The 59,636-nt window shown below is 40.2% G+C and overlaps 2 protein-coding genes across 3 annotated transcripts; one reads left to right on the forward strand and one right to left on the reverse strand.

Moving 5' to 3' along the window:
* Nucleotides 1–698: 698 nt before the first annotated feature.
* GPBP1L1 (GC-rich promoter binding protein 1 like 1) lies at nt 699–47,478 on the reverse strand. Its single transcript, XM_084874633.1, has 14 exons — nt 47,251–47,478; nt 46,703–46,835; nt 24,730–25,071; nt 24,042–24,153; nt 23,002–23,116; nt 20,683–20,812; nt 19,552–19,838; nt 12,414–12,486; nt 10,975–11,168; nt 7,141–7,281; nt 6,364–6,522; nt 4,057–4,181; nt 2,795–2,897; nt 699–1,594 (listed from the first exon to the last, which is right to left on the reverse strand). Exons 5-14 carry the CDS (start codon nt 23,059–23,061, stop codon nt 1,442–1,444), a joined length of 1,425 nt encoding a protein of 474 aa, XP_084730759.1. The 5' UTR covers nt 23,062–23,116; nt 24,042–24,153; nt 24,730–25,071; nt 46,703–46,835; nt 47,251–47,478; the 3' UTR covers nt 699–1,441.
* Nucleotides 47,479–48,802: 1,324 nt separating this feature from the next.
* On the forward strand, nt 48,803–55,093 carry TMEM69 (transmembrane protein 69). 2 transcript variants are annotated; one of them, XM_084874716.1, is made up of 3 exons: nt 48,823–48,947; nt 52,300–52,438; nt 54,151–55,093. In XM_084874716.1, exons 2-3 carry the CDS (start codon nt 52,304–52,306, stop codon nt 54,859–54,861), a joined length of 846 nt encoding a protein of 281 aa, XP_084730842.1. In that variant the 5' UTR covers nt 48,823–48,947; nt 52,300–52,303; the 3' UTR covers nt 54,862–55,093. The 2 variants fall into 2 exon arrangements, with proteins under 2 accessions (XP_084730843.1, XP_084730842.1); XM_084874717.1 differs by lacking the exon at nt 52,300–52,438 and having other exon boundaries at nt 48,803–48,947.
* Nucleotides 55,094–59,636: the final 4,543 nt, after the last annotated feature.

Genomic DNA, 59,636 nt, shown 5'->3' on the forward strand with positions numbered 1-59,636 from the left:
AAACATCAATTGACAGCCTCCTGCACACCCCTATTGGGGAATCAAGCCTGCAAACCGGGCATGTGCCCTGATTGGGCCTCTAACCAGAAACCTTTCAGTGCACAGAACGATGCCCAACAAACTGAACCACAACTGATTAGGCTCACTGGTTGATTCTTGTATGTGTCCTGACTGGGAATTAAAATATGTAACCGTGGCATATGTGGATGATGCTCTAACCAACTGAGCTACCTGGCCAGGGTTAAATTTTCATTTTAACATAACTGTGTCTTCTCTTCCCTCCTGGCCTGGGCTCTCCTAATCGATAGTATCACCCAGAGCCTGAGACACACAAGAACCTGGGGAGTATTTGTTGAATGAAAAAATCTGTCTCCTCCGCTGGTCACCCAGCCAGCATTGGCTCAAACCCTTTCCCACATGTTCTTAATTTGCAGGAAAAATGAGGCACAGGCCTTCCTTAATATCCATACATTGGTAAGTACATGGGCAGTGAATAACAGTTTCTGGAAATAAACATGGGTTTCTGATTTTATTACTGTTAATTTTATTGCACAGGTTTTTCAAAAAAGTAGCTGCAAAAAGGAGAAACAGGTGTGTGTGAATCCAGATGTCCTCATACTGCCAGGAGTAGTTCCCTAAAAAAGAAACCACTCAACCTAATTTTAAAGAAAATATACTTCTTACACAAGACAATCCAAACTGATGCAAAATATTTATTCCAAGTTAGTTATTTTATGCAGTAGTTTCCCCCTCAAGACCTGTGATAACCACATCTTTTAAATCTGTAAATAATGTTATCAAAATAATCTTAATCTTTGAAATCTCACAAAAATTTATATTTTACAATCCACCCTGAATATCAAGGCCGCAAGAATAACACATTTCCTATATCCAAATATTTTACAGCTGTACCCAAAAAGGAAAATAAAAAAAAGAAAAAAAAAAAAAAAAAAAGGAAACAAACAAACCCCCCCACATATTCTTGGTTAAGGGCTAACGTTACCCGAGCAGCCAAAAATAAAATAAAATATCCAAATTATTAGCATTAATTTAATACAATTATAACTTCAATAGTCACTTTGTCATTGACAATGATTGCTTGAGCACAGGGGTGAGTGCCCCAAGGGCTGGTGGAAGCTGCTGCTGCAGACCAGTGTCTCCTCCTCTCTGCACTGGCAGCTCCCACTTGTGCATCGCCCCATATATACTGTGTGTTTTAAAAATATTTCTCACCACACAAATTTTCTCTACAAAGCAAATAACAGGAAAGAAAAACAACAAAAGCTAAACAAGCCAATCGCTCTCTCTTTGGGATATGATTATTTCCCTTGTGCATGAAATATTCAACAACAACGTAAGAAAAGGAAACCATTTTTTTGTATTCTCCGTTAGCACACAAGCTGAGTTTATGGGTCAGATTTAACGGTGAACATTTATGTGCCTACTTCCAGGCATCGTCATCTGATGTTTCACTGCTACTGGTTTCTGTGTCTGAATCTTCAAACTCTGCTTTGCACGTGCTTCTCCAAGGGGAGAACAGGCTAGAAGTGCGGCTTTGCAAGAAGCCATTCTTCCCAAAGCCATTTCTTCTCAGCTGTGTAAGCATGGGAAACAAAGAAAAACATAACATCAATATTGACCCAGGGCCCTTGAGAACTGGCCAGCCCGAAATTCAATTCTAGGCAGAATTTAGAGGGAGGCCTTCTGAGAGATGCAAGATCTCTTGTAGGAGGAGTGCTTATCACACTTCAGTGCACCAAGGAATAATCTAGGGATCTGTTTAAAATGAAGATTCAGAGTGACTGGGGCAGGGTTTGAGCTTCTGTATTTCTACAAATTCCCAGGTGATGACAATGATAGGGAAACAGAGTTCTGAGTTGCACAGTCTTTTAGCTTATATTTTTGCTTTATAGGACATAATTGGTATTTATGATTTACACACACACACACACACCAGGATAGGAGCTCCAAAAGATCTGTAGAGATTCCATTGATCTTATCCATCACTGTAAATTCTAAGGTCTGGCAGTATTTTACTCAGAGCAAGAATTCAAGCATTTACTGAATAAATTCAAATTTGGCTTCTTGCCAGAGTACTAGAGGAAACCCACAGACTAACAGCACAAGAGGGTGAGCCTGCTTTCCTAGGAACCAAGGGCTTAGGTCACACCTTTGGAATACAGTCTTGTGGTTCTGATAAGGGGTGAAAGCTTCCAGGATGAAAGAACATACTACCTCCTGGAGCCTGCTAACCACTGACCTAGTTTTCGTATGCCACACCGCAGACAGCTACTGCCTGGGCAGACTGAGATGTCCCTTTATACTCTGACTAAAGGCCCGGTGCACACGTTTGTGCACTGGTGGGTCCCTTGGCCTGGCTTGTGGGGATTGGGCCAAAACCAACTCTTCACATCCCGAGGGGTCCTGGGTTTGTGAGAGGGCGGTTCTTGGGTGATGCAACCTGGAACTGGGCTCCCTCCTCTCTGGTTCTGGGTCCGTCACACAAGAATCGCAGCTACCAAGTCACTGCAGCTTGGCAGCTCTTGCGTTGAGCACCTACCCCCTGGTAATTAAGCATGATAGCTACAGGTTGGATGGGCAAAAGGTCGCTTAGGTGTGTATGTATGTGTGTTTGTATTATTTTGAAAACATTTATAAATTTACATTTATAACTTATATTTTCTTTTTCAAGGCCCTTCTCTCACACTAAGCTGGGCTCCTAAGGGCAATGTCTATCCTGACACCTCAATTTTCCTACTCGTTAACTGGTCTCCAGGAGAGGTCAATGTCATACCTGCTCTGTCTTCATATGGAACTCTTTAAGCTCATCCTCTGTGAGGGGAAGGAAATTCTCATCATTTTCAGGATACTCCTGCCATCCCATTGCTTTCAGTAACCTGGAGGAAGGAAGTCAGGCAAAGAAAACATGCCATTAAGCATAAGTGGAAGCCCACAACTTTCCTGCCCAGGGGCAACGGTACCCACTCTGATGTTAGAGAAGAAACTTGAGGTTCTTTTATCCCCAGTGAAATAAGCTTTATTGTTAGTTAGGTGCTTGTAATTAAATGGGGGATCTCCACAGTTGCTCTTTCCAGATCATAATAACTACAGAGAAGAGATTATTAAAAGCAGAAAATACGACAGCATAATGTAAAGAGCCAAATTACAAGGGCCCTCATTGTCCCACAGAAAAAACAGGAATAAACCTCACTTTTGTCTCGTGAGCAAATTAGCACATTTCCACATGTAAAGTTTTTTATTTATTTATTTTAAATATATCTATTTTATTGAGTTTTTACAGAGAGGAAGAGAGAGGGATAGAAACATCGATGAGAGAGAATCATCGATCAGCTGCCTCCATCACACCCCCCACTGGGGACGTGCCCACAACCAAGGCACATGCCCTTGACTGGAATCAAACCCGGGACCCTTGAGTCCTCAGGCCAACGCTCTATCCACTGAGCCAAACCGGTTTCAGCAAGTTTTTTTTTTTTAATTGCAATAAAATTCTTGTTTAATTTCATGACATTAATGATCTCCTTCTTAACATTATTACCCCAAAAGTTCCTCAGCACAGGAGCCTGGTTTCAGGAAGGTACTATAATACTTGGTAGGCCCCATGTGCCATTCAGCTGCCCAGACAGTTGGCTGCTCTGTGCTGAAGGCTCTCATTTAAAGAACAAGCTCCAGACACTGAGGCCTCATGCCTCCCAAGGCCCCTTCAAAGAGTCTTACAGTAACTGCTCAGTTGGGCTAGGAGGGTCCAAGGAGAGAGCACAACAGTCCCAGGAAACAGGTTCCCCTCTCCTCTTTTCAACTGGAGCCAATAACTGAGCCTGCAACTAAACTACACAAAAGCCTTAGGAGTTTGAAAAAGTCGTTGAGTCTGTAAAGGAACACCCATTGAGAAACAGGGCAATCTGGGCACACAGAGAACAAGATAGGGTACTCAAGGGACTTCCATTTGTGTGCTTGCCTCAATCTGAGATGTCTTACGTATGGTCCAGCTCCTTGCAGGCCACACGCCACATTCTCTGTGATCTGATCCCCACTTACCTGTGCTCTGCTTCCAGTGAGTGCGAGAGGACCTCCCTTTCCTCCTCTACAGGGAGAGGGAGACCATTCTGATGACAGCCTTCCTCTCCATTTTCCTTTGGTTCAGGTGTGCTGCTGTCCTCCACCTGCAATAAGGAAAAGAAGAACACACTCCGTGTAATAATCCTTTCAGACAAGAAAAGCGGTCTACAAGAAGGAGTCAGATTCCTGGTCAGGCACATGCCGGGGTTGCAGGCTCAGGAGCATGCAGGAGGCAGATGATCGATGATTCTCTATCATTATAGATATTTCTATCTCTCCCTCTCCCTTCAATAAAATATATATTTTTAAAAATGACTTGCCCTACATGGTTTGGCTCAGTGGAGGGAGCATCGGCCTGCGGACTGAAGGGTCCCAGGTTCGATTCCGGTCAAGGGCATGTACCTCGGTTGCGGGCACATCCCCAGTAGGGGGTGTGCAGGAGGCAACTGTTTGATGTTTCCTTTTTTTTCTTTTACTTTTTCTTTTTTTTTTTTAAAAATATTTTATTGATTTTGTACAGAGAGGAAGGGAGAGAGATAGAGAGTCAGAAACATCGATGAGAGAGAGTTATCGATCAGCTGCCTCTTGCACACTCCCTACTGGGGATATGCCCACAGCCAAGGTACATGCCCTTGACCGGAATCGAACCCGGGACCTTTCAGTCCCCAAGCCGACGCTCTATCCATTGAGCCAAACCGGTCCCGGCTGTTCGATGTTTCTAACTCTCTATCTCTCTCCTTTCCTCTCTGTGAAAAATCTATATATATATATATATATGAGGACTTGCTAAGATTTCCAAAGGATACCAGCTGGTGACCATCTACAGGTTATGTCAACTATGAAGAAGCTACTAGATACTATTGTTCTTATTTTGCAATACAATATAGCCCTGACAAAAGCTTCTATTATTTACCAACTTCTTACAGAGCTGACCAGTTCAAGACTTAAGCAGTGCTGCTCAGCTGAAGAATACTGAGTCCCAAGGCAACTATTATTATTATATTATTATTATCATTATATATTTTATTGATTTTTTACAGAGAGTAAGGGAGAGGGATAGAGTCAGAAACATCCATGAGAGAGAAACATCGATCAGCTGCCTCCTTCACACCTCCCACTGGGGATGTGTCCACAATCCAGGTACATGCCCCTGACCGGAATGGAAGCCGGGACCCTTCAGTCCACAGGCTGACGCTCTAGCCACTGAGCTAAACTGGTTTTGGTAAGGCAACTATTATTAAAATAAGAACTAATTAGCCCTAGCTGGTTTGGCTCAGTGGATAAAACATCAGCCAGGGTCTCAGGTTCGATTTTGATCAAGGGAACATGCCTGGGTTGAGAGCTTGATGCCCATTGGGGGATGTGCAGGAGGCAGCTGATCAATGATTTTCTCTCATCATTGATGTTTCTCTACCCCTCTCCCTTCCTCTCTAAAATCAATAAAGATACACACACACACACACACACACACCCACATAGTGTGTGTATGTATATGTAAATTAATTAATTTTTAAATATATTTTTTATTGATTTTTCACAGAGAGGAAGAGAGAGAGAGAGAGTTAGAAACATCGATGAGAGAGAATCATCGATCAGCTGCCTCTTGCACACCCTCTACTGGGGATGTGCCCGCAACCAAGGTACACGCCCTTGCCCAGAATCAAACCCGGGACCTTTCAGTCCGCAGGCCGACGCTCTATCCACTGAGCCAAACCGGTCCTGTAAATTAAAAAAATAAAATAAAAATAAGTCCTAATTTCACTGTATAAGAAATATATTTCATGCCTTATCTGGTTTGACTCAATGAATAGAATGTTAGCCTGCAGATTGAAGAGTCCTGGGTTCAGTTCTGGTCAAGGGCACATGCCAGGAGTGTGGGCTCGTTTCCCAGGAGAAAGCATGTAGGAGGCAGCCAATGAACGATTCTCTTTCATCGTTGATGTTTCAATATCTCCCTTCCTCTCTCTAAAATCAATAAAATATATTTTTAAAAAGTAATAAATTTCGTGACACACATACAAAGTAAAACTAAATAAGTAAATAGAAAATATAATGCTTTTCCCCTGATATCATCTCAATAAATAATTGATCAAAAAAGAAAAAAAAAGTCCTAATTTGAAATCTGTTGAACAAAGTATTAAACTCATTTTACCATAGGCTGTTACTCCTACCAACACTTTTGTATACATTTAAACACTTGCTACGTCTTTCTCCTAAGAAGAAAAAAAGCACACATACAACATAAGAAAATACCTATGCTGCCCAGAAAAAATCTTATGCTCTTACATCCTCCAGCTTGTCACAGTCTCTGTTCTCTGAGAAGTCTCCATTCCGATCATCCTTCAGAGTCTTCAGAAACTCGCTTTTCCTGTCGGTGGTTCGGCGGGTCAACTTGGTCAGACGAGAGGAGCTGATCTCAATGGGAGGAGTGGTGCTGGAGGGACTCTGCACAAACCACAAACAGATTGCAACAGCAACTACTGGGGTTCTCCAGGTCACTTCTACATGGATTGATTTCTGGAATCTGGTAGCCTACCATTCTGTCTTTTACACCCCAAAACAAACAGACAAGCTAACTAACTAAATATCCTTTTCATTTAAACATACTTTAGCTTTGCTGGTTTTTTACAGTTAAGACAGGATGGCTGGCCCTGCCGGTGTGGCTCAGTGGCTGGGTGTGGACCTATGAACTAAGAGGTCATGGTTCAATTCCTGGTCAGGGCACTTGCTCGCGTTGCTGGCTCGACCTCTAGCAGGGGGCAGCCCATCACTATTTCTCATCATTGATGTTTCTCTCTCTTTCCCTCCCTCTACAATCAATAAAAATTTTTTAAATAAGACTAGATGGCTTACATAGCATCTCTTTAATTTTTCTACATACACCATGTGCATGATGTCAGTTACCCCACTCAGCTACTGCCCATTTTTGCATGCTAACAGGAATAACCAGTAAACAAATGACTTTGAGCTAAGCAGAGATATAAAGGAAATCAAGTTAGAGCTGTACATCAGTAAACGGGAAATGGCAACTTTAGCAAAGGCCTCTGTTTTATCTTCACTCACCTCTTTGGGAGAGCTTAAAACTGCACCACCAGCCAGTACTACTGGTTTGGTAACAGAGATTGGACTGGTAAAAGCAGACTCCCGGCTGGAGGAAAGGGATCCTGATTTGTGTTCCATTCTGTTAGCTTTCCATGCACTGGGCTACATGGGAAGAAAGAACAAATCAGAACCAGCAAGTAGACAGAAAGAAGCTCAGCCTGTAAGATCACAAGGCAAAGAGTAAAATGTTATATGGGAACATTATTTTCCAGAGCAAACCCGCTTCATCATGTTTGGCGGAATGCAACCTCTTGGGCACTTGAAATGAAAAGGCAAACGGGAACCAAACAAATACACAGATATTAATAGGTATTTTTCAAAAATCCAACAACAAAATCTCTAGTTCAATAAGCCTGGCACATGCTGGAGTGAATAAAATTCAACAGGTTTCTTTACTGTGCTATTTCTCAAAACATTTAAATGTATATGTGCATTTGAGAAGCAGATATAATAATACAGCATTTTCCAAAATTATGTGACAACAAAATGTCTTCTTTTATGGTGTGTTATTAACCTCAATGTAACCCTGATACCCTAAAAAAAAAAAAAAAAAGCACTCCAGAAAAATGTTGTTTCCCAGAAACTTCAATGGCTAGTTCCAGTCCAGGGTAGGCAATGTAAATGGCTGGACATTCCTGCTTAGTCCAGAGGCCTACTGGGGTCTGGGCATATTGTCAGGCATAATTATGATATTCACTTTTTACAGAGAATGACACCGAGGTTAAGAAAGTTATATATTTGTTCAAGGTTACTCAGGTAGTATGTGGTAACTTTTTTCACAATGACTCCAAAAGAACATGCAAGCAGTTAAGAGACAGATAAAAGATTGTTTTTTTCTTGCAAAGATGGCTGCTTATGTCAGGCTAAATATACACAGGACACAGAAACCCAGAAGGTTTCTGTCATAGTATTACAGAAGGTTTAACAGGCAGTGTTATATGCAAAAGGACATGTACATCTCTGCCCAAATGAAGATACCTGATCTTCATTTTCCATTACTCAAACACTGTGCTGGTCATCGGAGAAAACCATTATGACCCGCACATTTATCTTAGAGGAATTATATATGGAAATACTCTAAAGTGAACCATACACCGACCACTGTTTTCTTTTTTAAAAATGTGCTCTTTTCCTCCAAAGTACAAACCAAGCCCAATTCTCCACTTCAAATGATTCTGTGCCTTCTATTGGACTGAAAAATAGAAATCACTGAATACAAACTTTCCCTAATTACTTCCTTTGCACCTCAAGTTCCTTTGATAGCTTCATCCTTTCTACCATTCTATATCTGTTTGTTCTTTTTCCTTTGAGAATTTGTCAATTATTTTCCCCTTGTATCTTCAATCTCCTTCTCTTTAATAATTTGTTGGAACATATAGAGAAAAATGAATAAATAAATCTCCATCTGCCTACTAGTCATTTCACCTCTTCCTTCCTCGAACATCTTATATTCAAGGTACTAAGTACCATTCTTCCCTGAAACTGATCTTTTTCTTATCTAACTCCAGTGAAATGGTTCCATAGTTATTCTGGTTTTCCAGGGAAGAATACTTAAGTGTTTTCTTCCTGTCTAATCTGCTTCCCATTATGTGGCATCACCACCTCCTTTCTTTGCCTTCTTTTACCATCTCTATTGAAGCTTTATTGCCTTTTACAAGGACAGCAGCCTTTACACCAGTTTTCCTATTTCCAATTTAGTCCTACACAACAGGGCTAAACTGATCCTAAGATCCATGTTATGATTTTTATACTTGCCACTTCTTGATCCTCTATTTTTTTTTAAACCATTTTAAATACAAAAATATGGACTGCTTCATGAATTTGTATATCATCCTAGTGCAGAGGTTATGCTAATCTTCTCTGTATTATTCCAATTTTGGTGTATGTGCTGTTGAAGCAAGCACCACCCTCTAAAGATTTTTAAGATCTTAACCAATCAAAGCATAACATGCTAATGATATGCTAAGGAGGCTGGACGGCTCACCAAGACATGCACTGACCACCCAGGGGTAGACACTCCAACCAGTAGGTTAGCTTGTTGCTGGGGTCTGGCACATCAGGACTGAATGAGATGGGACAGACACGTCTTGGAGCCCACCCACAGTCCCTCCCAGGCTGGCCAACCTCCCACATCCTCTCTGGTCTGATGGTGCATTGGTGGGGTCCCTCGATCTGGCCTGTGCCCTCTGCAATCTGGGACCCCTCAGGAGATGTTGGAGAGCTAGTTTCGGCCCAATCCCGCAGGCCAGGCTGAGGGACCCCACTGGTGCACAAATTCGTGAACCAGGCCTCTAGTTTAAAATAAACACTTACGAAAACTCTTCATAAACTTAAGGAATGGAACATAAAGTGCTGCCATGTTGACAGTAATAACTACCATTTATAAGTACTTACTACACGCTAATTTTAAGTACTTCACAACATTTTCTCATTATTCCTCAAGAACCCTTAAAAGATGGGTATCATTACCTCCACGTTATATTCACATTCTTTTCATTCTACACCAGAGGAACAAGTATCCTAAATCCTTTTTAAAAACAATTCCACTTTTAAGTTTTATTCCTATTTCTTGCTGGACCATATCCTTGTATGACCTCTTTCAAGTACATTTCCAGGTGTCTTCACAGGTTTCTTCCTAAAGATTTTCTTCATCCTTTCACTTAATCTCCCCTATACCTATATTCTATTTCTTTTTATTTTCAAGTTTCAAACATGCTACTATCTCCACTTCAACCCATATAATTCCAGAATCTCCTGAGTCAAATATTACCAAAAACTTTCAAATTGCTAAGGGTAAAAATATTTTTTTCAGTTATTTTCCTCAATTTCTCATTAACAATTGACAAGTGTTGACAACCCTGGTTGCTATCTTAAACTCACCTACCCAGACATCTTCGATAGGGTTGGCAAGCTACAACCCATGGGCTAAACAAAGACCATGTATCATATGTGACCAGCAAAGCCTAAACTATATATTATATGATCTTTTACAGAAACGTTTACCAACAGCTACTATATAGATGGTTTGGGACCATTGAAGGGATTTAGGAAGAGGACATGACATATTCAAGGATGATCATTCTGGCAGTTCTGTGAAAAATGAATAGAAAAAAGAGGAAAGAGAAGTATATACAATAATAAAGATGAGATGACAAGGGCATAGGACATTAGAAAAGTAGTAACTGATAGGGACTTTATAATTTTTTAGCATAGGGGAATGAATCAGGAGAAAGAGATAGCAGCAGTTAGATACTGAGCTAAATGATCAGATGGATATTAGTGCTGTTAATGGAAACAGCAAATCAGAAGAAGCCTGGCCTGTGTGGCTCAATGGTTGAGTGTTGACCTATGAACCAGAAGGTCATAGTTCGATTCCTGGTGAGGGCACATGCTGGGTTAGTGGGCTTGAACCCTAGTGTGGGGCATTCAGGAGGCAGCCAATCATTGATTCTCTCTCATCATTGATATTTCTATCTCTTTCTCCCTCTCCCTTCCTCTCTGAAATTAATAAAGATAAAAAAAAAAAAGTAATTGACTTAAAAAAAAAAAACAGGGAGGGGGGGAGAAGGCAGGTTTATGAGATGAAGCTAATGAATGAGAGGCCTACTAAAAATCCAGACAGTAGCAATAGAGTTTGGAGACAGAATACAAAAAAAATTACATACTATATAACAAGTTCTAAATATTTGTGAATGATTCAACGGAAAAATATAAACTTACTATTCCCTCCCCAACCCCCCGATTTATCCCCCAACTTCTGCTCTGTAAAGTTCTTACATGGATTCCAAATCATACCTTGGAAGGAGGTGGTGCAGGCTTAGGAACCAGGTTCTTATAGACGCTTGGAACCATGTTGGACGATTTGTTCCCATTTGCATAGTGAGATCCTGATGAGGTGAATGCAGCAGAGAAGGCAGCAGCAGGATCTTCTTTGGAAACTTTTTTGATAACTAGCATTTTGGAGGTTTGTTTGGCACCAGGTGGGTTTTCTGTGAAATACAACAGTGGAGAAACAAAAGAATGTGAAAATATTAGTTAACAGGAAGCACAGTTTATATGAATGCCTCACATTCAACAAAGAATTGACAATTGAGACTGAGGGACAAACATTCCTGGTGTGTATTTAACAGATAACTCTCAAAAGCGATACTACTTGGGAATTGTAAAAAACAAAAAACAAAAACAAACAAACAAAAAGACAGTATATTAAGCTCACGATTCTAAAGTCATAAATCAACCAGAAAGCCCAAAGATGTTAGTAGTCTTTCAGAGACATAACATTCTAGTGTATGGTGCATCACTCAGGCACAGAGCAAACAAGAATATATCCAAGGGTGGCAGCTCCTGTCAGCATGGGAATGGAGGTCAAGAAACTGGGGGGAGCTACCATATACCATCAACAAAGGAGAAATGGTACAGCAACCACCCTTAATCCTAAAACACAAGATCCAAACCCAGTATTTATATAAAGCCCAACCAATATGATGCCTGGCTACTGAACATGTCTAATGTAGGGACTAGGAGAGTACAGTTTGTAAATGCCAAATAGCCTAAAATGCCACATCATGTTTTGTTTGAAATACACTGATTTGTCTGTTAATTTTTTATAAGGCTACTTATTCCCATTTATATGTATGTATTTATATATTTTCTCCTTTCCCTATATAATAAGCATCCTTTGTAATTGCCAAGACAAAACAAAAACCCTAAAATACTCAGCAACTGGAACTTGGTTGAATAAAGTGGTCTATAAGATGTGGTATTATATAGCCTTTCCAATATCACTTTAGAAGACTATTCATTAATGTGGAAGAATGCATAGAATACATTGTTATATATGTCTACCAAATATTTAGGAGACATTGATAACACCTATAATTCAATTTAATTGTAATAAACAAATTAGCAATGTTAATTAAAAATTACTTCTTATACTTATAAACTTTATATATAAATTCTCCCTTCGCTTAAAATCTGTTTTCAAAAATAGAAAAAAAATCTGCTTTAAGTTCATGGCTCTATAAGCTCTCAAGAATCTTTTCTAACTCCACTACTATTACATTTCAATGGTATTTTGGGGGGGGCAGAGTAGGAGTTAATAGGTGTTAGTTACTATGTGCAAATAGATGAGATGAGAAATAAGATAAAGAAACAAGAGAGATAAAGAATTTTTGTTCCTCTCCCTGATATAAATAATTTAAAGTTGTGCCTTTAAAATGGCAAAATCTACCTACCCCACACTCCAGAAGGGGTCCCAATAGGTCTGCATGGCTGATTCTGTTTGCCAGCTTCTGGATTCAAAGAAGGCTAGGAAAAAAGGGATATTAATAGTTGACATAGAAAGCTAATCATTTTGGCACCTTTTACAAAGTAGTACCACCATGGAACCTATAAAATAATATCAGCAGCATTTGCTTAATGCTGTATTCAGAAATAACTAACAGATAAATGATGTTGAAATACGTCTTATATTAATCTTAGGCTCTTTTGGGTTTCATTTCCTTTAAAAAGAGGAGAAAAAAACAAAACACAGACTAAATAAGGAGGCATAGAGAGCTGAATGAATAAGAATGTGAATCACTCTTCTTAAATTTAAGGACAACCTGTCAGTGAAATGTATTGTAATTATAGCATTTTTAAGACTGCTTTAGGACAGAAGCAAACCATGTGCCAGGGACTGCACTAGTAATAAAAAGGTAATTAACCCAATTAAAAAGAGTCCTTGTCCCCACAAGGATTAGTTTTACTATAAAGATAAACTTAAAGACAAATAAGTCCAATGGAAGGTTTTAGAAACTATGAAAATATCCATATTAAAAAAGGAGTATTAAGAACAGTCAATTTCATGGGAAAGACAAGTGCTCTTAGAAAAGTTTTCAATGGGAGATGACTAAGAGTCCGTAAAGACGATTTCCAAAGCTGGAATATGGGCGAGTCTACAGAACAAAATGCTCAGTGAACACTAAGACAGGAAAGCATGAAAAAGAATAAAATATTCAGCAACCCGCAAACAGTTCAAAACGATCAGTACTAGGGAAAGAGGGGATACTTTTGTGAGGAAAGAGATGTTTGGCAAAGTAGGTAAGAGGAGTATTTCTGGGAGACTGACTTTTATTTCTATAGGTAATGATCCATCTTTCATAAATAGAGTTAACCATGATCCAATCATTAGTTTACCCGGTTTGGTAGCAGCTTGAAGGATGTATTTGAGGGGTTTAAACACATCAATTAGGAGACCATTAGAAGACTAATTTCATAATCCAGAAAAGTAATAAAGGCAACAGAAGTAAAGGAAGATGAGGAGAAGGATGGAGAAGCGTTAAAGAGCAATAGTTCTTAAGAATGGCACTGGTGTGCAAGCCTAAACTTTAAAGTCTGGTAATAGATTAAGAAATGTCTTTTTGGTACAATTGATCATGGAATATCAAACAAATAGAAAGATGCCCAGACTCCACTACAGAGCTTCTGAATAAAAATCTCTAGGGGCAGGGCCCTAGCAAGTATATAATTTATACCTGTCAAGGTGAGAATCATTACTTTAGAATAAGCACAGATACAAATACCCACTCACTATATAAGTGAACAAATCAGTGAAAAATATGATTTTTTTATTTATAATATGAGGTTTTAATAGGCCTAGTTTATAGATGTGTGAAAATACCAACTCCATTTTTTTAAAAAAAATATATTTTATTTTTTACAGAGAGGAAGGGAGAGATACAGAGAGCTAGAAACGTCAATGAGAGAGAAACATCGACCAGCTGCCTCTTGCACAACCCCTACTGGGGATGTGCCCGCAACTCAGGTACATGCCCTTTTCCGGAATCGAACCTGGGACCTTTCAGTCCGCAGACCGACGCTCTACCACTGAGCCAAACCGGTTTCGGCCCAACTCCATTTTTGTGTCTCAATTTCATTAGATTTTTAAAGTTTCATACCTTTGACCAACCTCACTGTTTATCTCTTTTTATTGTTTAAAGTATTAAAAATAGTAGTACATATGTCTCCTTTCCCCCCATTGACTTCCTCCACTCCCTGGCACATGCCCTCAGCCCTCTAGTGTCTGTGTCCATTGGTTATCTTTATATGCATACAAAAAGCCCTTTGATTGATCTCTTACCCCGCCTCCCCAACCCTCCCCTGCCTTCCCGCTGGTTTGACAGTATGTTTGAAGCTTCTTTATTTCTGTATTTATTTTTGTTTATAAGTTTATGATGTTCTTTATATTCCACAAATGATTGAGAACATGTGATATTTAACCTCTGTCCTTAGCAAGCATATCAAAGCCTTCCAACTGGTTATCCGTGTTCCTTAAAATGGAGCCATAAATATTTTATTAGTTAATAGCCAAAATGGCGTGACAACTGAGATAAGATAAATATCAAACTACTGATAGTAGCAATGATAAACAATACTCTATCTCAAGACCACCAGGAGGTACAGCCCCAGGAGCACTGCATTTTTGTCCCTTTGTCTTATCAATTACAAGTACCCAAGTTACACTACCAAAAAAGTATACCAGCCGTAACTGGTTTGGCTCAGTGGATAGAGCTTCGGCCTGCATACTGAAGGATCCCAGGTTTAATTCCGGTCAAGGGCATGTACCTTGGTTGCGGGCACATCCCCAGTGGGAAGTGTGTAGGAGGCAGCTGATCAATGTTTCTCTCTCATCGACGTTTCTAACTCTCTATATCTTTCCCTTCCTCTGTAAAAAATCAATAATATATATATTTTAAAAAAGTATACAATAGAGGAGAATTATCTGCGGAGTTCCTAAGTCTTCAACCCAATCTTCCATTAAGTAAGTTACCCTATATTAAATTATATGGAGTTGCCTATTTTGTCTGTCAGTCTTAAAACACCTTTCTCATTAGGAGGCCATTACACCTTTGCCCAATCAGATACCTGAGTGTCTGCCCCCTTGTGGTCAGTGCACATCATAGCAACCGGTTGTTTTGCCATTCTGTCGATTTGCATATTAGCCTTTTATTATATAGGATTGGAACTTTTCCTGCCAAAATTTGTTATGATTTTTTCCTCAATTCTAACTTTTAATCTATTTGTTTCTCCTCAATTTGTCCATTTGTATGTGATTATTTTTGGGAACATGGATCAAGATAGTTTTTAAAACAAACAAACATTTTATTGACTTTTTACAGAGAGGAAGGGAGAGGGATAGAGTTATAAACATCGATTAGAGAGAAACATCGATCAGCTGCCTCTTGCACATCTCCTATTGGGGATGTACCTGCAACCAAGGCACATGCCCTTGACCGGAATCAAACTTGGGACCGTTCAGTCCACAGGGGGATGCTCTATCCACTGAGCCTGCGAACTGAAAGGTCCCAGGTTCGATTCTGGTAAAGGGCATGTACCTTGGTTGCGGTCACATCCCCAGTAGGGGGTGTGCAGAAGGCAGCTGATCGATATTTCTCTCTCACCAATGTTTCTAGCTCTATCCTTCTCCCTTCCTCTCTGTAAAAAATTAATAAAATATATTTGAAACCCCCCCCCGCCCCCCAAAAAAATCATGCTTTAAAGGTCTTATTTTTATAGAGGGCTAACATTTTTTTAAAGAAATGATGGTTCACTTGTTTGATGTCCTAGCTGTCTCTCTGCCCCACTTTATTCCTTTTATCTAAACCCTGTCTTTCCTCTCTACCTGCCTCTGCAGCTCAATCTATATTCTTCTTGATTTCAGAGAATGAGAAGGAAAGATCAATGAGAGAGAAATCATTGATCCCAACTCCTGGATGTCGTCTACGGGGGATCGAACTTGCATCAGGGTCAAGTATCCTGACCAGGAATCAAACTGTGACCTGCTAGTTCAGTGGTTGGCAAACTGCGGCTTGTGAACCCCACATGTGGCTCGAGAGCTGCGGTTTGCTGCTCTGTTGACTAAGGAGTTTGCCGACCACTGTGCTAGTTCATAGGTGGATGCTCAAATACTGAGCCACACCGGACGGAATCTGAAGCTCAATCTGGATTATATTTCCAAAGTTTTGTCCTATTCCAAAAAAAATTTGCTTTGAAAGGGAATATTGCTGGTTAGTATGAACAATGATAGAACCCTGTGGTATCCATTTATTGTCTCTTAATTCCAAAGTCATCCATTCTGTTTGCTCTGTGTAAATGTTTCTGTGCACTTTAAAAATTTTCCTTTGTCAGCTGGCATGCTTTTTCTTAAACTATATTTTATTGATTTTATTACAGAGAGGAAGAGAGAGGGATAGAGAGCTAGAAACATCAATGAGAGAGAATCATCGACCAGCTGCCTCCTGCACATCCCCTACTGGGGATGTGCCTGCAACCAAGCACATGCCCTTGACTGGAATTGAACCCGGGACCGTTCAATCCTCAGGCCGATGCTCTATCCACTGAGCCAAACCGGTTTCGGCTGGCATGATAATTTTTATCAGTAGAGAACAATGGAGAAACTTTTGCTTCTTGTTCCGGTGTGCTTACTCTGCAGACTCCTGTAGCACCCAGTTTCTGCTAAGCCAGGTTCTAAAGTACAAGTGAGCTCTGACTTGAGTGATTTTGTTGCAGAGGCATCTTTTATGAACAGTATTATCAAGAACTCCAGAAGCCAGTTTTCTAGCATGTTCCCTGGAGAAACACCTCAGCAGTTGCTCAGCCATTCAGTGAGCCATAGCTAAATCTTTTTCAACAAGGTCTGGATCTCAGTCTTGGGGTGGTGATTGGGGAATGGGGAATTCTTCCTTAGGTGCTCATCTTAGCCTTAGGGTTAGTGGCTGCTCCTTCTATCTGCTATTTCAATCTTCTTTAGTATTCTCTTACTTCTAATTAGTTAATCACTCATTACACCATCCTAATATTCATATTATTTTTTGTATAAAACTGCCATCTTCTTTCTTTTGCATACTTTAATTTCAAAATTAAACAAACAACCTCCCCTCTTCGCAAATAAACAACATCCAAACCTGATGTCAAATGTGGGAAGGGAAGGGAAGGCAAGGTTTGAGACTCTTGTATTCTGCCTTAGTATATGTGTATTTATTATAATTTCATTCATAATAGCCCAAAATTAGAAATAATTTAAATGTCTATCAACATCAAAATAGAAAAGTTGTGGTGTAATCATGTAATGGATTATTTATTCAGTAATAAAAGGAATAACTGATGTAATAACATGAATACCAGTGAAGCTTTACAGTGAAGAATACCTACTGTATAATTACATTAATATGACATTCTAGAACAGGCAAATAACCTATAGAGGGACAAAAATCAGAAATCATTGTCGCTCTATGTTTTCTGGGAATCATTTAACTGAGCCTTTTAAGATTCCTGAAGGTTGCGGCCAGATGGAAAAATTGTAATATTTTATTCTTTTGTAAAATAAAGAGTCTAGAGCATATTTGGCAAATGTTAATATTTCATAAAGTTAGGTGATGTGCTAACTTGACAATTTTCTTCATACTTTATGTGCACTTAGAATATTGCATAAACCATAAACGCAAAATAAATTTGCCCTTACTGACCTTATTCAGGTTTGATTTGACAACAAATTTCCACTTAAACCACTTAGCAGGTGAAGATAATGCTACCTTAACCTTTTTCTTTCTGTCATCAATTCATTTCTCAGTTGGAATGCCACAGAACTAATAAAGGTCTTTCTTATCAAACTATGCCAATCAATTGTTTAAACTTCCATACTACTTAAATTTTTTTTTACAATCTCTCTCTTTAAAAAAAATATTTTTGATTTTTTTTTTTTTTTACAGAGAGGAAGGGAGAGGGATAGAGAGCTAGAAACATCGATGAGAGAGAAATATCGATCAGTTGCCTCCTGCACCCCCGCACTGGGAATGTGCCTGCAACCAAGGTACATGCCCTTGACTGGAATCAAACCTGGGACCCCTCAGTCCTCAGGCTGACGCTCTCTCCACTGAAGCCAAACCAGTTTCGGCTACAATCTCTTTTTTTTTTATCAAAGCACTTAAGAAACCCAACTATTGAAGAGACCTAAATACACTTGTTTTCTTTAAGCTCAGCTGGTTGTGGTCATAGATAAATATTAAACATTCATGTCAGATATAAATTATAATTACAGTGGGTTCATTTAATTATAGGAACAAAAGTACAAAAAGAAACTCATTTATAATAAAGATACAATTAAATTTTTTTGGATTGTTGATTTGATGATTTAACCAAGTTTACAAAATGTGATGAACAACAGATTTTGTTTCTTCATCACTCCTATTAGTCTTTCATGAATTTGCTTAAAAGAATACTTTTGATTTAGAGCCCCAAAGGCATGTAATTCAACACACAGTAGCATCAAGTTTCACAAAATAGACAATAGCTAGATTACTATTAATTGCATGTTTATAAGTTATTATAACTATTTTATATAAAAGGGCACACTTACGATAATTGGAGAAAGACAATTTAACATGTAGGACTACATTTTTACATTATTATATATATGAATACGAAACCTTATAAAACTTACAGGAAATTAAGGATTTTTTTTAAAGTTCTAAAGGCAAGCAGCGGCTGCCAGGCTGGGAGCGGCCAGGCCCGGAGCAGCAGCAGCCAAGTCCAGAGCAACTAGGTCGGGAGCGGCAGTGACCAGACCTGGAGCAGCTGGTTGTGGAATGAACCAGAGCAACAGAGGCCAGGCCCGGAGCATCCAGGCCCGAAACAGCTCGCTCCTCGCCTGCCCCTGCCCCACGGCTGCCTCTCAGACATGGTTGGAAACTTTTGTGGGAACTTGAGGGTCTGCTGAATCAAGTGATGAAGGCTTAGATCTGGATGTGTTGAGTTAGTATAGCGCTGGAGTGTTGATCTGTGAGTGCCTTGGGTGGGGCCTGGATGAGGCTGGTTGACCTATTTGGAAATGTCTTTTGTGTGAAGTGAATCATTGGGCATGTGGAGGTATTATTGATATGAGAAAATGCTAAGTAACTGATTTACTATCTGAAAAGGGATTTACTATCGGGGAAAGGGAGGGAGGAAGAGACTGAACATAAACTGTGCACCTATGGATGAGGACAATGGGGGATGGGGAGGGGGCGGAGGGTGGGGTGGGAACCTGGTGGAGGGGGGAAGAAATGAGGAACCTTTGTAATAATATGAACAATAAAGATTGACTTAAAAAATAAATAAATAAATAAATAAAGTTCCAAAGGCATAAAGATGAAAACAAAAGATGTGCTCAAAGTTACACAATATTTTTGACACTATCTTCATGCTAATCAACTCTTCTCAGAAAACAATAAAAATCTAAATTTAGGGAGTCCATTTTTAGTAATTTCTGAAATGTTCTCATTACTAATAGGGTCTTGTAATTAAGACATTGTTTGTTAGGTTTTAACTGCACAACTAAACCACCATAATACTTACGAAGTCTTCCTCTTCAAACTGCACCTTCTCCACCTTGTCTTCTTTCTTCTCTTCCCGAATCTCTGCGGGCGCCTTTTCCTGAAAGGCACAGCCTTTCCTCGAGTGAAAGCTGCCATTCCAGTGGCGATGGTTTCCTGCGCCACCCCCACTGCGCTGGCTCATGCCATCATGACCCCGGGAAGAGCCATGCCAACCAGATAGGTTTCCTGTGATTCCAGCATATGCTCCCTTAGAGACACCAGAGTCCACAGAATCATGGCGAAACAGGGAGGGCTGGTGCCAGGAATCTAAAACAGTAAGAAAAAGTAACACATTAGATTATTTGTTTCCTGGAAATTCAGAAATTTGGTCAGATGGTTCCTGATCTGGTTTATGGTATCACCAAAAGCCCTTCAGGGGGATCTTTTAAATAAAAGATTAAGCCCCGACTGGTTTGGCTCAATGAATAGAGTGTCGGCCTGCGGACTGAGGGGTCCCAGGTTCCATTCCAGTCAGGAGCATATGCCTTGGTTGCAAGCATATCCACAGTGAGAGGTGTGCAGGAGGCAGTCGAATGATGCTTCTCTCTCATCTACATTTCTAACTTTCTATCCTCTCTGTAAAGAATAAAATATATATTTAAAAAAATAAATAAAATAAAAGATTGTTTACAGAAATCACAAAATACATCTTTTACTTTTTAAAAAAATATTTATTATTATTATTATTTTTAAAATATATTTTATTGATTTTGTACAGAGAGGAAGGGAGAGAGATAGAGTTAGAAATATCGATGAGAGAGTCATCGATCAGCTGCCTCTTGCACAACCCCTACTGGGGATATGCCCGCAACCAAGGTACATGCCCTTGACCGGAATCGAACCTGGGACCTTTCAGTCCCCAAGCCGACGCTCTAACCATTGAGCCAAACCGGTTTCGGCATATCTTTTACTTTTAAGTAATTTCAAAATGAGTTCCACTGAATAAATGACTCATGGTAACATAACAATGTTAGAAAGCCAACATAGTTGGAGGATCTGAGAACTATGCTTACAAAAGATCATAATTTCAAGATTATGGACATGCACCCTCATGCTGGGCTTGCCCTAAATGAATAAGTTAAATATAAACATGGAAGTTGGCACGACTCACCTCCTGTGGTTCGTAGAGGTCCATTGTTAAAAAAGCCATCAGAGGAATTATGTCGACGACGGCTTACTCCAAATCTACCATCTCCTCGGGGTAGGTGCTCCCCGTGTTTTTCAAAGGTGGTTGTAGGTGACTACGGTGATAAAGAATAGGGAAACAAACAGGTAAGTAGATGTGTCTTTCTTAGGTTCTGTAGCAGGCTTTTAGAAAATGAGAACTGGTAGAAACTACTGTTATGAGAATACTAGTGAACCAGTGCGCAGATTCATGCACACTGAAAGGAAAATAATTATAAGAAATACTTTTTTTAATATTTTATTTTTGTCTAAAGTTTTACATATGTCTCCTTTTCCCCCAATTGACTCCCCCCTCCTCTGCCCCAGCCATTCCCAACTCGGGCAAGCCCCCATCACCCTAGTGTCTATGTCCATTGGTTAGGCTAATAAGTATGAATACAAGTCCTTTGGTCCTCTCTAATAAGAAATATTTTAATATCGCTATTTGCCCTTTCTCTATAATAGATTTTTAATATAAATTCACGATCAACAATGACAGATTGAAACACTTGGTTGCGACTGGTGCCAGCGAGAGCTTTATTATGTATCACACATACGTGAGTCAACTTAGCCTTTTATAGATATAGAATAAACTTGCTTAGTTGGACCTGCTTCCTGATGTACTTTTTATATCCCAGTGACGCATCCCCCAACTTCTCTTTCAGGTAAAGTGTTAGAAACACAGCAGTAAATATCAACACAAAGCAGATATTATTGTAGATCATGCAGGGAGAACAAAGGGTAAAATATTTAACTGCAGCAGTGTTTGACTATATTCTGCACAGTGAGAAATCCTGAAGTCATTTTCAAGGTCCACCATTTCCTTCCTTCTTTTTTTTTTTTAGTGGGTCAAGTTTCTAAACTTTCTAATTCTCCGTTTTCTGGCTAATGAAAATAGGATTCAAAAGAGTCTCCTATCTATCTACTCCAGGACTTCTGTGAGGATCAAATGAGATGAGGCATGGGAAAACGCTTCACAGACATTTGTTTAAGGTGTAGAATGTTTGTAGCTAGCTATAAAGCAAGTTATGCTCCTGGACTGAGGAAACTGCAAGGAGGCTAGTCATTACTAGAGAAAGGAAGCCAGGCATTGCTATGTGATGTCATTACCCAGCATCCATAGCCACCATTTCTGGGTGGGCTGTGGACCCCATTTTGCGCCATGTGGTCTCAGCAACATTGGTTGCAATTTGGTGGGCTGTTGCTCATGGGTGGTGGCGGTGGCGGGCTTGTGTCCCACTAGGGTAGGGGTGTCGAACTCAATCAGAGAAGGGGTCAAAATCTAAAATCCAGCCTAAATCGGGGGCCGAATGGTTTACTGAACAGTCATAAACTGACAATGTCATAAACTGACAGCGGAGTGCAGTGATTACAGCGCGGTGCGGGCCACATTGCAAGGCCTGGCGGGCTGGATTTGGCCCGCGGGCCTTGTGTTTGACACATGTGCACTAGGGGAAAGGTGAGTGTTTCTTTGTGATCGCCAGGTCCGCAGTGCCGTTTCTCTGTGCGTGTCACAGCAGCTCCTGTGTTGAGCATCTGCCCCCTGGTGGTCAACGCACATCACAGCGATCCGTCGGATGGTCAGACACTTTTAGCATGCACACACACACACATATATTTTTATATCTATTTTATTAATATTTTCACCAATAATTGGTATTGCCAGTCTTTTTTATTTTAGCCACTGTAGTGGGTTATAACAATTTTTCTCCTATTCTTTTTTATGGTTTTTAAGTTCTGCATTAAACTACCTTGGCACTTGTAAAATCAACTAGTTACATATTTAGGACTATTTTTGAATTCTCTATTTTATTCCATTGCTTTAATATTCCTATCCCTATACCAATACCACACAACTTTGCTTACTGTTCTTTATTAAAAATACTGAAATTTGCCTGGCTGGTATAGCTCAGTGGTTGAGCATCTACCCATGAACAGGTCACTATTCGTTTCCAGGTGAGGGCACATACCTGGGTTGCAGGCTCCATTTCCAGTAGAGGGACAAGCAGGAGGCAGCCAATCAATAATACTCTCATCATTAATGTTTCTTTCTATCCTATTTCCTTCTCCCTTGCTCTCTGAAATCTATCTATTTATATAAATATAAAATAGAACAAAGGTAATTAGTCTGTGAAAATGTATTTGAAATCCTCTTGAAAAGCTGAAAATCCAAAAACACCTAGAGTGTAAAACAGAAGCCATAGACAAGTTGGGCATGGAAAAAACCCCTGGTATTTGGATAGTTACTATAGGAATGGACCAGTACCTTAACTGCCTGTGGTGTTGAAAAATTTAGCCAAGGAGGAACAAAGTCATGCTGCGCCATTTAGGTCCAGTGTCTCTTTTCAGCAAGGTGAGGCATCCAACCTCATGGCCAGGATCTGAAAATGAGAGAACTCTAATCATTTATGCTTGCAAGATCTTGATACTAATGTGTAAAGGAGTTTGTGACTACTTATGATCCTGCTCTTTACAGAAAGACCTGCCTTCTGGGTCTGTCTATATTAACGATCTGCATCCATACTTCCGAGAAGTTTTAAACAAAGAAATGGTCTCTGAATATATATCCATGAAAAACACACACATACAAAAAGTGACCTAGACCTGGAAGGTTATAAGAAGCAGCTAATGAATTCTTGAGTTATAGCAGAAGAACCTTAAGAATAAACATTTAGCCCTGGCTGGTTTGGCTCAGAGGACAGAGCAGCACCAGCCTATGGACTGAAGGGTTCCCAGTTCGATTCTGGCCAGGGGCACATGCTCGAATTAAGGGTGTGCAGAAAGAAAAGAATCAGTGATTGTCTCTCATCATTGATGTTTCTATCTCTCCCTTTCCCTTCTCTGAAATCAATAAAAATATATTTAAAAAAAAGAATAAACAAACAAAAAAATCTTCCTAGAGAAGGAAGATACAACCTTTCAAGTGTTTTATTTAGCCCTAACTGGTTTGGCTCAGTGGATAGAGTGTTGTCAAAGGCATGTACCTTGGTTGTGGGCACATCCCCAGTGAGGGGTGTGCAGGAGGCGGCTGATCGATGTTTCTCTCTCACCGATGTTTCTGTCTATCCCTCTCCCTTCCTCTCTGTAAAAAAATCAATAAAAAATATATTTTTAAAAAGTTTTATTTAGTTCACATTTTAATGTCCTCAAACACAAACTATCATCAGTTTTTCCTGAAAGATCATTATTGTCTCCAAATCACTCCACTGATATTTTCCAAAATCAAATACACCAGAAAGTAGTATATCTTCCATGATACATATACATATAGTCTTCTTCCAAAGTTAGACATAAGAGAATACTTACCCCAGAGTGTAACCTCTGTGGTCCTGTTTCTGGAACTCCTTGAGTCTGCCAGCTGGATTTCCCACGACGTTCTCGTTAGAAGGGTGCTTAATAAGGCTGACCAGCAGCACACCTTATGATGAAGCACAAAGAAGCCAGGCTCTGTGTGGATCACTCTCTCAGTCCCCTCAATTGCTCATCTTAAACTACCTATTTCCTGACAGTTTCCAAAAGGGAAAAGGGGGGAGGGGGGAGGGGAAGGGGAAGATAAAAAAAAGTATTTGTTACATTTAAAAATGGGGGGAAGGGGAAAGACCTATGTCTATGTTCACCTCATTCAACTTCCTTGAGTGATGGTTCTATGATGTTGTTTAAATAGATAATACATGGATATTTGCACAGTGAGTAAAAACACTGTTTATAATAAAGTCATAACTAGAAAGAGAGGTGGACTTTCAAGGGCAAATAATGTCATCTAAGTGACAGATCAAAAATATAATACTAAAGAGCTATAAAAGAGCTTCTGAGCATTCAACTCCAGTGGCAAAACATCCACATGACAAAGCCCTTAATTTACATATCTCATTATTCTTACACAGCTGCTAAAAATAGTGTGCAGATATGTATTTATATTTGTTTTATTCTTCAAAATCTAAGGATATAAGAAATCTTGTTAAAAAAAAAAAAATCAGACAGGAACTTGATATACTTTTCCCTCCAAATAGCAGCTTTCAAGGCAAATTTCTTGGTATAAAGCTCCCAAATGTATCTTCTATTTCTTTGGTCTTCACTATTTATAAATTCACAGCAAAATTAAAACAAGTAGAAAGATGGGGTTTAAGGAGTCGTCTAGGAGAAAGAGTTCCAAAGTGAGGTTTTCTTCTCTTCAGTTTTCTGTATTTCACTTGTTTTGCCCTTTCCTGAAGACTGAAATTGAGCTACTAGAAGGTGATGTGAAGAATCTTCTATTGCTTCAGTAGAGAAGTCACTTATTATTTTGGATCCACATCCATCATTAATCAATAATTTAAAAGGCCACAGGAATCTAACACTATAAAAAACAAACAAAAACAAAATAACGTTATCACAAGGTGAAATCGTTATTATATACTAGAGGCTTGGTGCACAAAATTTGTGCAAGGGAGGTGGGGAAAAGGGGAGGGTCCCCTCAGCCCAGTCTGCACCCTCTCTAATCTGGAACCCTCGGGGGATGTCCGACTGCCAGTTTAGGCCCGATCCTGGGGCCTAAACTGGCAGTTGGACATCCCTCTCACAATCCTGCACTGCTGGCTCACAACTACTCACCTGCCTGCCAGCCTGATCATCAATAACCACTTCTGCCTGCTGGCCTTATCACCCCCAATTGACCCCCCCCCCCCGCTTCCGGCCTGGTCACCTGTAACTGTCCCCCATGCACCCTGCCACCGGCTACGTCACCCCCTCACTGCCCCCCCCCCAACTCCCCCCATGCAGCCTGCTGCTCCGTCATTTGGTCATTCCTCAATGCCCCCACTGCCAGCCTGGTTGCCCCACGCAGCTAGTTCAGTTGTGACGGTCCCTGTCTTTTTATAGATATGACTAATTGCTAAAATGACACAATCAAATGATCAATCAAATAAAGGTCCTTAGGAGACAAAATTCTTAAGTCCAATTTAGATATTAATGTGTCACCACTTACCCCAACAACATAAACTGGTTATAATTCTAAGAATTTTAGAAAAGCCACCTGAAGAGTTTTGCATTTTTTTTTTTTTTTTTAAATCTTCACCTGAGGATATGTTTTCAATGATTTTAGAGAGAGAAACATTGATAAGTTGTCTCCTGTATGTGGCCTGACCAGGAATCAAACCCACAACCTTACCCCAATCATACGAATCATCTGACAAAAGAGCCTGCTTTTTTATATAACCATCAATCCAATTAGCTATCAAAGGAATTCAGAAATGCAAATTATTCCCTGGCCACCAACAGGTGACGGGTTCAATTCCCAGCCGAGGTGCATGTGGGAGACAACCAATCAATGTTTCTCTTTTTCATTGACTCCTGCATGTCTGTCTCTACCTCCCCCTACTCTTCTCTTTAGGTCAATTAAAAAAAGAAGAAGAAAAGAAATGCAAATTAAAGAGTCTGTTAGATTGATACATAGAGCAGCTTGCTATAAGTGGTCAAAGAGCAATAGAACTTGCTCATTTATTACCACAGTTATCATCTATCTAATTATTCAGAATAGTAAATACCTCCATGGGGCAATAAAGGGAAAGAAATAAAAAAGATCATGGGGGGCTTCTATAATTCACCCAGCATATATCTAGTCTTTCAGCAAAAATGGAATAGTAATAAAAACTGTCTAGTTATGTTTCAATTAGTTCCAAAGAATAAAACACTCATGTTATCTACACATTGAAAAATTAGAAGATGACTTTCTCTTGCAATTCCCTCTCCTCTCCTTCCTGATGAAATCCTGTCCATAATGGTTAGGTGGGGTCAAACAAATTAAGGATCTGTTGGTGGCAGAGGAGGTGCTATAGAAACCCAGAGCAGGGTGTGAAGGTGTGTCCATGTGGGATGGAGAATAGAGAAGTGTGTGTGTGTAAAGCAGCGGCACAGTGCAGGATGTCAGCACCCATTAGGCAACGCAAGTGTCCCAGTAGGAGGGCAGCCCAATGCACAGTGGCAGCCTGAGTTGAATGAGAAGGGCATTCTGGCACAGGGATAAGGACAAGCTAGCTGAGGGCTTCCATGCAGCAAGGTGCCTTCACAGGGTGTGGTGAGAAAGGAATACTTTCAAGGGAGAATGTGATAACAAGAGGTTGGTCATATTTTGGGAATTAATCAAAAAGTAAAAATATTAGACAGGGAAGGAACAAAGATGGCAGTATAGGTAAACACCTGAATTTGCTGCCTTGCACAACCACATCAAAACTACAACTAAAAGGCAAAATGGACAGCATTCAGAACCATGGGAAGGCTGGCTGAGTGAGTGGAAATTATACAACTAGAAGGAAAGAGAAAGCGCACTGAGACTGGGAGGAGGTGCAGAAGTGCAGAGGTATGAAGGCACGCATGCTTGCGGAAATGGGCTGGCAACTGATATGCTGTTGTCTTTTTCAATTGGGAGGGAGATGAAAGCTCCCCACTGTTCTGAATTCCAGTTCCGGGAGAGACTCTGGGAACCCAGACTCATACGTGGAGAAACTGGACTGTCTGGCATCAGGCCAGAATACAAAGGAGGCTTTTTCTCAGAGGTGCTTTTAGTGCTCATTGTTCCTACACAGTGCTATGGGACACAGATCTGGGGACCTCTTTGGGGCAGAGCTAATGGGCAGCCATTGCTGTTTGCTCTGCCCTGGTTGATTCCCTAAGACCCCTTTTCAGCCAAGCTGTGTACAGAGGCATTTGCATATTAATGGCCTGGCCTTTTGCAATCTAAAATCTAACAAACTGCAGCTGGATTAGAGAACCCCAGAGCTTCCAAAAGAAAGCTCAAGGCTGGACAGCAGCTTGCATTGTTTTACAACTGGGTCTCATCTGGGCACCTCCAAATCCCAAACAAAGAGGAGTAATTTACAGATTTGTCTGTAACTCCTACTGGGTGGCTTCAGACAGTGGCTGACTTTGCACCTCCTTGGAGATTCAAGAGCCAGTGTATACTCAGGGGTCAGAGTGAGACAATCCAGATGACAACTCTTCACATCCATAAGACACACACTCAGGGGGCACACTCAGTGAGTGCCAAAGTCTCACTAAAGCAAGTCCTGCCACATAAGGGTGTCTCCAGTACCGAAGTTCTCCCATTATAGATACAACTGGTCCTCACAGCCAATTGACCTGGAGGTCAATTTTCCCAGTGATACTAACAGCAATCAAGGCTTAACTATAACAAGACTGTGCAGATAGCCCACAAAAGGGTGCACCAAGAGTGTTCACATTAGGTAAGCCACTAAGCCCTATAGGACACCTAGCACACAAAGCCACTCTATCAACACAAGGAAGCAGCCAAAACACAGAAACAAAGAAACATGTCATAAATGAAAGAAATTGAGAAAAGCAAACTACTGGATATAGAGTTCAAAACCACGGTTATAAGGTTATTCAAGAATCTTCTAGAAACCTCTGACAAATTTAGAGAGACCTTCATGGATATGAAAAAGGAACAATTAGAAATAAAGCATATACTGACTGAAATAAAGAATAGTACACAGAGATCCAACAGCAGACTAGAGGATCCCATGAATCAAGTCAAATATTTGAAATACAAAGCAGCAAAAAGCACCAACCATAAAAGTAGAAAGAAAGAAAAATCTAAAAATATGAAGATAAATAATACAACGAGCCTCTAGGACAACTTCAAGTGTACCAACATCCGAATTATGGGGTGCCAGAAGAAGAGAGAGAGCAAGATACTGAAAACCTATTAGGAGAAATATTGACAGAAATCTTCCCCTACCTAGTGAAAGAAATGGACTTACAAGTACAGGAAACACACAGAACCTCAAATAAAAGAAATCCAAAGAGGACCACACCAAGACACATCATAATTAAAATGCCAAGAACAAAAGACAAAGAGAGAATATTAAAAGCAACAGTTAGTTACCTATAATGGAGCACCCATATGATTGTCAGCTGATTTCTCAACAGAAACTATGCAGGCCAGACAGGAGTGGCAAGAAATATTCCAAGTGATGAATAGCAAGAACCTACAACCAAGATTATTCTACCCAGCAAAGCTCTCATTCGGAATTGAAAGTCAGAAAAAGAGCTTCACAAATAAGAAAAAGCTAAAGGAGTTCATCACTGCCAAACCAGAATTATATGACATGCTGAAAGGTATTCTTTAAGAAGAGAAAGAATAAGAAAAAGGTAAAGATAACAATTATGAACAACAAATATATATCTATCAACTAAAAATCCAAGTGAATAAAAAATATAAGAGAATAAACTGGTGAATATAATCAAGTGAAATATAATCAAGAAAAATCAAGTGAATAAAAAATATGATGAAGAGAATAAACTGGTGAGTATAATATAATCGGGCATAGAAAGGGAGTGGACTGACAATTCTGGGTGGGGGGAGGTGTCGGGAGTGCAGGAAGGGTCTGGACAAAAATCGGTCGAGTTCAGGGGGGGTAAAAGGTGGGGGTAGGGTGGGAACAGGGAGGAGGGGAGTTGTGGGGGGGAAAAAGAGGAACAACTGTAATAATCTGAATAAAGATTTATTTTAAAAAAGTAAAATATTAGGAAGCATGGGTATCAGATTGCTTACTGTGTGAGAAGGAGGTAAAGGAAATTTCAAAATAAACAGAGCAACAAAAACAAACAAAAAAACACACACAATACATTTGCAATATTACAGCTAGAGTGGCACTTAATAGAAAGTAAGTTTCAAAAACACTTTTTTAAAAAAATACTAAAAACAGCCTGGCTGGCATGGCTCAGTGGTTGAGCCTTGACTTATGAACCAGAAGGTAATGGTTCCGACTCCTGGTCCGGGCATACGTCAGGGTTCCAGGCTTGTTTCCAGTGGGGTGCATGCAGGAGGCAGCCAATCAATGATTCACTCACATCATTGATGTTTCTCCCCCCCGCCCCCCGCCTCTCTCTCTCTTCCTCCTTCCCTTCTTCTCTAAAATCAATAAAATATATGTTTTTGTTTTTTAAAGACTAAAAAACACTGACTTAATAATCTAGATGATGGAAAGAATTGAATTCATGACATTCTGGTGCTCAGGATGATGATCCAACTAACTGAGCCACACTGGTTAGGGCACTTTTTATAAAATTCTATAAAGTCCTTTGGTGATGTCTTTTGGGGCTGTAACCATTTTTAAAGGCAGACCAAATAAAGTGCCTTTTGCTTAATCATTGAGAAATTTTGAGAAAGAAAAACACATCATTTAAAAATTCTCTTAGAACTTTTAAACAAAGCTATAAGACTTTCCAAGTCCTGTATATTTTTTCCCTAGTTTCCATTTCTATTTGTCACTCCAAGTTCCAATTACTCTCCAATAAAAAATCTGATTTCATAGACACTATATTCTCTTTTGCCCTGTACTCTTTTAATCCTCACCCAAGAATACTTTTCCATTTATTTTTAGAGAGTGTGGAAGAGAGAGGGAAAGATAGAAATATTGATGTGAGAGAGACACATGGATTGGTTGTTTCCCCGTAAGCATCCTGACCAGGGCCAGAGATCAAGCTTGCAACCGAGGTATGTGCCCTTGACTGGAATCAAACCCAGGACCCTTCAGTATGTGGGCTGATGCTCTATCCACTGAGCCAAACCGGCTAGGGCTCAGCCTCTACTCTTGGCTGCCAGATCACTCTTCCCAAATCCAGGCTCAAATTATATCACTGTCCTGGCTCAGAAATGTTCTGGCTTTCTACCAACCACAGAATAGAATTTAAATTCCTTGGTCTGATAATTAAGAAGTCTTTCCTCACAAGTAATCTCCCCTTCTGAAATCCTCAAAGTACTTTAATTGTGCCTTCTAATGCATTTAACACTTGCTCCTTCTGAAATAATTACAAATGCTGATTCTTAACTCCCAGCAGCAGGCCAAAAAATTATTGCTTCTAGAATGTCCTTCTTTGAAACTCACACAACATCTAGCATGATGTCTTCCAAGCAGAAAAGATTCGAAAGTTTAATAAATTATAATAAAGCAAGGATGCAGGCCCAAACCGGTTTGGCTCAGTGGATAGAGCGTCAGCCTGCGGACCGAAAGGTCCCAGGTTCGATTCCGGTCAAGGGCATGTACCTTGGTTGCGGGCACATCCCCAGTAGGGGGTAGCTGATTGATGATTCTCTCTCATCGATGTTTCTAGCTCTCTATCCCTCTCTCTTCCTCTCTGTAAAAAATCAATAAAATAAAAAAAATAAAAAATAAAATAAAGCAAGAACGCAGAACAATTGGAACCCTACATCATTGGTAGAAATATAAAAAGGTGCAGCTGTCATGGAAAACATTTTGTGGTTCCTCAAAGTTAGAGCTACCATATGACCTAACATTTCTACTCCTAAGTGTATATCCAAGAGAAATGAAAACATCTGTCCACACAAAAACTTTTTAAGTGAATGTTCAGAGCAGTTTTAGTTACAATAGCCACAGAGTAAAACAACCCTTTCGTATATCAATCACCAGATGAATAAACGAAATGTCATAAAAACATATTATTCAGTTATAAAAAGGAATGAAGTTCTGATACATGCTACCGAGAAGACTAACCCATATTTTGTAAAACTATTGTTTGAAATTCTCTGCTATTTAGATAGTCTTTTATTCTGTAAAGTCAACTCTGCAATTTTTAGACAGCCCCTTACTCTGGAAAAGTAACTGCTTTCTAACCTGATTGAACAATGAGGAAGATAAACTTAGCTGTCTGACCTTGTAGGCCAGAGACTAGATACTCCCATGCTCTCACGCCATGCCAGATGTATTTTTTAATTGAATAGAACAGTGTTGTTTTCAAGGCCACAAGCTTCCAGCTAGATAACTACTAAGGACACACAGGGCTGGCTCTTTAATAAAAAATAAAAAAAACTTCTGCATGTTGCACTGCTCAGAATTTGAAATTCATTTTTCTTTGAGCCCACCGGTATATAATAAAGGGGAACTCCAATCTCTCTAAGCATCGCTCCCCCCGCGCCCTCCCCCTCCCCCCGCTTCCGCACCACCACATGGATAAACCTTGAAAACATTATGCTGGGGGCAATGGTAAGATATGTATACATATAATAATTTAATTTTTTTAAAAAAGAAAACATTATGCTAAGTGAAAGAAACCAGATACAAAAATGACAAATATTACTATATGACTCCATTTATATGAAATATCCAATCCATAGCAACAGGACAGGGATTAGGGGAAAGGAAGTCTGAAAGCTTAATGCATATGAGGTTTATGTCTGGGATAATGGAAAATTCTGGAACTAGATAGTGGCGGTGATTGCAAAACATTGTCAATGTACTTAATGTGACCAAATGGTACAGTTTAAAATGGTTACGATGGTAAATCTTATATTATGTGTATTCTTCCACAATTAAATAATTATAATAAACCTTGTGGAAGTCAATATTAAATATAAGCAATGCTGTATCTATTTCATTCTTTTTCTTTCTTTAAAATATATTTTATTTATTTTTTACAGAGAGGAAGGGAGAGGGATAGAGAGCTAGAAACATCGGTAAGAGAGAAACATCAACCAGCTGCCTCCTGTACACTCCCAACGGGGGAGGGAAGAGCAGTGCCTGCAACCAATGTACATGCCCTTGACCGGAATCGAACTTGGGACCCTTAAGTCCGTAGGCTGATGCTTTATCCACTGAGCCAAACTGGTTTCGGCTGTATCTACTTTGTTCTTTTTAAAAATATATATTTTATTGATTTTTTACAGAGAAGGGAGAGGGACAGAAAGTCAGAAACATCGATGAGAGAGAAACATTGACCAGCTGCCTCCTGCACACACCCCATTGGGGATGTGCCGGCAACCAAGGTACATGCCCTTGACCAGAATTGAACCCCCGGGACCTTTCAGTCCGGAGGCCGATGCTCTATCCACTGAGCCAAACCAGTTCTGGCTACTTCATTCTTTTCAGGTTTTATCAAAGTGCTTTTGCTTTCTCCCTACAATTTATCAGAATGACGTGTATCTAAAATACTTGATCCAACCATTCATAACTCTGACTAATAATCAACCTTTTATTTTCTTTTTATTTCAGAGAGGAAGAGAGAGAAACATCAATGAGAATCATCTATCTGCCACTTGTTGCACACCCCCTACTGGGGATTGAGCCTGAAACCCAGGCATGTGCCCTGATGGAATTGAACCATGATTTCCTGGATCATAGGTCAACGCTCAATCACTGAGCCACACCAGCAGGTTGATGATCAACCTTTCCAAAACCTATGGCTTACCGGGCATTTCATGTACACCCCAGCAATCTATGAGGAACTTTACCACATGTCCTAATTTTACACCTTATAATTAAACTTATAGCTAGTACAGGATATCCCTGCCAAGGGCCTTATCTCAATCTCCTCTACCTTAGGTTCCCTTTACCACTCTACCGTGTGTGTGTGTGTGTGTGTGTGTGTGTGTATTTTTTTTTTTTTTTGTATAGCAAAGATGGAGATTTATTGAAGAACAAGTACAGACTCCGACAGTAGGGAGAGGGAAGTCTCCCCTTGTGTGTATTTTTACCTCACTCGCTCTCATTTTCTCCACAGTCCAGTAGTGTCACCACCTAGACTACTGGTACCTACAACCTCTATCTACTCTGGTTTTATTCAACTAACAAAACCATACCCATTTCTCCTCCAGCTTGTATTCCATTTAGGTATTTATGCTCATTTCCCTTTAATCTAAAAAAAAAAAAATTTTTTTTTATTGTTTTTTTTTACAGAAAGGAAGAGAGACAGATAGAGTTAGAAACATCGATGAGAGAGAATCATCGATCAGCTGCCTCCTGCACACCCCCTACTGGGGATATGCCCGCAACCAAGGTACATGCCCTTGATCAGAATCGAACCTGGGACCTTGCAGTTTGCAGGCCGACGCTCTATCCACTGAGCCAAACCGGTTTTGGCTCCCTTTAATCTTTCTTCTTCTTCTTCTTCTTTATATATATATATATATATATATATATATATATATATATATATATATATATATATATTTTTTTTTAAATTGGTTTTTCACAGAGAGGAAGAGAGAGGGATAGAGAGCCAGAAACATCGATGAGAGAGAATCATCGATTAGCTGCCTCTTGCACACCCCCTACTGGAGATGTGCCCACAACCAAGGTACACGCCCTCGACCGGAATCGAACCCAGGACCTTTCAGTCTGCAGGCCGACGCTCTGTCCACTGAGCCAAACCGGTCCCGGCTCCCTTTAATCTTTCTTAACAAAGTTTCTATAGAGAGCAGAGGACCACTTAGTGTTTTTTCTCACTCCCCTATCTATTCCTCAATCCATACCAAATTACTTCATACACACACACACACACACACACACACACACAATAATTCAAGTAACCTCTATAACACCACTGGGGCTTTGGCTGTAATATAGAGTACAAAAATAACCTATTGGGGCGGGGACGATGACAAAAAATGCAGTGTCTAATTTTTAATCAATCTTGAAAGTGAATGTTCATAGCAGCTTTAATCACAATAGCCACAAAGAAAAACTTTAAAATTTGGGATCATTGAGGAGAAAACCAAAAGAGTATGGGGACCCAGAAAGAAGTTCAGCAGAAGTGTATTTCAATAAAGCAGGAATGATCAACTAGATATATGAAATGCCAATAAGTGATAGAAGACTGAGTGAGAACTGACCACTGGATTAACAGCATGTAAATTACTAGTGCCTATGTTGCATAGGGCCATGGTGAAAGCCTGCTTTGAGTGTGTTCTAAGGGACTATAGACTGCAACACTCCCTTGTTGTGTTGTAGAACAAAGAAATGGGTAGCAGCTAGAAGATCAAAGATGTGTGTGTTTTTTTTGTACACTGATGGGTATGACCCAGTAAAGAAGAAAAACCTGATGTAGTTGAAAACAATGCTCTTGAGTAGGTGAAGAGTGGAATCTGATATGCCAGCAGAGACTGGCTTTCAATGGCTTTGTTATTTAAAGTAATAGTAGAGGGAAGGCTGAATACCTGAGTACTACTACCAGGAGAGCTTAGAGGGTCTATTCTGATTGCAACTATCTTTTCAATGAAGTAGAAACAAAGTTCTCAGAAGGGGGGGGGGGAGCAGGTTTGAGAAGAGTTAGGGTATGAAATGAGAACTAGAGAGTGAATGAACTAAATATACTAGTTTCCCAGTATAGGAAAGGCCCACATTTGTAAGTTATCACGAATGTATGTATGTATGTATATATCAACCACGAATTTAAAGACCAGTTAGCATAGTTCTGTAGTTTAAATTACCTAATCCAGGGGTCTTCAAACTACGGCCCGCGGGCCATATGCAGCCCCCAGGGGAGTCTGATCCTGCCCACCAGGTTTTTTGGGCAGTGAGCGCAGCCAAGGTGTTACAGTAGGGATTAGTAGTTCATATAGTCCGGCCCTCCAGCTCTCTGAGGGACTGTGATCTGGCCCCCACTTTAAAAAGTTTGAGGACCCCTGACCTAATCCATCATTATGTACTCCCTGAATGTACTGGCTCTTCTCTTGAAACCAATATCCAACTCCCAAACTCCAATCCCAGTAAAATAAAAATCTTGTTTACTCTGTTCTATCACCCATGCAAGTTGACAGTGATTGAAGAAAAAGACAAAACTATGCTTTTAGACATTTGTTTTCTACAACAAAATACCCTGACCAATACACTCTCAAAGGTCAGAAACGTGTGACTCACCACTGTCAATGGCTTATACTGTTTACATGTACCTGGGCCAATCACATCTTAAAATCTCTTCTTTTGGTTTCTATGACATTGTATCATTAAGACTACAGTTTTCAGATTTGGATTGCATGAAGCTGTAAAATTTCAAAATGTTTCAATGATACAGGCTGCCGATTTTATTTGGATAAGTAGAACGTTAGAAAAGGGCAGCTCAGATTTTATTTTATTTTAAAAATATATTTTATTGATTTTTTTTTACATAGAGGAAGGGAAGGATAGAGAGCTAGAAATATCGATGAGAGAGAAACATCAACCAGCTGCCTCCTGCACATCCCCCATCGGGGATGTGCCCGCAACCAATGTACATGCCCTTGACCAGAATCGAACCTGGAACCCTTCAGCCCGCAGACCGACGCTCTACCACTGAGCCAAACCGGTTTTGGCAGCAGCTCATATTTAAAAAAAGAGAAAAACTGTCACCCACCCTTACGTTGGTAATATACATGAAGGGCTGGGGATGTCTTTGTCAGAGAGCAGTGTGAGTGGACTGCATTATGATATCCTGATCCTCTCCTACCCTCTGATCACTTTTTTTTTTTTAAATAAAATATATATTTTATAGATTTTGTACAGAGAGAAAGGGAGATAGATAGTTAGAAACATCGATGAGAGAGTCATCGATCAACTGCCTCTTGCCCACCCCCCACTGGAGATATGCCCGCAACCAAGGTACATGCCCTTGACCGGAATCGAACCCGGGACCCTTCAGTCCCCAAGCCGATGCTCTATCCATTGAGCCAAACCGGTTTCAGTTTCGGCTCTGATCACTTCTTTTTGCTCTGTAAATTTAATAGCTACTCAAAAGCTCTGATGCAGCATTTTTTAATTTCTATGGAATCTCTTCACTTTCTCATTCACTTTCAAGCCATCAGTCCTCACCTCTAAGTGGGTGACTTAAATTTCTGCTTCATGAAGCATTATATCATGCACATATCTATACTCAAGCATCCATCATGCAATACTTTTGTTTACATATTATATCTCCCCTACAAATGGGAATCACTTGGTAGAGGTTAATAGCAAATGAGACAATCTTAATATAACAGAATGACTGTTAAGTAATAATTGGTGACAACTACATCAATTAGTAGCTCCTTATCTTACTGTTAAGAACTCTTTGAACATTCCTATTCCTTCAATTGCAGAGCCCAAAACAGTAACTCCTGCCTATTTTCAGATATTCACTGGTCCTAATATTTCCTTTCCAAATCTCATGAACTGAGAATACTACTTATGTTTAAATGTCTAACACTTTCTCTTCCTCTAAAAGACTGAGCAACCCTAAAACTTTATACTCCTTTCCTGTCTATATATCAGTTTCCCTTCTCCTAAGTCTTCAATAAGGAAAACACCAGAGTTATTGGTAAGCCTGTTGCTTAATTTTTATTAAAAAAAATTTTTTTTTAATTCCCATCGGACAGGCAAGGAGGGGAAAAGTGATGGGGGAGAGTGTGATATGAGAGACACATTGATTGGTTGCCTCCTGCACATGCCCAGACTGAGGGTGTGGATCAGACCTGCAACTCAAGTACATGCTCTTGAGCGGAAATGAAACCTGCAACCCTCTAGTGGGCAGGCTGACACTCTAACCACTGAGCAATGCTGGCCAGGGCACACTACTTAATGTTTTTGGCATATATTTTAAAAATATATTTTATTGCCAAAACCGGTTTGGCTCAGTGGATAGAGCGCCGGTCTGCGGACTGAGGGGTCCCAGGTTCGATTCCGGTCAAGGGCATGTACCTTGGTGGCAGGCACGTACCCAGTGGGGAGTGTGCAGGAGGCAGCTGATTGATGTTTCTAACTCTCTGTCTCTCTCCCTACCTCTCTGTAAAAAAAGAAAAAAAAGAAAAAGAAAAAGAAGAAAAAAAAAAAATATATATATATATTTTTTTTACAGAGAGGGAGAGGGATAGAGAGCTAGAAACATCGATGAGAGAGAAACATCAACCAGCTGCATCAGGCATACCCCCTCCCGGGGATATGCCCACAACCAATGTACATGCCTTTGACCGGAATTGAACCTGGGACCCTTCAGTCCGCAGACATGATGCTCTCTATCCACTGAGTCAAACCGGTTTCGGTGTTACTTAATGTTTTTAATCCTCATATTTGATACTTCACAAAAAAGCAGAAAGTTGTTTTCTACTTTAGTATTTTTTTTAACTTCAGAGGAGAAAAATCCTTATTTAAGAATTCATAAAGGACATGAAATGTGAGCAGGAATGAACCTAAAAGACACCTAAGACACCTTTAAGATTTTTTTCACTGTAGCATTTTCCCATTAAGAAAATATTTAATATCATAGTTATTAGTGAGAAGTAAAACCTGCTGTCATATATTTGGGGTCCAATAAACAAAAAAAATCTTTCTAGTACAAACTTGATGACGACAAACCTATTTGTAAAAAAATGTAATTGGAAATTTTATATATTACCCTGTCTGCAAGAAATGCACGTGATATACAAGTGCTCTGAAATAATATAAAGCACTTCAGAAAACATTACTTTGAATCACTCACAAATTTCTACTTTTAAAATCTGTCAAATCATGAGACTATTTCAAACCTATTAACCTGGCAAAAACTTCTGCAAATATCAAGTATTGATAAAGATGTAAAGCAACAAGGAATTCTCATACATTGTGGGTGGAAGTGTAAACCACTTTAGAAAACAGTTTGGCAAACATAAAGTTGAAGCTGTAAAACCTCTATGACCCACCAATCTTAATCATACATGAACACAACCCAAGACAAAATATCCAGGCCTTTCTCCAAAATTTTAAAGGTTGAGAACTAATGCTTTTAAGAATTGGGAGTAGATATAGAGCAGTCGGTCTGGGGACTGAAGGGTCCCAGGTTTGATTCTGGTCAAGAGCACATGTCTGGGCTGTGGGCTCTATCCCCAGTAGAGGGTGTGCAGGAGGTAGCCAATCAATGATTCTCTCTCATCATTGAGTCCCTGTCTCTCTCTGAAATGAATAAAGAATATGTTTTCAAAAAGTTTATGCCACAGCTAGTTTGGCTCAGTGGATAGAGCCATCAGCCTGTGGACTGAAGGGTCCGGGGTTCAATTCCAGTCAAGGGCACTTGCTCAGGTTGTGGGCTTGATTCCCAGTAGGGTGCATGCAGGAGGCAGCCAATCGGTTCTCTTTCATCACTGATGCTTCTTTCTCTCTCCCACTTCCTCTGAAATGAAAGTAAAAAAGAATTGAAAGTTTTTCACTTTGTTAGGAAATGACCCTATGTAGAGACAGTAACAAACCAAATCTTCTGGAAGAAGCAAATTGACAATAAAAAAGTTACGAGTCTTTGATTGAAACAGCCAGAAAAGGAATTTTTCATATATAGGGAGTTCAGAGAATCAATGAGAGCCTCCTTAACTTGTGAAACATGCAAAACCAAGTAAAGCTTAGTCAAGACCACCAACCAAGGTCACACCACAGGAAGAGTCTCAGGAAACTGCTCCACTCTCACTGCCACTGCCATCAGCCAATGGAATGGATTCTAAACTGTCCTCGCTTCTTTGCACCTATCCAGGTGCAAATCCTCAGTCAAGTATATTTGAGTGGCACAGCTGCCAGGGGTCCAAAACAGAAAGTAAATGTAAAAGATATGTGTATGTGTGTATACATACAAGTTATAGGCACACAGCCTTTCCAGTTTCCTAAGAGTCACAAAAAGGCAACACTGGAAAGGGGTTAAAATGATAAACAGATAATTAGGACAACAAAGGATCGCTTTAAAGCCCAATGATTACAATGTGCAGCACAAAAATTCTTCCAGTCTTCCCATTAGTAATAAACTTTCATATGTATTTTATTCTGCTTCATATTCGAAAAAATATTTCCTGAAAGTAATTTTACAAAGAAAAAATTTAAAACCTAAAATTTATAACCTTTTTCAGGTATTTAATCTCTTTTCCAATATTTTGCCTTTCAAAGTCACAAATTCTTGCTGCAACCATACTTAAACACTTATTATCCCACAGATAGAAATGGAATTCACTGAAATCACAACAATTCCAAATAAGAATACTATTAATATGATACATATGTACATTTACTATCTAATACAATTTGAAACATTAAATTCTGGCTAGAAGATTTAGAGAACTAAGTAGATTAGAGATTAGATTTATGCAAGTATCCAAAACTAAGGGTTTAGAACAAAAATGTTTTAATAGCATTTGTTCCAAAAATTATCAACTACACTACAAACAGGCTATTTAATAGTAGCAATTTTTATCAAATATTTGCACCTACATTGGCCCTGAAAGGCTCCAAATTTCCTATGTATGTTAGTAAATAGTCTATTTGTCACATTATAACTGAGATTTAATAGTTGTGACTATGATATCAGAAGACATACATTTTTACTTCAAGTGTTTCTAAAATTCTCTTCTAGTTAATAAACTTTGCTTCCCGCTCAAACATTACTTTTAAGTTAGAAGAGCAGACTCTGGATCTAGCTGACTCTGTCATTTACTAGCTGTACAAGTTTGGGCTGACAAGTTACTTCACTTCTTTTTGCTTCAAATTCTATTTATAATTTCGAGGTTGTTGGAAAGTTGAAATTAAATGAGTGAATATATGTAGTGTTAAAAATAGTTGCCAGGATATTTTCCCCTGGAGAAAAGAAAAGAGAAGTACCTGCCAAAAGTGTGTATTCAATAAGTGTTAGGAATAAAATGTTTAATAGATGGTGAGAATAAAACAATAGGGGGAAGAGGAAATTTCAGACCAAATAGGCTAAGAAAACTATTCACTAGTACCCAAAACCAGAATACAAAACCACTGCAAACCCAGCATACTTAGCTCAATTTTTATAATACAATAAGTATATACTAGAAAGAAAAAAAGGACAGGAAATAAACTACTTGAAAAGTTAATACTCAATGGGATCAGAAGGAAATCCCAAAAAAGCACAGAATCACCTACGAAGTTAGCCTCCTGACTCCCTTTCCCCAAAATTCAAACTCTATCTAAGCTTCTACATATAACTATTAATTTACAGGAAATCAGGAAAATCTAGAATATGGAAACCTCTGCAAGAGAAATGGCCTGGTTTCTTCAACGAAGTGCAAAGAAAAAGAGAAGAAACAGCCAAAACCGGTTTGGCTCAGTGGATAGAGCGTTCGTATGCGGACTGGAAGGTCCCAGGTTCAATTCCGGTCAAGGGCATGTGCATTGGTTGCGGGCACAATCCCTGGTAGGGGACGTGCAGGAGGCAGCTGGTCGATGTTTCTAGCTCTCTATCCCTCTCTCTTCCTCTCTGTAAAAAATCAATAAAGTATATTTTTTTTTAAAAAGAGAAGAAACAAATTAAGAGGCTAGAAAGAAAGTCAATTACAGCATGTGTGGTCTGGGCTCTGCTTAAAAACAAAAAAAAAAAACAAACAAAAAAAACTAGGAAAGTTAACAGAAACATTGAATCTAAGAAAGAAAAACAAAGCAAAGAACTTCTGTGCAATGATCTGTTCAGATTTCACTCGATTGGTAAATGGATGTACACGAAAGATAATTTCAGATAATTTAGATTTAATAATTATGAAGTGCTTGCTATTGTCGGGCATTGTTTTTTGTTTTTTTTTAAAATATACATTTTATTGATTTTTTACAGAGAGGATGAGAGAGGGATAGAGAGTTAGAAACATCAATGAGAAAATCATCTATCAGCTGCCTCTTGCACACCCCTACTGGGGATGTGTCTGCAACCAAGGTACATGCCCTTGACCGGAATCAAACCTGGGACCTTTCAGTCTGCAGGCTGACTCTCTATCCACTGAGCCAAACCGGTTTTGGCATCAGGCACTGTTTTAAGAACTCTACAAATATTTTATTTGTTAACCCCAATAGTCCTATGAGAAGGAACCACTTTCCCCATTTAACAGAGAAAGAAAAAGGCACAAAAACCTTACCTAAACTCTCCCAAAGTCATAAAGCTATCAAGTGACAATGCTGAGATTCAAACTCAGGCTATAAAGTTGGTACCCTTAATTACTGTATCATACTATCTCTCTACATGATGTAGTGGAAACAGCTCTTCGGAATCAGATAAAACTGCCTGAATCCCCCTCTCTTCTGTTATATCAACTATTTACTTAACTTCTCAGAACCTCTGTACACTCACTTGTAGAATAGAAGGGCACCATACATAGTTAAGGAATAGAGAGATTATATATTGGACTATATTATAGGCTTTAGCTTATGAAACCTACAATAATGGTTCTCACTACCCTTCCCATCATAGGTGCAAAGACTAATTAAAAAGTCGAGCTAATAATTCATAAACACATAGCAGAAACACTGGAATAGGCCTACCTTTTAATTAACTAGCTAAAGTGCACCCAAACCAACTTGACAAGATACTTATAAATATAAACTTTAAGAATAGCAATAACTTGCAGAAACAGGTTTGGCTAAGTGTTAGAGCATCGGCCTGCGGACTGAAAGGTTCCGGGTTCGATTCTGGTCAAGGGCACGTACCTTGGTTGTGGGCACATCCCAGGAGGGGGAGTGCAAGAGGCAGCTGGTCGATGTTTCTCTCTCATCGACGTTTCTAACTCTCTATCCCTCTCAATTCCTCTGTGTAGAATCAATAAAATATATTAAAAAAATAGCAATAACTCAAAAAGAAATTTTTTACATAATAAAACTTAAACTTATAATCAGCAGAAACAAGAGTTTTCAATCTAAATTTAAAGTATAGCTAAACTTAGATTAAAACCCCCCCACAAAAAACAAGGAAAACTTATTCCACATAAATAGACCCACAGCTCAGAAAATCATACTAAAATTTTGTTTATGCGGGTGATTCTTTAGCCTGATGTTTGGTTAATATAAGGCAAAATAGTTTTATCATGGAAACGAAGGTAGCCCTAGCTGGTTTGGCTCAGCAAATAGAGCAATGGCCTTCGAACTGAAGGGTCCTTGGATTCCATTCCAGTTAAGGGCATATACCTAGGTTGCAGGCTTGATCTCCAGTAGGATGCATGCAGGAGGCAGCCGATCAATGATTCTCTCTCATCGTTGATGTTTCTTTCTCTCTCTCTCTCTCCCTGTCCCTTCCTCTCCGATATAAATTTAAAAATATGTATTTAAAAAAAGAAAAGGTAAATTTAATTAGTATGTTAAAAAAATCAACTTGAAAGACAGCTATGTGCCAAAACCGGTTTGGCTCAGTGGTTAGAGCATTGGCCTGCGGACTGAAAGGTCCCAGGTTCGATTCAGGTCAATGGCATGTACCTTGGTTGCGGGCACATCCCCATTGGGGGGTGTGCAGGAGGCAGCTGGTCGATGTTTCTCTCTCATCGATGTTTCTAACTATCTCTCTCTCTCCCTCTCTCTGTAATAAATCAATAAAATATATTTAAAAAAAAACAAAGACAGCTATGTCGTTAACCTTGAATATTTTTGTGTTTATTTGTTATACGACCAAGTTCTTTGATGGCAGGAGATGTTTTAGGTCATCTGATATTCCTAACACCCAGCATGCTGATACTGGCACCATACATAATTCAGCCTCTTGCAGTTCTTTTTTTTTAATTTATTGGAATTACATTCGCTAATTACTGTAGAGGGCCCCCGGAGAATGCACATGGATGACCTTTAATTATCATCAGCTGAACTCAAGCGTAGGCTAAGCCACGCCCTGGGAACATGTTTCCCCAAAATGTCAGAGACTGTAATCAGTACAGATTTATCTTTATCCATGTGCTTGGAATGAGGAACGAATAGGACCTTGACTTACCCAGGTCTTGATATGCTAAATCCCAGGAATGAGGGAATGAATAGGACCTGGGCACACCCAAAACTCTTTTGATTCTAAACTTTTCAGGGAAACCTCCCTTTATTCTTTTGGAAATAAATAAATGCGCAATGGTGGGTGGTAACTGTCTCTCCATCAGTGACAGCCCCCAACCCGGGTCCCAGATTGAATCTATTTCTGCCTCTGGGTCTCTTTATTTTTCTTCCTTAATTTCTTTTTAAAAAAAAAATATATTTTATTGATTTTTAAAAAATTGATTATGGTCTTCTTTAATTTCTTAATCCCCAGTTCCTCTACTCAGGAACCTGTCGTTTTCCGCGCGGGTAGCAGAAAACGGAGAAACAGCCCCCCACAAATTACATAGGTTAAAGGCGTACTATTCTATAACATATCCTCTGCATATTGCACTGTGTTCACCACCTCAAGTCATGTGCCTCTGTATTTCTTAAAAAGGAGAATAATTGACATGTTCTGTCTAAATAATGAAAAATAGCCCTGTCTGGTTAGTGCATCATTCAGATACACCAAGGTTGTGGGTTCGATACCAAGTCAGCGAACATACAAGCATCAACCAATGAATGCACAATTACTAGTAAGTGAAATAACAAATGGATCTCTCTCTCTCTCTCTCTCTCTCTCTCTCTTGATATGATATGATATATATTTCGAGAGAGAGAGAAGAAAAGAGCCCTAGATATTTTGGTTCAATGCATAGAGAGCATCAGTCTTCGGACTAAAGGGTCCCGGGTTTGATTCCGGTCAAGGGCACATGCCAGGGTTGTGGGCTCCATCCCCAGTGGGGGAGGAAGGCATGCTGGAGGTAGTCAGTCAATGATTCTCTCTCATCATTGATGTTTCTCTCTTCACCCCCCTCCCCCACTTCTTACTCTCTGGAGGAAAAAAAGCAACAAAAAAATGAAAAAGTAAAGAAAATAAAATAATAATTTGCCCAAAAGATCAATCAAAGGCTGATTATTTGCTTTAGTAAAGGAAAATAACTATTAGAATCCTTTAAATATATCTGCCTAATTCAGTGGTCGGCAAACTCATTAGTCAACAGAGGGGCAAACCGACCACTGGCCTAGTTTATTTGAAATCACCTATAGAAACCCAATTTACCTAACAATAGCAATATTTTACCTCTTTAGTGAAGGTATACTTTTGGACAAAAAATGTTTAGCTCTGCTTATTGTACTATTATTCAAGTTTGACTATAGTCACTTTTGTTTTGAGCAGACTTCAGTGGGAAATAAAATTCAGAATTTGATTAATAGTCATTTATGATTTAGTATTATCTATGCACCACATAGAATTTTTTTACCATCCATTTGAAAAACCATATATACACACACACCAAAATTTATCTTTTCTATGGACTACTTTTCCAGCCGATCCTTTAAAATTTTGTGCGTTCTCATCTTTCCAACAGCTTAGGTTTAAATACTAGCTGGATGAGTCGGGCTTTTCCCCCTCAAGTAAAAACCTTAGGGGTATAACAATATTTACCTCATAGAAATAATAAATTAATAAATGTAAAGCACTTCAAGGAATAGTCCCTGGCACATTAGAGTTATCACTGTTATTAAGTGTATACACTTTAATAATAAAACAAATGCAGTCTGCTGAAGTCTGATTCAGAACTGTGTTTTATCTTTAACTGAGTATTTGAAAATGAATTTGTAAGTAGCAATGTGCCCCAGACCTCTTACTATTCCAAACTTATTAAAATCGCCCCCTCCTTAGCTAAGCTTAATAACCTGAAAAAATTACAATAAAGTGGCATTTAAGTTTATGGGTCAGTAAGCAACGATGACAAAAAAAAAAAAATCCAGACTTGTAATTTCTACAAAGCACTTTAAAATTTTTTTTTTTTTTTTGTAAAACCACCAAAATAAGAACAAAATATCCTAAAAAGTAAGCTGACAAAAATGTTTGTGTTGAAAGAATGTAGGAAGGTAAATTGACATTGACTCTCTTGGGGAAAATGACAGTTTAACTATTAATTCCAAAGTTCTCATTCACATGAGCATTTTATTATAGTTTACAGATTACAATTTGAAACTCAAGCACCTTCCCAAACACTTAAGTTAACTGTGTCTGGTTTACATTCTCTGCCTTTTTGTTTTCAGTTATATTTCTGAATCTTATAGTTAAAAAAAAAAAAAAAAAAGCTAACAAAAAGACAGGCTTTTGTTAAAAAGGGCACAACAATCAGAAGCTCCACAGCTCAAGTGTGTTTTCACTTGTCTTACACTAATGAACGACCCAAACTTAACAGCACTCAGATTCCCTTTCAAGTATTACACATAAAAGACCTGAGAAAAAGCCAGCAGTCCACCAAATTACAAACCTAAGTGTTTTGAAGAATGCCAGTCACTTTACTTCTGTAAGGGATTTACACAGGAAAGTGACTTGTTACTAAACTAAAACATGAACCACCCAATGAACTCCGTTTTCCCCCCGAGCAATAAATATCAGAGAGAGCAAGTTATTTAAACAAATATGACAAACCGAGCTCAGAGCACCAAGTTGGATAAAATTAACACCACAGAATAATTTCAAAACTATAAGCAATTACAACAAACCAACCCCGCACCCACTCTTACGTAAACTTTCGAAGTAAGCAAACTTCTTTGGCCTCACCTTTGTTTTCACCAACCAAGGCCTTTTCAAGATAAGACACCAATGACAAGAAAAGCAAAAGATCAAAAGATTAAGTTGTCCCCGGAGGAGGAACAATTAAAAATTTAAGACGACTTAACGTATTTTAAGTTACCGAAGCTCAAGGCACTTCCCCAAGCTACAGCCATTTTAGATTCACAGAGTTTCTTTTGAATTTCACCGGGGGTGTGTGTGTATGGGTGTTAGAGGTAGATTTAAATTAAAACAGAAACAAAACAAACATCTTCATCGTACTTCAAGATTTACCAGGTTTTTTCCGAGGGTCGTGTTGGTAGGTGCTAAACCAACGAAAACACCTCGCTACCAAGGAGAGCCAGAACGTTGGGGGTTAAAGGTTTGTCCCCCTTTCAGACACACCACATTTGACTAACACGATTATTTCCTCATTATTTTCCTACGTTGGGGGGGGGGGGAAGCCCTTTGGCTCTAATCTAGGCAGAAAAAGAAACCCGTAAACCAAGTCACTCAACCGCCGGGCGGAAACGCCTGGAGAGGAGCCAGAGAGCCGCAGGTGAGCGTTCCGACCCGCAGACCAAAGTTGAAGCGGGCGCCCCTCCGGCAGCGCCGCCGCGACGCTCGCGCCCGAAGCCCGCGCGCGGGGGGGAGAGGTGTCCGGTGCCGACCACACGACCCGCGGGGCTCCGCTCCGCTCCCCTTCCCCGGGCCCACCTACGCCCACCCAACCACCTGTGTGAGAGCCTCCTCCAACTTGTTTCCACAGACGGCCGGCCAGGCACCGGGTGGAGTCCCGCGCCGGGGAAAACCTAGACACCCCCCCCCCTCCCCTCACGGCCCCGCAGTCGGGGACTCTTACTCACCGGGCAGCGGCAGGGCTGCAGCTTGGCACCAGACGCGGTGTCTGAGGACGCGTCCTCGGCTTCCTGATCCCGCAGAGCTGGAGGAGCCCACAACCATAACAAAGCTCTTCCCAAAATGGCTGCCCGGCCCACACTGCCGAGGAGGGGCACGGCGGGCGGAGGGGGAGGAGCGATGAGCAGCCCAGCCCGCCCCCATTCAACACCGCCTCTCACACCCGCCCACTCCCAACGCCCACTGGGGCGCGCGCGCGCACGACGGGCAGCACGCGCACGCGCCCTGTTCCGGTGACCCCGCCGCCGGCCGCAAACGTTCGGGGCACGTGAGCGGCGGTTATTTCCCTGCCCCACCCCCAGCTCCCTCCACCTCCATGAGAGGCGGGGCCGGCAAACTTCGGTGCTCCCTTCACCCCTCCGGCCCAACCCTAGGGGCCTGGACGCGTGTCAATGAATGTGGGGGCAAGAGGGGGGGGGGGCGGGGTGTGTATAAGTGTACCCACTTTTCCCTGCTCTTTCGTTCCTTACCCTCCCACACCCCGTCCCCAAATTACCTCTACGAGTACTGGCAAACCGATTTCGTAGAAGCATGCGTTTGCCGACCCTTCCCCACCTTCCGCTCCTTCACGAGCGCGGGTCGTTAAGACTTCAGCCCCCAGCGGGCCACGCGACGGACCGCGCTCCGGGGTCAGCGCTCGGGCGCGCGACGCGCTACCCGTCGGGAGCGGTAGTTCCGCCTGACGCTGGCGTCACGCCCCTAACGAGCACCGTGCGGATCTCTGGCCTCTGACCCGCGGAGAAGCCGCTCTCTAAAGTCTCCTGGGTATTGCACGACGGGAAGGGGCGGCGCTGCTTAGACACACAAAGGAGGAAATAAAAGCGAAAGTCTCTCGCGACTAGAAGCGCTTACAATTTCGAAGAATTTGCTGTGAGTCCATCCAGCCCTGGAAGCTAAACCACATGATTTAGCTGGGCTACCCAGAACCCAGAGGGATGGAGAAGATGGCCAGCGTGGGCCTCTTGAGCTGTCCTCTTACTTGTCTTAAGAAGACCACTCAAATTGCTTGGTGCTGTGCCTTTTTTTTTTTTTTTTTTTTTTTTTTTTTTTTTTTTTTTTTTTTTTTTTATCAGATTGTAAAATGGAGGCCCAGAGAAGGAAACGAACTCGTCCAAGGTCGCATAACCGACAAAAATGAAAGCCAAGGGTGACAGGATGAATGATCTTTTTGAATCACCCCCAAAGCTCTTACCACACCTTTCATGAGCATGAAAATCCTTCTCCTTATGCTCTTAAAAAATATTATTTGACAGTATCACAGATGTCCATTTCCCCTTTCTGTCCCCTACACCTAGTCCCAGCCCCACCTGGGCCTTCCTCACACTGTATGTCCATGGGTTATGCATATATGTTCTTTGGTTAATCTTTTCCCCTCCCCTCCCATGTCCTCCCCTTCTTTCCTTTCTTTTAAAAATATTTTTATTGACTTGAGAGAGAGAGGCATCCATGAGAGAGAAAAATGTATCAATTGCCTCCTGCATGCCCCACCACGGGATTGAACCCACAGCAGTGACCTGATTTATGGTCCCACGCTCTACCTTTGAGCCACACCAGTCGGGCTCCCCTTATTTTTTAATGAAGTTTCCAGGCCCTAGCAAAGAGAATGGAAGTAAAAAGGTTTTCTTCTTCTTCACACATTGGTGCCCGATACAAAACTGGAATTCTGTTAATATGGAAGATAGGCAACGAACACTATGTTCCATGTTTACTTTTGCTCATTAGGATCCTAAATCGCAGTGAGATATGCCCCGTAAATCTGAGAAACCCTGTTGTTACGCACACTAAAAGATGAGTTCCAGAGATAAGCAATTTGGCCAACTCACACTTAGTCTAGACTCCAAATCTCTCCTACTTTCTTCCACCATCACTCTAAGATTGTTTCGGTTGTTGCAAGACTGAAGACTCTACCTTCCGAACTGCCTATGAAACCTGGAATAGAGGGGCAAGGATCCTTCAGGTACCCTACAGACGTCAAAAAGCCGAATTTCACTAAATTAAGACAATGACCCAAGACGGAAAGGAAAACCGAAAGTAGGAACCACTTAGCGCTGCTCAAGATCCTACCCGGACTCATTTTTTTCCAGTTGACAGGAAGTGGAGGACTATCTAACCCCACTTACCGGAAGTGCCTTTTCAGGAGCACTTGGCTGTTCTTGCAGCTCAGCTTTCCATCTCTCCGCGCGACACTGGCAAGTGAGTAGTAGGGCTGCTGCCAGAAATGCAGGTTGCAAATGGGGAGAGGAGGGGGCAATAGAGGTTAGCAGTAAACCAGAGCTACGGACATTGTCGGGGCAAGTTTACGGAGGATTCGAGAGTTCAGACTCCATCCCCTTTTCTCAGACGTAGGCTCTGAGGCTTGCAGTTTACAACTTTTTCTTTTGGGGCAGTGGAGATACTGAGGATTTCGCTTGAATTGAAGCGGATTAACCCTTGGGTTTGTTCTTCATTCCCTAACCGATTGGCCGTCTTCGGGTTTTAGGCTATCATTTATTCGCTTTAATTCGAGAGTTGGAAAGCACATATATCACAGTGCATAGAGATCTCGTCCCAATGGTGGAGAGAGCGCTGAGATTTTAAGTGGGGTGGTCCAGAAGGCCCTTAAGCAGGTGATTTTGCATAAAAGTGATTGTGTGGGCCGAAACCAGTTTGGCTCAGTGGATGGAGCGTCAGCCTGTGGACTGAAAGGTCCCGGGTTCGGTTCTGGTCAAGGGCATGCACCTTGGTTGTGGGCGCATCCCCAGTGGGGGGTGTGCAAGAGGCAGCTGATCGATGTTTCTCTCTCATCGATGTTTCTAACTTTCTATCCCTCTCTGTAAAAAGTCAATTATATATATATATATATATATTTTTTAAAGTGATTGTGTGGGTCCTGCAAATAAATGTGTCTGGGAGTTACGAGGTGTATGTGGTGGGTGTCATTTTAAGATATACTCAGAGGCTCAGGATAACTTAACTCATTTTCTTCCTATTGTATAGAATGATGACATTGACCAGAATACAGGAATTTTCAGATTTGTGATCAAGAAATTAGTTCATTGCCTTGGTTAAAGCGTCTTTCCCATAGCCAAGGTTGCGGGTTCCATCCCAAGTCAGGGAACATAGAAGAATAAACCAAGAATGAGCCGAGACCAGTTTGGCTCAGTGGTAGAGCGTCGGCCTGCGGACTGAAAGGTCCCAGGTTCGATTCCGGTCAAGGGCATGTACCTTGGTTGCGGGCACATCCCCAGTGGAGGGTGTGCAGGAGGCAGCTGGTCGATGTTTCTCTCTCATCGACGTTTCTAACTCTCTCTCCCTCTCAATTCCTCTCTGGGTAAAATCAATAAAATATATATTTAAAAAAACAAAAACAAAAACAAAAAAACAAAAACAAACAAACCAAGAATGAATAAGTGGAACAACAAATCAATCTCTCCCTTCCTCTCTCTCTAAAAATCAATAACTAAAAACCCCCACACAAAGTAAGTAAATAAGTAGTTCATTAAACTTGTTAATGGAGAGGCAACTGTGGGTTTGGGAATTTTGGGGGGGGGGGTTTAGACTTCTCATTCTGGTAAGAGTGGGACACACACATACAAGAAAATAAACAAAACAAAAAAACAATGGGGGGAAAAGAACTAAGAATGGGACTGGCATAAGGCATATGGATTCATATTCTCGGTCACTTTACCGGCTACTTATGTAAATAATAATAAATCAGTAATAAAAGCAATAAAAATAATGAGGAAATAAGAATTAAAAATGTTAAAATATATATTTTTATTTTTTAAATGTATTTTTATTGATTTTAGAGAGGAGAGGAGAGGGAGAGATAGAAACATCAATGATGAGAGAGAATCATTGATTTGCTGCCTCCTGCATGCCCCCTACTGGGAATTGAGCCCAAAACCCAACCACGTGCCCTTGATGGGAATGGAACTTGAGACCATTCATTCAGTCCAAAGGCTGATGCTCTAGCCCACATGTGTCAAACACAAGGCCCGCGGGCCAAATCCAGCCCGCCAGGCCTTGCAATGTGGCCCGCACCGCGCTGTCATCACTGCACTCCGCTGTCAGTTTATGACATTGTCAGTTTATGACTGTTCAGTAAACCATTCGGCCCGCGATTTAGGCTGGATTTTAGATTTTGGCCCCTTCTCTGATTGAGTTCGACACCCCTACTCTAGCCACTGAACCAAACCAGCGAGGGCAAAAAAATTTTTTTTGTTAATCCTCACAATAGATATTTTTCCATTGATTTTTAGAGAGAGTAGAAGGGAGGGGGAGAGAAAGAGGGAAACATCAATGTGAAAGAGACACATCAGCTGGTTGCCTCCAGACCAAGCCTGCAACCCAAGTATGTGCCCTTGACCAGAATTGAACCCGGGACCCTTCAGTCTGCAGGCCGATGCTCTTATCCACTGAGCCACACTGGCTAGGGCAGCAAATATTTTTTGAGTGCTTTCTTTGTGTTGGGGACAGTTCTTAGCTCTTTACATGTATTAAATGATTTAAATTTTACAGCGATCCTGTGTAGTTATTATAATCCTTATCTTCATAGGTGAGTGAATTGCATCTTAGCAAGATTAAATGCTTGCCTGAAGTCTCAGCTAGCAAGGATTCTAACATAGATTGTTTGACTCCAAAGTTTGTGCCCTAGCTTACCAAGTTATACAGTCTCTCAGCACCAAGTTGATGAGGTTTTTTGTAATTAGTTTTTGTATATCAAACACATTGTCTGGTTCACAGCTGAATTGTATTATCATCATTATTTTGAGCTATAAACTACTAAGTCCCAAAATAAATAAGGGGGGGTGGAAAGAATAGGGATGCTATGACCTTCAGTTTTAAAAATAAGAAATTGCCACTTCAAGAAAGCAATTTATCTAAGGACACACAGCTGGGAAATGGTTATCTGTAAAATCCAGATCTCTGTGCATTAATATTTTCAGAGAAGGAAAGGATCTATTAACATGTTACTGATTTTTAGAAAATGTTAATGTTTTCAAAGGAAACTGTTATATATAAGAAATTTTCAAGTTACTTTAAAAAATATATTTTATTGAGTTTTTACAGAGAGGAAGAGAGAGAGGGATAGAAAGCTAGAGGAAGGGAGAGAGAAATATCCATCAGCTGCCTCTTGCACACCCCTACTGGGGATGTGCCCGCAACTAAAGTACATTCCCTTGACGGGAATTGAACCTGGGACTTTTCAGTCCACAGGCTGATGCTCTATCCACTGAGCCAAACTGGTTTCGGCTCAAGTTACTTTATTATTTTAAAAAATATATTTTTATTGATTCAGAGATGAAGAGAAAGAAACATCAATGATGAGACTCATCAATTGGCTTCCTCCTGCATGCCCCCCACGGGGAATTGAGCCTGTAACCAGGGCATGTACCCTGATCAAGAATGGAACTGTGACCTCCTGGTTCATAGGTCAAAATTTAATCACTGAGCCATGCCAGCCAGGCAATTCTCAAGTTAGATTAAGAAAATTATGTATAAAATGAATAAAATTAAGTGACATCTATTTGTGTGTTTTTTTGACATCTTATTTTGCACACAGCAACATGCTTCTGATTCAGCGTGTTCACTTAGCTATAAAAATACATTCATCAGAACTGCCTGGCATCTTCCTGAGCAAGACTTCATTAGGTTTCAGTATGCTTCACTTCATCCAGAAGTTTTCTCAAGCATCTTCAAAGGTTGGTTTATTTAGCAAATATTTGAGCACTACTTGCCAGGCATGGTTTGGCTGGGCAATAGCAGTGAAAAGGAAGACAAAAAGATCCTTTCCTGATATTTGGGTATGTGTAGGTGAAGGGAATGCGGATTGTCAAAAACAGACTTATGCAGGGGAGGGTGTGGGAGAGGGGGAAGATCAACCAAAGGACTTGTATGCATGCATATAAGCATAGCCAATAGACACAGATACTAGGGGGGTGAGGGTATGAACTGGGAGGTGGAAGGGGCAATGAGGGGATAAGGACCCATATGTAATACCTTAATAATTACTAAAAAACAAATAAAAAATAGACTCACGATTGCACTTTATATAAATGGGGTGGTCAGAAATTAGGGAATGGGCCATGCAGGTGGCTCAGAGAAGAACATTCTAGACTAAAGAGAAAAAGAGGTCCCAAGATGGAATCATTTCTAGCATTTTGAGGAATCACCAAGATTCTTAAATAACTTTCATTTTTGCTTTCATCTAACACTTCTCGAGTTACTTGAAATCTATTTACTAGTTGAAGTCTGGAATCTGCTTACTAAAGCATAGAATCAGCAGAGAAGTTTATTTGGTCACATAACATGAAAGACACAAAGATTTTTTTTAAGGCAAAGAAAAAAATATGCTCCTGGTTCTCAAGTCTACTCACAATTTTAATTCACTGTATTATACATGGAAGTACACATAGGGTACTTATAGGATTGGAGGAAGTTTTTTTTTTTTTTTTTTAATATATTGCCGAAACCGGTTTGACTCAGTGAATAGAGTATCGGCCTGTGGACTGAAAGGTCTGGGTTTGATTCAGGTCAAGGGCATGTACCTTGGTTGAGGGCACATTCCCAGTAGTGGGTGTGCAAGAGGCAGTTGATCAATAATTCTCTCTCATCAATGTTTCTAACTCTGTCCCTTTCTCTTCCTCTCTGTAAAAAATCAATAAAATATATATATATATATATATATATATATATATATATATATATGAAAAAAAGTAACACTGCCTTTAAAAAATAAAATAAAAATATATTATTGATTTCAGAGAGGAAGGGAGTGGAAGAAAGAAACAGAAACATCAATGATGAAAGAGAATCATTGATTGGCTGCCTCCTGAAGCCCCACACTGGGGACTGAGCCCACAACCCAGGCTTTGTGCCCTTGGCCAGAATCAAACCTGGGACCCTTCAGTCAGCAGGCCGAGGCTTTGTCCACTAAGCCAAACCAGCCAGGGCAGATTAGAGAAAGTTTTAAGCTGAATTTGTAAAAACAGTTCCCAAATAGAAAAGTAGTAAGCCAGAATGTTAGGCAGAGACATGTAGAAAGGCATGAATCTATGAAAAGTATGCAGTGTCCATAAAGCTATATTGGAAGGTACACTACTTTTTTGTAAGTACAAGAGGCAGTTTAGAATGCCATATACTAAATATCCAGTCTTTACCTGTTCTTCTTTGAGATATTTCCTCAGGGGATAAGATTAGTGGTAAGCCAAAACATAACTGGCTTCTATTCAGTAGTTTCTTTTGTATTGGTATAGCTGTTAATAGTCTTAGCCAGCAATAACAACACTATAGTCCAACCTTTCTGTAAAGCAGTTAGTTTGTTTTTATATTGTTGTGGTATGGAATTAAGACATTTGGTGATACACATTTTTAAAAATCTGCTTTTGTCTTCTGGTTTATTTTCTCCATGTAGATGCTGAAGCACTCTTTCACAGTTGGACTAGGAGCCAGCCGAATAGAAACACTTTCTCTCAAGGCATGTCTCCAACAGAACTTTTCACCTTTGTTTTTAAGGCCTAGGCCTTTCTCATCATTTCCAGTGTGTATGAGCAAGACACAATACTATCATACTTCCCCATGCAGCTTTAAGAAGAAGCAGAAGGAAGAAGTGCTTCCAGCCAGGCCACCGAAAACTATCACATTCCTGCCTGACAGCCCAAAGCCAGCATTATACATCTCTCTGGCCGGACTAATCCCCTTCCTTGCTCCACCATTGATCATGGTGATGACAAAGACTTACATCCCAGCATTAGCTTTTACTCAGATGGCTTATGGAGCCAGTTACCTATCTTTCTTGGGAGGAATCAGATGGGGTTTTGTTCTGCCAGAAGGTAGTCCAGCCAAACCAGACTACCTCAATTTAGCTAGTAGTACAGCTCCTGTCCTGTTTTCATGGTTTGCCTTCCTTTCTTCTGAAAGGCTCAGTGAAGCTATAGTCACAGTAATAATAGGTTTAGGGATAGCATTACATAATGAATTTTTTCTTTTGCCAGATTATCCCAAATGGTTCAAAGCCCTGAGGATAGTAGTCACTTTGGTGGCCTTTTTATCATTTGTAATCACTTTATTACTTAAAAATATTTATCCAGAGAAAGGACCACAGAGACCTGGTCAAGTAGAATAAATATAAAACTCGGGCCGAAACTGATTTGGCTCAGAGGATAGAGCATCGGCCTGCAGACTGAAAGGTCCTGGGTTCGATTCCGGTCAAGGGCATGTGCATTGGTTGCAGGCACATCCCCAGGGTGTGCAGGAGGCAGTTGGTCAATGTTTCTCTCTCATCAATGTTTCTAGCTCTCGATCCCTCTCCATTCCTCTCTGTAAAAAAATCAATAAAATATATTTTTAAAAAAACCCACAAAAATACTCGGTAGATGATGTTAGCACGTTGGCTACAGCCTTGGAAGGTTGTTTTACATATCCTTTTTCTTCTACTACTGTTTAGCTCTTTGTTTCCCACTAATGGTAATTTAGTCATATTTTTTCACTTCTAAAAAGTCTATTTCATAGGAATTATATGATCAACAGCTTGAAAATCCCTAACAAATCCTTTTTATGTTATATTAGGTTAGAGTTCTCATTTAGTCAGGAATTATATAGTGGTCCACTCATTTCAAAGTTTTATTTCGGGGGAAAAAAGTAAAATTAAAAGCAAAAATGAAAAAAATCCCTTTTGCTAGAGACTAAGATCATTGAAAAACACACATACTCTCCCATTTCAAGAGGAAAACTTCAGCCCATGAATGCCTGAAAATAACAAGTGTTCCAGGGTAGAGTTTTCATTGCAGCTGCCCTGGGGATTGCATTCCCAAGCTCATTTTACCTGGTATAACCTAGTTATATGAGCTGAGAGGATCTGTGGCTCTAAAGTCATTTGTGAGTAGTGTCACAAGGGGAAGTCATGTTTAAAGAGAATCTGGACACTTTCCTAGTTTTTATCAGAATATTTGGCAGAGTATAGCCGCAACTTACCATCAAGTAGAACACCAGCAGGTCAAAATTATTTAAATGATAAAGCTGTTAGTACATAAAATTAGGAAAAAGCAAGCTGGAGCCATCTTGATATTCTAATGAATAGGGCTATCTAGTGTTACATGTTAACTCCCAGAAAGCTTTTTTAAAACAGCAAAAACATCACCTTCAGATTCTAATTTGAAAACCTTGTCTTTTGGGTTTCTTAGTCTCACAAAAAAGGAATTTATGTAAGAGTATAAATAAGGAAATGATTTCACCTGGTATGTTATCTTTGTATAAGTATTGAAATATCAAATTTCATAAGTAAATTATATACATATGATTTCCATGCTAGTGATTCTTACAGTGAAGAGATAAGAACCTAGATTGGTAGCCTGTTTATTTTCTTACATACCTGCTATGTATTGAATTGTGTGTTGAAGTCTTAATCCCCAATATTTAAGAATGTGACCATATTTGGAGGTCAGGTCTTTACAGAGGTAATAACAATTAAAATGAGGTCATAAGAGTAGGCTATAATGTAATATTACTGGAATTCTTATAATGGGAAAATTTAGAGACAACATGTATACAGGAAGAATGCCATGTGAATGTGAAGATGGCTATCTGTATGTCCAGGAGTGAAGCCTGAAGCAGATCCCTCCCTCTAAGCCTTCAGAAAGAACTACCGTGTTTCCCTGAAAATAAGACATCCTCCGAAAATAAGACCTACTTACAGGTTTCTTTCCGGCATATAAGACGGCCCCCTAATTTTACAGTTAAAACATAGGTTTAGGCCTATATTCGCTGTATAAGATTACCCCCCACTTCCGAGGCAACACCAGTTCTTTTTTAAATAGACTGCCTCTCTGACTCTGGCCAATCCAAGCAGGCTTTTTATGCATGCAAATTATACATGTTCTGTACCCGAAGCTACACTGTGTTCTAGTAAAAAGCCTGCTCAGATTGGCCAGAGTCAGAGAGGCGGTCTATTAAAAAAAGAACTGGTGTTGCCTCGGAAGTGGGGGGTAGTCTTATTCAGCGAATATAGGCCCAAACCTATATTTTAACTGTAAAATTAGGGGGTCGTCTTATACGCCAGAAAATACGGTATAAGGCATCCCCCCAAAAATAAGGCCCCCCTAGGCTAAACATGAGAGATTTGGTCCACTGATTCTGAAAGAAATGGAGTCACAAGAAATTCATCAGGAAATTCAGGAATTGGATTGTTATGATGATGTTCCAGAAGATGATGACATGATTGTCACTGAATAAATGAGTAAATTCTTGATACTGTAGGATTCAGTTTGTCTGGTTTGTGTTGACTACTACCGTACTACCGTACTGTATACAGGTAATAAATTTCCTTTATTTTCATTTAACAATAAATGTGTACCGCATTCTTCTTCATGGAAAAATAAGACATCCCCTGAAAATAAGACCTAGCACATCTTTTGGAGCAAAAATTAATATAAGACACTGTCTTATTTTCGGGGAAACAAGGTAACTCTACCAACACCTTGAGTACAGACTTCCGGTCTCTGAAACTATGAGACAATAAATTCTGTTCTTTAAATTTCTTTAAAAAAATTTTTATTGATTTTTCACAGAGAGGAAGGGAGAGGGATAAAGAGTTATAAACATCAATAAGAGAGAAACATCGATCAGCTGCCTCTTGTACACCCCCCACTGGGACGTGCCTGCCACCAAGGTACATGCCCTTGACCGGAATTGAACCTGGGACCCTTCAGTCCATAGGCCAACACTCTATCCACCAAGCCAAACCGGTTTTGGCTGTTGTTTAAATTTCTGTGTCCTGCTGGTGTGGCTCAATGGTTGAGCATCAACCCATGCACCAAGAGGTAACCAGGTAAAATTTCTGATCAGGGCACATGTCCGAGATGCGGGTTTGATCCCTAGTAGGGGACATGCAGGAGGCAACTTATCAATGTTTCTCATTCATGTTTCTATTTCTCACTTTCTCTAAAATCAATAAAAACATATTTTAAAAAATTTCCTTGATACTTTGTTACAGCAGCCATAAGCAAACAAATATAGTATCACAGCTAGAACTTGTTTGGATCATTGTGAAGTATACAATTAAAGCCCTTTGCTTGATTAAGGTAGAGAACAGTTTCCTTTAGCCTGATGATAAGGGAAAGAAAACTCATACTCTTGCTCTATCCGGTTTGGCTCAGTGGATAGAACATTGGCCTGCGGACTGAAGGGTCTGGGTTCGATTCTGGCTAAGGGCACGTGCTCAGGTTGCAGGCTCCATTCTCAGTAGGGGGTGTGCAGAAGGCAGTGGATCAATGAATGATTCTCTGATGTTTCTATCTCCCTTTCCCTTCCTCTCTGAAGTTAATAAAAAAAAATATATACACACATATATACACACACATATACATACATACATATACATATACACACACACACACACACACACACATATATATATATATATATATATATATATATATATAAAGAGAAAACTCATACTCTTCACAAGATCATTCTCAGAAGGAAAAGCAAAACCTTGGAAGAGCAAAAATCAAAATGCTTTATTAGTGTGTGTGTGTGTGTGTGTGTGTGTGTGTATATATATATATATATTTTTTTTTTTTTTAAACAATCTGTCATTACCTAGGAAACAATAAGCATATTTACAATTATCTATTTTTCAGGGATCATGTGGACCTATTAAGGCCAAACATTGTCTTGACATTACATTTCTGCCACGTTAGTACATAATGACCCCCTTTCACAGTGCCATTTTAGGTTGCTAGTCAATAACGAAAATAAATTGGGAGCATTTATAAATCTCTCTTGAAAGCAGATTCTCTGTAACTAGAAATATTAAAGGCACATGAGCTTAAATAACCTACAAATTAACTTGACATTTCATTCCTTTACATTTTACAGATCCCAATTAGGTATTTGTGACCTTTCAGACTTTCAGAGCTTTCTGTCTGCACTATATGAGCTTTTCTTTCTTTCTTTGGGAAGATTTTTAAATTGACTTTTAAAGAGAGAAAGAAACATCAATGTGAGAGCGAAACATTGATTAATTGCCTCCTACACAACCCCACTGGGGATTGAGCCAAATCCTAGGCATATGCCCTAACTGGGAATCAAACTGGCAACCTTTTAGTGCATGGGATGATGCCCACCCAAGTGAGTCATACCGGCCAGGGCCATGAGCTTTTCTTAATACAAGCATATGGTTAAGTTATGAAGAAAAGTATTCTTGTAGGCCATTCCAAATATACTGAGTGGCCAGATTATTATGATCTCTGAACATGTAATAATCTGGCCACTCAGTGTATATCCTATATAATAATAGGCTAATATGCAAATTATCCCCTCCATCAGGAATTCGACCAGCAGGCAGGCAGCCAACTACCCATGTCCCCTTCTCTGGCCAGGCTGCCTAGACTGCACCATGCACAAATTCAGGTACCTGGCCTCATATATACTAGAGGCCCAGTGCACGAAATTCATGCATGGGGGAGGGGTGTCCTTCAGCCCAGCCTGTACCCTCTCCAATCTGGGAACCATCGAGGGATGTCTGGCAGTCGGACATCCCTCTCACAATCCAGGACTGCTAGCTCTCAACTGTTTGCCTGCCTGCCTTCCTGATTGCCCCTAACTGCTTCTGCCTGCCAGCCTGATCACCCCCTAAACACTCCCCTGCCAGCCTGATTGATGCCTAACTGCTCCCCTGCCAGCCTGTTTGCCCCTAACTGCCATCCCCTGCAGGCCTGGTCCCCTCCAACTGCTCTCCATGCAGGCCTGAGTCCACCCCAACTGCCCTTCCCTGCATGCCTGGTCACCCCAACTTCCCTCTTCTGCCAGCCTGGTCCCTCCCAACTGGCCTCCCCTGCTGGCCATCTTATGGTGGCCATTTTGTGTCCACATGGGGGCAGGATCTTTGACCATTTGAGG

The sequence above is a fragment of the Pipistrellus hanaki genome (assembly GCF_964339955.1).
Source record: "Pipistrellus hanaki genome assembly, chromosome: 2".
NCBI lineage: Eukaryota > Metazoa > Chordata > Mammalia > Chiroptera > Vespertilionidae > Pipistrellus > Pipistrellus hanaki.

Bases quoted from the DNA above. Each gene is read 5' to 3' on its own strand.
- GPBP1L1 (XM_084874633.1), bottom strand. From the start codon at position 23,061: ATGGCGCAGCATGACTTTGTTCCTCCTTGGCTAAATTTTTCAACACCA. The intron at 20,813-23,001 runs GTACTGGTCCAT...TTATCACCGTAG, and splicing joins CAACACCACAGGCAGTTAAG to TCACCTACAACCACCTTTGA. The intron at 2,898-4,056 runs GTAAGTGGGGAT...TCCTTCCTCCAG, and splicing joins TCACTGGAAGCAGAGCACAG to GTTACTGAAAGCAATGGGAT.
- TMEM69 (XM_084874716.1), top strand. From the start codon at position 52,304: ATGCTTCTGATTCAGCGTGTTCACTTAGCTATAAAAATACATTCATCA. The intron at 52,439-54,150 runs GTTGGTTTATTT...TTCTCCATGTAG, and splicing joins TTTCTCAAGCATCTTCAAAG to ATGCTGAAGCACTCTTTCAC.